The 72,089-nt window shown below is 44.7% G+C and overlaps 1 non-coding gene across 1 annotated transcript; it reads left to right on the top strand.

Annotated features, from left to right (window-relative positions):
• The first annotated feature begins 29,281 nt into the window (after positions 1-29,281).
• Positions 29,282-29,356, top strand: Trnat-ugu (transfer RNA threonine (anticodon UGU)). The gene has a single exon. It is a non-coding gene; the product is annotated as a tRNA-Thr (tRNA).
• The last annotated feature ends 42,733 nt before the right edge of the window (positions 29,357-72,089 follow it).

Below are 72,089 nucleotides of genomic sequence, written 5' to 3'. Positions count from 1 at the left end.
ATAATTGCGAAACTGTTCCCGTTGCAGGATTTTGTGCACGAACTGACCTCTCCATTATGTCCCATAAATGTTGGATTGAATTCATGTCGAGTGATCTGGGTGGCCAAATCATTCGCTCGAATCGTCCAGAATGCTCTGACATGGAGCGTTGTCATCCATAAAAATTCCATTGTTGTCTGGCAACATGAAGTCCATGACTGCCTGCAGATCGTTCCCAAGTAGCCGAACATAGCCATTTCCAGTCAATGATCGGTTCAGTTGGATCAGAGGACCCAGTCCATTCCATTTAAGCAAAGCACACGCCATTATGGAGCCACCACCAACTTGCACAGTGCTTTGTTGACACCTTTGGTCCATGGCTTCATGGAGTCTGCGACACATTCGAGCTCTACCATCAGCTGTTACCAAATGCAGTCGGGGCTCACCTGACCAGGCCAAGGTTTTCCAGTCGTCTAGCGTGCAACCGATATGGTGGCGAGAAAAGGCGCTCGCCTCGGTCTACTGCTGCCACAGCCCATTAACGACAAATTTCACGATACTGCCTACGTTCGTTGTACATCCCACATTGATTTCTGCTGTTATTTCATGCAGTATTACTTGTCTACTAGTACTGACAACTCTACGTAAACGCTGCTGCTCTAGGTCGTTAAGTGAAGGCTGTCAGCCACTGTGTTCCTTGTGAAAGGTAATGCCTGAAATTTGGTACTCTGGGCACACTCTTGAACTGTGTACAAATTGTCCTACCCACATATTTGTACCTAGGGACTGCAGAAAGTAAGTTACACATGTCATCCCACGTTCAGACCATTGCGCAATGACAGTGTCGCATTGTCAGAAGAGAGAGCATGTTCCAGATTTCCTACAGACACTTCTGCTGCGGTTCGGATAATAGGCGCATCGCAGTTTGCGGTTAAAACGGAGTAGTGACTGGAAATGTACCCCAAAGTTGAAATACGCCCCACGGTGCGAGTCTTGTGGGGACACAGATTCGCCGCAAAATTCTGGTGGTATGTGGACCAAACGCATTGTAGCGAAAGAGTGCCAATAATTTTACCGAGGCCATAAAGACGTGGTTGTTGCTGATCGGGAAGTCCAGATTTCGCACCATGCGATTTCCATCTTTTCAACAAACTGAAAGAACGTCTTAGGGTGTAGAGGTTTTCCAATGACGGGGACGTTCACACCGATTAGTGAATGGCGGATTTCTATCGCCGAGGAACTGGACGACTGGTGGAGTGTTCCGACCGCTTTTTTACAGAGGCTCGGTGACTGTGCCTTCTATCTGTGTCATTCTGAAGTATAGCGCAGCATTCACCAGTCGCACCACACTATCGGACTAGATATCTATCGTCATTGTCCGCCTGCTTAGCTGAGTGGTAACGTGTTTGCCCACCACACAGTGGGCCTGGGTTCGATTCGTGATCTGGGTGTTGTTGTCCTTATCACAATCTCATCGCTACTGACGTCCAAGTCACCCGATGTAGCGGCACCTGAAATAAGACATGTAACCCGGCGGCCGAGCCTCCCTGGATGGGGTCTAGCGGCCAAAAATTCTACACCTCAGCCTGTTGTATTCGGCACATGTTTTATGCTCGTATTTTTCATGACATTTCTGAGTCACTTTGAAATCTTATCGAGATCTGCCTGGATATTTGTACAGCTTTTTTAGAGAATGCTTTATCGTAGATAACATCATCTCATTAACTGCAGCCGGCCTGAGTGGCCGAGCGGTTCTAGGCGCTTCAGTCCGGAGCCGCGCGACCGCTACGGTCGCAGGTTCGAATCCTGCCTCAGGCATGGATGTTTGTGATGTCCTTAGGTTAGTTAGGTTTAAGTAGTTCTAAGTTCTAGGGGACTGATGACCTCAGCAGTTAAGTCCCATAGTGCTCAGAGCCATTTGAACCATTTGAACCATCATTAACTGCATCCTTTTCCTAAGGAACCAACACGACATTTGCTTTGGGTGATTCATGGAAAGCCCAGAAAACCCAGATCTGGATGACTACACGGTCATTCGAAGCCCAGCCCTTCCGTATATAATTTCAGTGCCTTACCCACTGAACCACTTCATTCACTAAACCACGTGGGAGGAACATTTCAGACGGTGATCCCACATCTTTTCCATATCCGAAAGTTACTTAATCCCTCCTCATTTTCGTAGCAAAATACAGCTTTTGTTTTGATTATTGTCTTTATTTCAGGGAGAAATTTCCGAAATATACAATTAGTGCAATCATTATATGGAAGTGAATCATGGATTGTGGGAAAATCGAAAAAAGAAGAGCATCGAATAGTTTGAGATGGGTGCTATGGAAGGATGTTGAAAATCAGAAGGATCGTCGAACAGACATACCAAACTAACGGCCAAGGTCTGTGACGTCATTCTTTAGTAGAAATTCGTACATGTTTTATACTCGCGTTTTATGACATTTTCGAAGATCGGAAATCTCCTCTGTAGGAGATACAACATGGATTCCGAAAATAACGATCATGTGAAACCCACCTTGTTTCCTCGTCCACGAGGCCAAGACAGCCGTAGATATCGGCAACCAGGCAGACTGCCGTGTTCCTTGACTTCCGAAAGGCATTCGACACAGTTCCGCACTGCCGCCTACTGAACAAAATACGAGCGTACGGAATATCAGACCAGCTGTGTGAATGGATTGAAGAGTTTCTAGTAAACAGAACACACAATGTCATTCTAAACGGGCAAAAAGTAACTTCGGATGTGCCGAAATGTGTGTTATAGGACCATTACTTTTCACAGTATACAGGTCGTTCATTAATAACTTTTAAAAAACCCCGAAGTGACGTAGATGGCGCTGAGATAAGTACTTTAACATAAGACGAATGCCGTCGCAAATGTCGGAGATATCCCAAAAATTGATGACAAATGTTCAGATGTGACATCAATATATGACGTACCTCGCTCACGGGTAGTGGCCGGGCTTGTCGATTCTACACTCGGCGACAGGGTGCAGATAGCGGTAATATAAGAGTACTGTCAGTCGGTTTAAATTTAGCGAGATTATGGCCATGCATCTATGTTATGGTGCTGCTAATTTCAATGCGCTTCCAGCAAGACGTATTTACGCAGAACGTTTCCCACACTGTGCTTTACCTTCTCGCACATCGTCTGCTAGTGTGGGTCGTCGAGTGAGAGAAACACGGATCCTGAACGTAAGTGAACGGTGAAGGCAAAAAATGTGTTGAGTGAAGGCGACACAGTGATCAGATATGCTGTGTTCTGAAATCAAAAGTACATCATCTGGTGACGTCACGTGTTAGACTCTTTTTATCATCCGCTTTTGGGGTGTTTCCCTGCATTAGCGGCTTCATGTGTCTTATATTAAATTACTTGGCACAGCGTCATCTACGTCGCTTCAAGGGTTTTTAAATTTTAATAATAATCACACCCTGTATATAAATGATCTAGCGGAAAACGCAAGAAGTTGCATGAGGCTTTTAAAGGAAAGTGCTGTGGCATACAGAGTGGTCGGAACGCCTGAAAATTGTTGTGAAGTTCGAGGATGGATAGTGTCTTGAAAGAGGTCTTAAGACCAAAATCAACAAGAGTAAAACTAGGGTAGTTGAATGAAATCGAATAAAACGAGAAGGTGCTAAGGATATTATAGAAGGAAATGAGGCGCTTAAAGAAGCAAACAAACTTCGCTATTTGTGCGGCAAAATGCGTGAATATGACATAAGTATAGTGGTTATAAAATATAGAGTGGCAATAACAAAAAAAGCTTTTCTGGAAAAGGTAAACATGTTATCGAATATAAATTTAATAGCTAGGAAGTGGTACCTGGAAGTATTTACAGGGAACGTAACCTTACATAGAAGTTAATCATGGACGATAAACAAAACAGACAAAAAGAGATGTTGAAATGTGCTCACATGGATGACTGCAAAAGAATAGTGAGTAGACGGCTTGACAAATAAGAAAAAGTACAGAATCGAACTGGAAACACAAAAGCTTTATGTCGCAGCTTGGGGAGAAGAAGGGACAGGCTGATATAACACGTCCCGAGGCGCTATGGAACAGTTAATTTGGTAATGGAGGGAAGTGTGTGCTTGGTATAAATTGCAGAGGGAGACCAAGACTCGACTACAGTACACGTGTTCAAGTGGATGTAGGTTGCAGCAGTGCGGAGATGAAGAACCTCGCACGAGACAGCATAAAGAGTTGCATTAATCCGGTATTCTGACTGAAGGCCGAAACTGCGATACCTTTTACTTCAGGAAACCGGAACAACCACTGCTGCAAGGAAACGTAAAAACCATCATCGAATGAACGGGAAAATTAAGTAACATAAATTCAAGAAGTAAGGTTTAGCGTTTAACTGATGACAGTGTTACCAGATACGTTGCACGATCTCCGTTTGGGGAACAATGAAAAAGGAAATCGGCGATGTCCTTTTCAACGGAACCACCCCGCTACTCGCCGTAAGTTATATAAGGAAACGATAAACAATCTACATTTTGGTAGAATGGCAACGATTTCAACTCTGCCTCTCCCAAGTGCGTGGGCTACGCTACCCTGCTCGATACTATGAAAGTATACCATATAGCACTGCTCCACAACGAATTTTCATTTAGTTTTATCCAAGGTACAATCATCTTGCAGTTTCTGTCCGTTTCATTTTTAAGAAGGGGTATCTAAAACTTGTCCTCTGAACAATTCTTATGTATGTGTGACGCAACCGCTAGTTTTTTTAATCGTTGGCCATCAACACATGGAGCAACTGAGCAATGTAGTGCGCGAGATTCTTGACACCGTCTTTGTGTTCTTCTGCTCGAAGTGGTGGACAAACACAATTGAGCATTCTAAAGAAAACTCACTTTTGGTGACAAATTACTTCTAATCTTTATTTTACCAGACTTATGAAGGACATGTTGATGAATGGATAAATGCGGATTTAACGACGGAAGGGCTCCTCTGACACGTGAAGTAATGGAAGACGGGCTGCTGGATGAGATGCAGCACTTCTAAAAATAACGCCCGACGCGCAAATTGAGGGCGAGATCATAAAGTCTGTTATCGTAACTGTAAAGTAAAGTTTCTCCCAACCAGTTTTGTAAAACAAAACGGAAATTGTGACGTTTATACTAAATTCTGAATTGCTCAATTTGTAGACTGCATAAATTTACATACGTTCTCGACAGAGTGCTGATTTATATCGGTCCACAATTAATTCCCTTCCTGGTATCGTCTATTTTATAATTACAGTATTTCATTATGATCAGAAGACTTACAGTGAAGTAATTCATATTTATTTGTTGTATAAATTCAAACGCCTTTTCCTTGCTCTAATAGAATTTTTATTTACTTTCCAGGAGTGGTTCGGTTTTCATATTGACGGCATCTTCAGTGGCTTTTTTCTGGAATAATGCTGGTTTTTACTTGTGATACATATAAATTAGAAACAGTTCACACCACATTTTTCGATTTTATAGATATTATATGGAAAAACAAAATTGCTTATCCCAGAAAAAAATCTGCTGAAGATGTTTTTAATATAAAAGGCGAAATGCGTCAGAAACTCAAATAAATATTACGCTCTAAATGAAAAAAGCGTTTCAGTTTTTGAAACAAATATTCATTTTCTAGCTGCGAAAAGTGATCCCACAAATAAAGTTCTTAATTTATCTATAGTGCGTATTAGAAATTCACTATCATACTTTTGAAATGTACATACTTCTTGTTAAAACAAGAAAAGTGTTATTGTAACATGTGTACGAAAACTGAGTTTTTTTAGCTATTAATGGAAGGAAATCTTGCAAAGTTCGCAAATCAGAAATTCATAACAAAATAATCAAAATAACCTCTGTTTTTTCTACAATGCACGCTTTCACCATCTCATTGACTGCCAGGCCGTTTGGATCGTTTCTGCAGTAAGAACGTTTGCTGTATAAACCACTGTTTCAAGCTACAACACAGAAAACAATCCAGTGGAATGAGAGCATAACGTGCAGAGCTTATAGAACCGGCCATCCCTTCCTGTCGGGTTGTCACGTCACTTATTGCGCGGAGCGTTTCGAACAGTTTCCACGAAAAATATTACATCCCGACTTGCTTAAATCAGTCGCGTCATGTTATGTACTGTGGTACATCCCGTAGTAACTGTGAGTGTTCTCGCTTCCGACGCCCAGGTTCCCGGGTTCGATTCCCGGCGGGGTCAGGGATTTTCTCTGCCTCGTGATGACTGGGTGTTGTGTGCTGTCCTTAGGTTAGTTAGGTTTAAGTAGTTATAAGTTCTAGGGGACTGATGACCATAGATGTTAAGTCCCATAGTGCTCAGAGCCATTTGAACCATTTTTTTGTGAGTGTTCTGAGTAAAGTCCTTGTGTGACAACTACTGCAAGACGTGCTGGGAGAAGATTTTCGTCAACTCACAAACGCTCTTCCACGCTTTCAATTATTGTCTAAAAGCTTGTTTTACTTTATATAGAAACGCACTGGACACAAATTTCCATTTTTAGCTTAAAACTGAAGCATTTTTAAATATATGCTGATGTGCACTTTTTCCTTTTTTTCTAGAAGTTGTATAGTGTAAATCCATAAATAGTTCGTCATTTGTATGATCTCGTTATCTTCACTTTCTCATCTGAGAAACTTTACGACACTATCTGGCTGTCACTCATAGTCTGTGTCAAACGGCATTGATTTCTCATTTAAATATACTCATTCTAAAGTGCTGGCTCTAACAAGCTCCTTCGCTTACCGTTTACTCACCAACATTTTCTATGTGGAGCCAATGTTTCCTATCGGGCAAAATTGTTGTCTAGCCTGGCAGCAGATACCAAACAAATTTCAGACGCTCTGAAACAAACTGTAAACCGCGAATACAGACATATGACTACCATCACATTCACGATGTTTTCATTGGAGGACAGTGTTACGTAACAGATATACAGAAGAAATTGTTCTTTTTCTAATACAAAACTATCGTAAGTCGTTGGAAATACGTAGTGTCCCACGTGATTGAAAAAAGAAGTGTGCAGCTGTCGCTCCCATCGTCAAGAAGAATCGCTAAACTACAAACCCAGCTCATTGACGTCATTTCTTTCTAGCGTTATTAGTTATCATGTATGACTTTTTGGAGACCAAAACACTCCACTGCAAGATTTAGTACTGATTTAGTAAGCGCCGATCGTGTGAAACAGCTTGTTTACCCGTTCGTGTGATCAAGGAAGCTGCTGTAGACAGCTGAGCTTTGGTTGTCACTGCGGTTGCCAACCGCCGGAAAACAGTCGATATAGTTCAGCCGTAACCCACTAAGGAAAACACGTCCGTATGGTTTATCAGATCAAGTATGTGACTGAACTAAAGACAACCTGGCGAACAAAACTCAGTACGCTATTCTTAATGCGAAATTTCCCAAGAAGCCAATGTCCTGTTTATGTCAAGAAAGGACGGCAGGACCGTTAGAACTGTTGATAAACGGAGCCTCCAAAATAAATTCGACACTTAAAAATATATTTGCAAGTTCGATCTGAACTGGAAAATGTCAAATCGAGATTTATTTAACTGCTACCAGGAAGTATAACTGCCGCACAAAGGAGTTGGGTTATAAAACCCGGGAGGACCCATTCTTGGGTCCTGTCCGTCAGTCGTCGAAAGTTATGTAGATGAATTAGCGGAAGGTAGTCTAGCCTCGGTCTTCCTCTATAGTTTTTATACTCGCACTTACCTCCATCACCAAACCGACGATTCTTTTATGTCACAGGACGTATCCTACCAACCCAATCCTCCTTTTATTTACGTTACAAATACGAACGGAGAAACCTATCTTTCGAATACAGCTTTCTTCGTCTGCACTCAACACTGCCTTATGCCTTCCTTCCTTCCTTCGGCCTACTGGACTGAGCGAAGCCGTAAGGCACATATTGAGATTTCTTTTAATATTCCTCCAATTTATATCTCGCAGAATGATTGTCAGTCCCTGGTGACGTTTTTTCCGCGTTTGCGAATTAAATTTGGGTTTTTAGACTCAGCTTTCGGCAAAACACATTGTATTTCTTTTGTCAATTTCCCCAGACGTTTCGATACCTGTGTATCATATTCCGTGAGTGTTTTCAATTTTAAGCCCAAGGACTATAATATGCATGTTTTTTATTTTATTGTTTTGGTTGCTCACCTGAAATTACGTAGTTATGTGAAGGTAGATTGCTACAGGTCGGCTAACATTTATGTCTTTCTGTGGTTTGACAGCAAGTCATCTGCAGAGTATTCCGAAAAATTTGTTCAGAGAATTATTATTTTCGAAATACTTTTCCGAAAGTAGCAGTGGAGTCTGTTCTGTCCTTACGTTTTCTGTCCTGTTTTGCATCATTTGGGTGTTGTTTCTTTTTTTTTTTTTTTTTTTTTTTTTTTAATGGTTCAAATGGCTCTGAGCACTATGGGACTTAACATTTGAGGTCATCAGTCCCACAGACTTAGAACTACTTAAACCTAACAAACCTAAGCACATCACACACATCCATGCCCGAGGCAGGATTCGAACCTGCGACCGTAGCAGTCGCACGGTTCTGGACTGAAGTGCCTAGAACCACTCGGCCACTGCGGCCGGCTGTTTCGTATTAAGTACACTGTTTTTTATACATTTCGCGCTTCACCGATGCCTCGTATCACACGTTTTCATATCCAGAACGAGATGTGGAAGCAAACTTACGTGACCATACTCATCGAGAGACGCTGTGTTATTGTCACTGCTCAAGTGCTTTTGTCCAGTGTGGCGCTAATTCCGTGCGAGTTTTCCTGGTGCATCTGGGAAGGAAAATCTCATCTGGTATGTGTGTGTAAGTGAGAGGGAGAGAGACAGACAGAGAGAGAGGGGGGGGGGGGGGAGGGGAGAGACAGAGAGAGAGAGAGAGAGAGAGAGAGAGAGAGAGAGAGAGAAATGGTTCAAATGGCTCTGAGCACTATGGGACTTAACATCTGAGGTCATAAGTCCTTTAGAACTTAGAACTGCGTAAACCTAACTAACCTAAGGACATCACACAATCCATGCCCGAGGCAGGATTCGAACCTGCGACCGTAGCATCAGCGCAGTTCCTGACGGAAGCGCCTAGAACCGCTCGGCCACACCGGCCGGCTAGAGAGAGAAAGATAGATAGAGAGAGATTGTAGGGGGGAAGGGGGAGGGCAGGAACAGGGCGTTGAGAAGCAGGTGCTTTTGGATAATGGAAGACGATATGCTATGTTTTGAGGTAGTGTCTTCATAGAGGGCGATGCCGTAATGATGTTACAAACTTCCAGGGACGATGGAGAATGGTAAGAGTATAACCTTGAGGTAAGAGGCCCTGGTTTGGAAAGACCGAGTCGGAATTTATAAGCGAAAATTGTTGTGATGCGGCCGACAGTGGGATACATGTACCGGTACTGTTGTTGTTAAGGCTGTAGAGTAGACAACTTCCAGACGTGGTAGTACGGACCAAAACAAGAAAAAAAAGGTCTCGTAAACGTGGGCTCTAAAATGGATACCTTAGGAGTTATGGGCACTTATTTTTCTTCGGTTAGTGAAATACATCTCTGCTACTGAGCATGTGCCAATAGTCCTTAAGATATGCTCTTTTGTGCCTGTATGTACTAGACTTTTTTCCTTATTTCGGTCCATACTACGCCATAAATGGAAACCGCAGAGCTTGCAGTAGAAGAGATGTGTTCCACAGTATCGGAGATGGACAACTGCTCGTAGCTCTGCACTCGGTCGTTCCCGGACATGGGTGCCTTATCTCAAACTGATACGTTTACCCTTCTCTGTTATCCCAGAAAGTTTGTAAAATCATCACATTCATCAAGTGTTGCAAACAGGCGTCTGCTCCATTTCGTTTTCTGAGGATATTGAGATTATTTTCGGTAATATTTGGATGGTGGTTTTCCTCTATAAGACCATTTGCAAAAGCTGACATCCTAAATAAAATCCAACAACTACGTGATATGATTCAGTACAGTATTTGTGGAAGCAGTTTTGTCAATAGTTGTCGGCCTTTGTGGCTGAATGGTCAGGGAGTGGTATGGACGACCCGAGCTCAATTCCTAGTAGTGACAGGTACACTCCTGGAAATTGAAATAAGAACACCGTGAATTCATTGTCCCAGGAAGGGGAAACTTTATTGACACATTCCTGGGGTCAGATACATCACATGATCACACTGACAGAACCACAGGCACATAGACACAGGCAACAGAGCATGCACAATGTCGGCACTAGTACAGTGTATATCCACCTTTCGCAGCAATGCAGGCTGCTATTCTCCCATGGAGACGATCGTAGAGATGCTGGATGTAGTCCTGTGGAACGGCTTGCCATGCCATTTCCACCTGGCGCCTCAGTTGGACCAGCGTTCGTGCTGGACGTGCAGACCGCGTGAGACGACGCTTCATCCAGTCCCAAACATGCTCAATGGGGGACAGATCCGGAGATCTTGCTGGCCAGGGTAGTTGACGTACACCTTCTAGAGCACGTTGGGTGGCACGGGATACATGCGGACGTGCATTGTCCTGTTGGAACAGCAAGTTCCCTTGCCGGTCTAGGAATGGTAGAACGATGGGTTCGATGACGGTTTGGATGTACCGTGCACTATTCAGTGTCCCCTCGACGATGGCCAGTGGTGTACGGCCAGTGTAGGAGATCGCTCCCCACACCATGATGCCGGGTGTTGGACCTGTGTGCCTCGGTCGTATGCAGTCCTGATTGTGGCGCTCACCTGCACGGCGCCAAACACGCATACGACCATCATTGGCACCAAGGCAGAAGCGACTCTCATCGCTGAAGACGACACGTCTCCATTCGTCCCTCCATTCACGCCTGTCGCGACACCACTGGAGGCGGGCTGCACGATGTTGGGGCGTGAGCGGAAGACGGCCTAACGGTGTGCGGGACCGTAGCCCAGCTTCATGGAGACGGTTGCGAATGGTCCTCGCCGATACCCCAGGAGCAACAGTGTCCCTAATTTGCTGGGAAGTGGCGGTGCGGTCCCCTACGGCACTGCGTAGGATCCTACGTTCTTGGCGTGCATCCGTGCGTCGCTGCGGTCCGGTCCCAGGTCGACGGGCACGTGCACATTCCGCCGACCACTGGCGACACCATCGATGTACTGTGGAGACCTCACGCCCCACGTGTTGAGCAATTCGGCGGTACGTCCACCCGGCCTCCCGCATGCCCACTATACGCCCTCGCTCAAAGTCCGTCAACTGCACATACGGTTCACGTCCACGCTGTCGCGGCATGCTACCAGTGTTAAAGACTGCGATGGAGCTCCGTATGCCACGGCAAACTGGCTGACACTGACGGCGGCGGTGCACAAATGCTGCGCAGCTAGCGCCATTCGACGGCCAACACCGCGGTTCCTGGTGTGTCCGCTGTGCCGTGCGTGTGATCATTGCTTGTACAGCCCTCTCGCAGTGTCCGGAGCAAGTATGGTGGGTCTGACACACCGGTGTCAATGTGTTCTTTTTTCCATTTCCAGGAGTGTATTTATTTCCTTGGTGGAGGACTGGACCTGGGTCCGCTACACCTCTCGATGCCAGTTGAGAAGCTACTTGAATGAGAAGATGAGGCGTCAAGGCCTGGAAATCCAACAAGGGTTTTTGAGAGAGGTGTGCTCAGCCCCTGTCCCACCATACTGCGTGCGAATCACGCCATATGGCAGAGGACGATCGGTATCGTACACCGAAGCGCTAAAAAAACTGGTACAATCATGCATATTCAAATACAGAGCTATGTAAACAAGCAGAACACGGCGTTGCGGTCGGCAACGCCTATATAAGACAACAAGTGTCTGTCGCGGTTGTTACATCGGTTACTGCTGCTACAATGGCAGGTTGTCAAGATTTAAGTGAATTTGAACGTAGTGTTATAGCCGGTACACGAGAGATGGGAGCATCACCGAGGTAAGGATGAAGTGGGGATTTTCTCGTACGACGATTTCACGAGTGTACCAGGAACATCAGGTATCTCCGACATCGCTGCGGCCAGAAAAAGATCCCCTTCCGCAAACTGCTGCAGATTTCAATGCTGGGCCATCAACAAGTGTCAGCGTGGGAACCATTCAACGAAACATATCGATATGGGCTTTCGGAGCCGAAAGCCCACATGTTGATGACTGCACGACACAATGCTTTACGTCTCGCCTGGGCCAGTCAGTACTGACATTGAAGGTAATCGTTCAGTGTGACAGAAGTGTATCCCTTCCACAAATTGCTACAGATTTCAATGTTGAGCCATCAACAAGTATCAGCGTGCGAACGGAACATCGTCGATATGGGATTTCGGTGTCGAAGGCCCACTCGTGTACGCTTGATGACTGCACGACACAAAGCTTTACGCCTCGCCTCGGCCCGTCAACACCGATACTGGACTGTTGATGACTGGAAACATGTTGCCTGGTCGGGCGAGTCTCGTTTCAAATTGTATCGAGCGGATGGACGTGTACGGGTATGGAGACAACCTCATGAATCCATGGACCCTGCATATCAACAGGGGACTGTTCAAGCTGATGGAGGCTGTGTAATGGTGTGGGGCGCGTGCAGTTGGAGTGATAGTCTAAATATGACTCTGACAGGTGACATGTTCGTAAGCATCCTGTCCGATCACCTGCATCCGTTCATGTCCATTGTGCATTCCGACGGACTCTGGCAATTCTAGCAGGACAATGCCACACCCCACACGTCCAGAATTGCTACAGAGTGACTCCAGGAACACTCTTTTGAGCTTAAACACTTCCTCTGGCCACTAAACTCCCCAGACATGAACATTTTTGAGCATATCTGGGATGCCTTGCAACGTGCTGATCAGAAGAGATCTCCACCCCCTCGTACTCTTACGGATTTATGAACAGCCCTACAGGATTCATGGTGTCACTTTCTTCCGATACTACGTCAGACATTAGTCGAGTCCATGCCACGTCGTGTTGCTGCACTTCTGCGTGCTCGCGGGGGTCCCACACGGCATTAGGCAGGTGTACCAGTTTCTTTGGCTCTTCAGTGTATGTCCCCTGGACCTCATCGAGAAGTTCAGTTTTAGTTTTAGTTTTGTCAGTACATATTTTGTGGGTTCCGCACCTGTGTGATAACATACGTATCATAATAGCTACGAAACATTAAATTAATTTTATTTTTTAAAAACTGTTGTCTCTTGTTACTACCGGGTTCGAACTTTTTTTTAATGTTAAATGGCTGCATTGCGTTTACAGATCGAACTATTCATCAGTTGTCAAATGTTTACAGGATAATAATGCCAATAAAAAGTCGTTCTTATTTTCGAAGACATGCACTTTCTCTGTAGTGAGAAATATGGTGTTGATACAGTTATAGCAGCACAAGCAGGAATCTAGGGAGTGTCTGTTAATCCAACTTCTTGAAAAAACCATCATGGCACTGTACACATTCAGAAACTAATCAGTAGTTTGAGTCTGAAATGCAATGCAGCAGTCATGATGAAAGAAATGTTCGGAAAAGAAAATGGCAAGAAAGAATAAAATACCGGGTGATCAAAAAGTCAGTATAAATTTGAAAACTTAGTAAACCACGTAATAATGTAGATAGAGAGGTAAAAATTGACACACATGCTAGGAATGACATGGGGTTTTATTAGAACAAAAAAAAACAAAGTTCACAAAATGTCCGACGGATGGCGCTGGACAGCAAAACGTCAGTGACTGCGCATGACAATCGTGTATAAAAGGAGCTGTAATGAGAGAGAGAATCAGATGCGCCAGCACTCGCAGCATGTTGACGTTATCTGAAAAGGCGCTTTTAGTGAAGCTGTATTATCAGAATGGGGAATGTGCTAGTTCAGCGTTACGATCCTATCGCCATAGGAAGGGTATTCGAACGGGTAAAGAATGGTCCGTTGACAAATGCAGCTGTGACGAGAATTATTTCGAAGTTCGAAGACACAGGTTGTTTAGATGATAGACCCCGTAGTGGCCGACCGAGCACAAGGCGTAATGCTGCTGAGACAGTTCAGGAAGAAAAGGAGACTGTAGCGAGTTCGTCTATGCACAGGGAAGTGAGCGCTCGTGCATTCGCACTTCGCACCGACATTCCATACACTAGTGTTTGGTAGGCACTTGGGCGTACGCTCCGGTGCTATCCGTACAAAATCCATCGGCATCACAAACTGTTACCTGGCGATTTAGTGAAGCGGAGGGAATTTGCGGTGTGGACGTTTCAAAAGATGGCGGAAGATGACGATTGTTTGAGTAACGTGTTGTGGACCGACGAAGCTCATTTCACGCTCTGAGGGTCTGTCAAAGCCCACAACTGCAGAATTTGGGCTACCGAAAATCCTAGAACTGCCGTGGAAACTCCATTGCACGACGAGAAGGTCACGGTATGGGTTGGATTTACCACATCTACCGTTATCGGGCCTTTTTTCTTCGAGGAAATGCGTGATTCTGCTTTTGTAACTGCTACCGTGAGGGGTAAGAGGTACGCCGATATGTTACAGAATCGCATCATCCCCAGCCTGGCTGATAAACACCTGCTGGAATGTACGATGTTTATGCAGGATGGCGCTCCACCCCATATTGCTAGACGCGTGAAAGATCTCTTGCGCACGTCGTTTGGTGATGATCGTGTGCTCAGCCGCCACTCATGATTGGCCTCCCAGGTCCCCAGACCTAAGTCCGTGCGATTATTGGCTTTGGGGTTACCTGAAGTCGCAAGTGTATTGTGATCGATCGACATCTCTAGGGATGCTGAAAGACAACATCCGACGTCACTGCCTCACCATAACTCCAGACATGCTTTATAGTGTCGTTCACATTATTCCTTGACTGCAGCTATTGTTTAAGAATGATGGTGGACATATTGAGCATTTCCTGTAAAGAACATCATCTTTGCTTTGTCTTACTTTGTTATGCTAATTATTGTTATTCTGATCAGATGAAGCGCCATCTGTAGCACATTTTTGGAACTTTTGTATTTTTTTACTTCTAATAAAACCCCATGTCATTCCAAGCATGTGTGTTAATTTGTACCTCTCTATCTACATTATTCGATGATTTATTCAGTTTTCAAAGTTATACTGACTTTTTGATAACCCGGTATTTTACAAATATGTCATCAATTTATTAGTTAAATGTTTATTTGACACTACAATAGCGAAGCCATAGTCAAAGTACATTCATTTTTTTCTTTAAAAATTATGTTCTGTAACTATGGCTTCACTATTGTAATACCAAATAAACATTTAAGTAATATTTTGGTCACACTCCTTACGACAATTATGTAGCAATATAGAATTTATTAGTTGATAGCTACTGTAAAATATTTTTACAGTAAAATACAAAGAAAAAAAAAACTACGCACCACGAAGGGATTATAGGAGAATGAGACGGAAATCGGTACATGTCATGTACAAACACAGAGGATTACAATTTCAGAAAAACTGGGCGATTTAGTCAAGAGAAAGAGCTTCACAAATTGAGTAAGTCAATAATGCGTTAGTCTACCTCTGACACTTATACAAGCAGTTATTCGGATTTACATTGATAGAGTTGTCGGGTGTCCTCCTGAGAGATATTGTGGCAAATTTTGTCCAATTGGCGGGTTAGATCGTCAAAATCCCGAGTTGGTTGGAGGGTTCCCCCCACAGTACTCTAAACGATCTCTGTCGGGGAGAGATCTGGCGATCTTGCGGGCCAAAGTGGGGTTTAGCAACCACGAAGACAAGCAGCAGAAACTTTCGTCGGGTGCTACCGGTCGTTATCTTGTTGAAACGTAAGACCAGAATGACTCGCCATGAGGGGCAACAAAACGGGTCATACAATATCGTCGACATAACTCCGTGCTGTAAGGCTGCCATGGATGACAACCAAAGAAGTCCTCCTGTGAAAAAAAAGGAACCCAAGACCATCACCTCTGGTTGTCGGGCTGTATGGAGGGAGACAGTAAGGTTAGTATCCCACGACTGTCTGGAGCACCTCCAACGACGTCTTCCGCCTGGAATCTCATTGACTGGAGTAGAATTGTCTTCAGTGAAAAGTCCCGCTTCGAAGTAGAATGGAAATGCTGTGTGGCTGGGGCCTCCCGTCGGGTAGACCGTTCGCCGCTTCGAAGTGAGCCGTGGTGACCAGTGCAGACGTGTATGGAGACGGGCAGAACCGTGGTGGGACACCAACCAACTGACGCCTGCTATACGGCCCGACAATCTGGAGTGATGGTATAAGCTGTCATTTTATTTCATAGCAGGGCCCCTTTGGTTGTCATCCGCAGCACCGTTACAGCGTAGCGGTATATCGACGATATTGTATGCCCCGTTTTCTTGCCCTTCATGGTAAGCTATTCTGGGCTTACATTTCAGCAAGATAATGGCCGCCGCCTACGGCGAGAGTTTCCATTGCTGTCTTCGTGCCTATCAAACCCTATCTTGGTTTGCAAGATCGCCGGATTTCTCCCCAATTAAGAGCGTTTGGAGCATCATTGGTAGGGCTCTCCAACTATCTCAGGAATCAGACGATCTAACGCCCAATTGGACAGGGTTTGTCGCGATCTAACAACTCTATGAATCAATGCTATGCTGAATAACTGTTTGCATAAGAGCCAGAGGTGGATCAACGCGTTATTGACTTGCTCAGTTTGTGGAATTCTTTCTATTGAATAAGGAATCTATTTTTTTCTTAAGTTGTATTCATTTGTTTGCCTATATTAGAACATCACATCTGCGGATGTCCGTCCCATTCGGATAATTCCTACGTGGCGAGTCTTTTTTTGTCTGAGAGTGTATTGTGCATCGATTATTTATACACCGCCGAGGTCGGAAGCGTCGTCTCATTCACAGCAAGTAGACGCTGCCCTCAGTGAGGTAGCACGAACTGTTACTGGGTACTTGATACCTACACGTTTGACCGCTGTTTACGCCCTTGCGGCTATAGTTCCACCCTAAACCTGAAGAGCAGTAGCTGCAGGAAACCAGAGGGCGATGCAGACAGGAGACACATAACATATGCTGTATAACCACCCTGTTGTTACGTCACGCCTGAGGTCGAGGAACAATTTCCCCAAGAGAAGTACCCCCTTCACAGTTGCACTTGACACTAGAAGCAGAAATCTATGCCGGGAGATCTATTAACGAATTGAAAGAGAAATTTCATGGGGCCACACGCTCACATACCCCATAAGGTTAAAACTCATTCGTCTCAAATGCAGAAACAGCTATAGATCTGTAGAAAACGATTCATGTGAATGTGAGGAAATCCAAATACACCACCTACTCCTCTGCATACTCTTGGAAGAAGCAGTGAAATTGCAAGGCTTAGTTTTACCGAAGGACAACACTGTAAATGACGCCAAATACTGGAGAGGGAAGATCTTGTGCTCAAAGGACACGGGAAGTAAGTAAAGTAAGTTTTAATTATTTCTTCATTCTTGAATTTGACGATAACAAACTGTTAAAGCGTGTAATTTGCAATTGACGTGAATAAAAAAGTGAGTCTGGGTTATTTTTTGGCCTCATTTATCCCCGTGTCTCCCGCAATGACCAAGACAGTAAAATTAGATGCATGGGCGCATGCGGAGCGATGGCGACTATCTTTCTGCCCACTATCTGTCTGCAAGTGGAACGGCAAAGGGGAGAGGTAGATGCGACTAAGGTGATGTACACCATCTAGCCTTCGGTCGCCCGCCATGTGGTCCAGATTACTGATGTACACTATTTGATCAAAAGAATCAGGACATCTGTTACTGGAGTCCGCAGCTAGTGGCCTCGCTTCCCGAGCACGGGTTCCCGGGTTCGATTCCCGACCGGGTCAGGCATTTTCACCTGCCTCGAGATGACTGGATGTTTGTTTTGTCCTCATCATTTCATCATAATTCATGAAAGTGGCGAGATTGGGCTGAGGAAAGGCTGGGAATTTGTACGGGCGCTGATAACCACGCAGTTGAGCGCCGCACAAACCAATCATCATCTATTAGTATGGGGTTTTTCCACCCTTCGGTGTTGTGGCAGATTGAACTCTGCTGTAGACACTTCCAAAGAGGTGTCTGAATGTCAAGAGGAATGGCACACAATTCTTCCTCAAGAGGCGAAACAAGAAAAGGTAGTGATGTTGGACATCGGGGTCTGGAGTGAAGTCGAGGTTTACCTGATACGGGGCTGAGAAAAAAAAAAGGTATTCTAAAAAGAATGGTTTTTTTGTTTTTGGGGTTATATTTTTTTAATTTTTCAAAAAATTGCTGTATATAACTTCACTAATTCCGATTATATCTCACTTTAACCTATCCCATTTCCCTTTTTAAATTCTCTTTTTTCTTTTTTGGGTAGTATTTTTTTAATTTTCCGTATTGACGAATTTAATTTAAATCCTTATGATTAATTAGTTCAAAACACTAAGCAGTTCTTTCAACTACATTATTAGTGCCCCATTTCTTGACCAGCCAGCACTGCATCAGTTGAGAGAATCTTCGCCACCTACAGGCTTGTTTGGTTATAAATAAGAAGTAATTTATGCGACAAAAGACCCGAGAAATTTGCGAAGGTCTATAACATTCTGCATGCTATCGAAAAGGAGTAAATTCTAGTTTTCTGCCATTACTGTTGTACGTCAAGTTAAAGGTTTTTCTGTAAGGGTGATTGTTATTTAGCTGTGTTTCTTATTTTGCATGATGCGTTAAAACTTAACATTTATAAAGTTAATTCTTGCGACAGTAAATAGCCGCCTTCACTAAATATGATGGCTCATTTTCATTTGTATAAGGCTAACTAGGTAACATTCTGTACGTTTATATTTTCATGATTATATATAATTGGGTTTTCTTTGTTTTAGTGGGTTTTTAAATGGTTTTTTTAAGAAGGTGGCATGGCTTTTTTTGAGTCGGGTTAAACTGATGTCATCCTAAAGCTGTTGAATTCGCTTCATGTCGGCGCTCGGAGCAGATCAGTCAACATCTGGAATGGTATTGCCCACAAATCATTCCCTACCAGTTGCTACTTTACAACACGGTGTACTTACATTCTGATACAATCGATCATCGTGTCTGAACTGTTTCTTTAGCGTATGCAGTACACAGTCAACATCTACATCTACGTGATTACTCTGCTATTCACAATAAAGTGCCTGGCGAAAGGTTCAATGAACCACCTTCAAGCTGCCTCTCTACCGTTCCACTCTCGAACGGCGTACGGGAAAAATGAGCACTTAAATTTTTCAGTGCGAGCCCTGATTTTTCAGTGCGAGCCCTGATTTCTCTTATTTTATCGTGATGATCATTTCTCACTATGTAGGTGGGTGCCAACAGAATGTTTCCGCAATCGGATGAGAAAACTGGTGATTGAAATTTCATGAGAAGATTCCGTCGCAACGATGCCACTCCAGTTCTGTAGCACTATCTCCCTCATTTCGCGATAATACAAAACGAGCCGCCCTTCTTTGAAGTGTGTCGATGTCATCCATCAGTCCCACCTAATGCGGATCCCACACTGCACAGCAATAGTTCAGAATAGGGTGGACAAATGTGCTGAAGAATGGGTTCATATCTTCCCGTATTTAGCAGTTTCTTAAGCGCAATAAGAGGGCCACGTCATAATCAGGAGATACACCGAACTACTGTGGCACCAGTTCCTTCGTACTTCACTGCTGAGACTACACAGGTAACGTTCTCCAGGCATTCGACAAACCGAAACGTTTTCATGGGATTTCCACAGGGTGTAGTATAGTTTCGTCACACCACATCACTCTTTTGTAATCATCCACTGTCCAAAAACGTCGCTCTTTACACCACCTCAAGCGTCAATAAGCACTGGCTGTAGAAATGTTCGGCTTTTAAGGAGCTACCCTGATTTTGTCTCCCTGCACACAGTCCTTTTGTTAGTTGGACTGCTGGTAGCATTTTTGAACGCAAGCGTGATCCCTTCCGCTGATTACAAATGATTTTTTGCAACAATCCTCCACAACGCTCGATGGTCCCAATCTGTCAGTACACGAAAAATGAGTGTAACTTCATCCTCTGGAGTATGGGACTACGGCTGGTCAATTTCCAATAATACAAAACCTAAATAACGGCTATTGTTTTTGTACTATTTGTCAGTACACGAGTTCTGCCTGGTCTCGTTTTAGCTGTGGTTCTTCCTTCGCCATTCCACTTCGTAATCACGTTACAAACAGCCGACCTGGGAACCTTTAGAAGGGTTGAAATGTTCTTAATGGATTTGTCACTCAGACGTCCGAAGTCACTGAGCTCTCTTGAACGACCCATTCTTCTGTTACTCCTCTGCTGACTGCAGAATATTCCCCGCCTACTTTCATACTGGTGGGCCAGTCTTCCGTCACATCAGGTGGTAAGTGTCGCATTACGTAAGGGTGTCCGAATACTTCTGACCAGATAGTTTAGATGTAGGAAACAATTTTCTGATTTTCTGGGCTGTAGTTTCACAGCAGTCCACCCTTACACTAGGATAGGAGAGTTCAAGAGGCGGCTAGGAGAGCATGCAAGCTCACGCTTGCTCTCCGCCTGACAAGGAAAACCTCCCTCGCAACCCACTCAGATTTAGTCGTAAGTTGGCCTATTGGATAGCCCATCAAAAACTGAACACAGATCGAACATAAAAAGAGGAAGAAGTTGTACTGAACTGTGAAAAAAGAAGAGAAATAGAAACAGTGAACGCTACAAACTTTATATGTGTAATATCGAGTAACAGTAATGAGATTCGAGCGGTGGTCATGTGTTCACGGTGTTAGACTGCGAAGGGGAAGATCCGGATTCAAATCTCCCTCGTATTCAACATTTTTTTGCACAAAATTACGAACTGTCCGTCCAGTCACTGACGTATCTGTTCGCTTTATTCAGATTTGTGCATATGTCGTGCCGTAACGTCCGTTACCAACAGCGACGTGTAAACAAAGGGACCTCCAGACGTACGTACCTCCTATTTCTTCTACACAGGTACCACATGTTATGCCTCTTGCGTTCCGCTTTAGAAATTTTGACTCTTGAATTCCACCGTTGTAACATAGTTCAGACCCGTTTATTTGTTGTTTTGATGTCTGTGAGAGGTCTAGGCGGCACCTCGCCTGCACTCGCTACTCATCACACTTACTTACGACGGTAATATCTTCTTACCACATACTCATATTCTGTGGTGAGTAGCGAGTATAACCAGATATTAGTCAGTACATTTCCTACCCCCCCCCTTCCTACTAGAACCTTCCCGGTTTTCCCCCGCACTGTCGCCAACATTGGAGCCTAACTAATAGTTAGAATCAATAGCAGTATTCATTGAACACTTTTACTTTTAAAATGGAAGATAAATGATGTATAGTTGTTGCAGATTATTAACCCACGAACGAATAAGTCAGTGAGACAATTAGTATTGCATGTTTCTAACAAACTATTTTTGTACAATGGTGAATCGCGAGTGCTACCTATAACTCATTTTTAGAAAATAAAGCTACAAAACACGCTTCCTCTCCATCTCTCCTCTCCTCTCCCTAGTCACACGTACTTCACCCACAATCTGCGCCCACATTTAAAATCAAACAAGTCAAGATATGTGCACTACACCTATTACTTGCAATTTACTTGATGGCTGCACTCCTTACTTCTGAAATGACAGGAACTGAAAGCCTTATACTGCGAATGCTTTGTGTCTGACCACAGCCGCTAACAATAACAATAATAATAACAGTAATAATATGTAGGCCCTACAGCACTACAGTAGCCATTACACAGTATGTTGCATTATCAATTAGTTCTCTTATCTGTTGCCGAGTGAATGATGAAGAAATTTCTAGTCCATTGCGGCAACTGTCTAAGATTCAGAGAAGGCTTTTTCAAGATATATTTAATTTTACTGTCGGAGGTGCGCGATACGAAGCTCAAAATATGCGTGCAGTGCGTGGATTATGCGCGAAAAATGTTCATATCTTCGTTTCATAATCTGTAATCTCGATTACACAGCGACACACGTTAATGCTAGTATTTGAGAAAATGCAATTACTGGTAACTTATGTAATGAGTATTACAGTCTTACAAAATATCGATAACAGTAAGAACCATCAGAAAAAAAACTGAGTTTTGTTCTCTGTATACATAAATGATTTGGCGTACAGACTGGACCGCAATCTGTGCTTGTTTGCCTATCATGCCGCGGTGTACGGTAAGGTGTCGAAGTTGAGTGACTGCAGGAAGATACAGCATGACTTAGACAAAATTTTCAGTTGGTGTAATGAATTGCAGCTAGCCCTAAATGTGGAAAAATGTACGTTAATGGAGATGAGGAGGAAGAACAAACCTGTAGCGTTCGGATGCAGTATTACTAGTGTCCTGCTCGATACAGTCAAGTCGTTTAAATGTCTGGGCGTAACGTTAGAAAATGATATGAGGTGGAACGAGTATGTGAAGACTGCAGCAGGGAAGGAAAATAGTCGACTTCGGATTATTGGGATAATTTTAGTAAAGAGTGGTTCACTTGTAAAGGAGACCGTGCGAGTAGTGGAAAACACACGAAATTTGGACCAATTGTCCACAATAGCTTCTTCCTTGCAGCGCGCGAAAAAGAGTAGGGACAGGATGGTACAACTCTGTTAAGACATCAGGGAACAATTCCATGGTCTAGTGGAAGTTGTAGAGGGTGAAAGCTGTAGAGGAAGACAGAAATAGGAAAACATCCAGCAAATAATTGAGGACGTAGAGGTTGGGAAAGGAGAGGAATTCCGGGCGGGCCGCATCAAACCAGTCAGCAGACTAATGACTCAATAAAAATTAAATTAAAAGAAAAGAGTTGGTTAAGTGGTGTAGGGAAACCACGGAAAACCTGAATCTGGATTGCTGTACAGGAATCTGAACCGCTGTCCTCTGGAACGCGTGTCCAGCGTCATAGCAACGTGCCCACCCCCCTCGGCTTAGGTTCGTGAACTGTGTTGCTGGATGACGTGAAGGAATTCAAAGGACGAGCGGCCTCGGCGATAGACGGGGCACCGGAAGCTACGAGCAGAGTGAGTGGAGTTGGCTGGCCGCTCTGGCGACGTCCTCGCTGCACAGGTCAGAGCGCGCGACACGGCCGCGACCCACTTCGCGCGCTCTCAGACGGCGACGGGCCGTCCTTCCTGATGTCGCGGCTGCCTTCGAAAGCGGGCCGCAGATTCGATTCGTTTCCGCGGCAGCGGCCGCCTGGCTCCGTCGCTGTCCAGACAACGACCGCAATTTGGGTAATTTGGCAGTGTGGCCGGAGCCCTCCACCATCCACTTCCGAACTTCCCGCCACTCTCGCCTCCATGTTTTTGCTAACTTCCAAAACGATGTTCTACATCTACTTTACTGTACACAGATACTCCGCAAGTCACCGTACGGTGCGTGGCGGAGGATACCCTGTACTACTACGCCCCCTTCTAAAAGCCTGGTACCGCAAGTCTCTAGAGGAACGGAAGGTTCCAAATCATTGGAAAAGAGCACAGGTAGTTCCAGTTTTCAAGAAGGGTCGTCGAGCAGATGCGCAAAACTATAGACCTATATCTCTGACATCGATCTGTTGTTGAATTTTAGAACATGTTTTTTGCTCGCCTGTTGTTGTTGTTGTGGTCTTCAGTCCTGAGACTGGTTTGATGCAGCTCCCCACGCTACTCTATCCTCTGCAAGCTCCTTCATCTCTCAGTACCTACTGCAACCTACATACTTCTCAATCTGCTTAGTGTATTCATCTCTTGGTCTCCCTCTACGATTCTTACCCTCCACGCTGCCCTCCAATGCTAAATTTGTGATCCTTTGATGCCTCAGAACATGTCCTACCAACCTATACCTTCTTCTAGTCAAGTTGTGCCACAAACTTCTCTTCTCCCCAATCCCATTCAATACCTCCTCATTAGTTACGTGATCTACCCACCTAATCTTCAACATTCTTCTGTAACACCACATTTCGAAAGCTTCTATTCTCTTCTTGTTCAAACTATTTATCGTCCACGTTTCACTTCCATACATGGCTACATTCCATACAAACACTTTCAGAAACGACTTCCTGACACTTAAATCTATATTCGATGTTAACAAATTTCTCTTCTTCAGAAACGCTTTCCTTGCCATTGCCAGTCTACATTTGATATACTCTCTACTTCGACCATCATCAGTTATTTTTCTCTCCAAATAGCAAAACTCCTTTACTACTTTAAATGTCACATTTCCTAATCTAATTCCCTCAGCATCACCCGACTTAATTCGACTGCATTCCATTATCCTCGTTTTGCTTTTGTTGATGTTGATCTTATACCCTCCTTTAAAGACACTGTCCATTCCGTTCAACTGCTCTTCCAGGTCCTTTGCTGTCTCTGACAGAATTACAATGTCATCGGCGAACCTCAAAGCTTTTATTTCTTCTCCCTGGATTTTAATACCTACTCCAAATTTTTCTTTCGTTTCCTTTACTGCTTGCTCAATATACAGATTGAATAACATCGGGGAGAGGCTACAACCCAAACTCACTCCCTTCCCAAGCACTGCTTCCCTTTCATGCCCCTCGACTCTTATAACTACCATCTGGTTTCTGTACAAATTGTAAATATCCTTTCGCTCCCTGTATTTTACCCCTGCCACCTTTAAAACTTGAAAGAGAGTATTCCAGTCAACATTGTCAAAATGCTAGAAACGTAGGTTTGCCTTTCCTTAATCTTTCTTCTAAGATAAGTCGTAGGGTCAGTATTGCCTCACGTGTTCCAGCATTTCTTCCCCGAGGTCGGCTTCTACAAGTTTTTCCATTCGTCTGTAAAGAATTCGCGTTAGTATTTTGCAGCGGTGACTTAATAAACTGATAGTTCGGTAATTTTCACATCTTTCAACACCTGCTTTCTTTGGGGTTGAAATTATTATATTCTTCTTGAAGTCTGAGGGTATTTTGCCTGTCTCATACATCTTGCTCACCAGATGGTAGAGTTTTGTCAGGGCTGGCTCTCCCAAGGCTGTCAGGAGTTCTAATGGAATGTTGTCTACTCCCGGGGCCTTGTTTCGACTCAGGTCTTTCAGTGCTCTGTCAAACTCTTCATCATGTCATTTCTGGAAACCCAGGATCTACTCTGTAGGAATCAACATGGATTCCGGAAACAGCGATCGTGTGAGACTCAACTCGCTTTATTTGTTCATGAGACCCAGAAAATATTAGATACAGGCTCCCAGGTAGATGCTATTTTCGTTGACTTCCGGAAGGCGTTCGTTACAGTTCCGTACTGTCGCCTGATAAACAAAGTAAGAGCCTACAGAATATCAGTAACAGCTGTGTGGCTGGATTGAAGACGTTTTAGCAAACAGAACACAGCATGAAACTTCCTGGCAGATTAAAACCATGTGCCGGACCGCGACTCAAACTCGGGACCTTTGCCTTTCGCGGACTAGTGCTCTCCCAACTGAGCTACCCAAGCACGACTCACGCCTCGTCCTCACAGCTTTACTTCTGCCAGTACCTTGGCTCCTACCTTCCAAACTTTACAGAAGCTCTCCTGCGAACCTTGCAGAACTAGCACTCCTGAAAGAAAGGATATTGCGGAGACATGGCTTTGCCACAGCCTGGAGGATGTTTCCAGAATGAGGTTTTGACTGTGCAGCGGAGTGTGCGCTGATATGAAATTTCTTGGCAGTTTAAAACTGTGTACCGGGCCGAGACTGAGCTACCCAAGCACAACTCACGTCCCGTCCTCACAGCCAGGTACTGCCAGAAGTACAGCTGTGAGGACGGGGCGTGAGTCGTGCTTGGGTAGCTCAGTTGGTAGAGCACTTGCCCACGAAAGGCGAAGGTCCCGAGTTCGAGTCTCGGTCAGGCACACAGTTTTAACCTGTCAGGATGTTTCATACCACCGCACACTCCGCTGCTGAGTGAAAATCTCATTCTGAGAACACAGCATGTTGTTCTCAATGGAGAGACGTCTACGGACGTTAAAGTAACCTCTGGCGTGCCACAGGGGAGTGTTATGAGACCATTGCTTTTCACAATATATATAAATGACCTAGTAGATAGTGTCGGAAGTTCCATGTGGCTTTTCGCGGATGATGCTGTAGTATACAGAGAAGTTGCAGCATTACAAAATTGCAGCGAAATGCAGGAAGATCTGCAGCGTATAGGCACTTGGTGTAGGGAGTGGCAACTGACCCTTAATATAGACAAATGTAATGTATTGCGAATACATAGAAAGAAGGATCCTTTATTGTATGATTATATGATAGCGGAACAAACACTGGTAGCATTTACCTCTGTAAAATAAATAGGAATATGCGTACGGAACGATTTGAAGTGGAATGATCATATAAAATTAATTGTTAGTAAGGCGGGTGCCAGGTTGAGATTCATTGGGAGAGTACTTATAAAATGTAGCCCATTAACAAAGGAAGTGACTTACAAAACACTCGATCGACCTATACTTGACTATTACTCATCAGTGTCTTATCCGTACCAGGTCGGTTTGACGGAGGAGATAGAGAAGATCCAAAGAAGAGCGGCGCGTTTCGTCACAGGGTTATATGGTAAGCGTGATAGCGTTACGGAGTTGTTTAGAAAACTCAAGTGGCAGACTCTGCAAGAGAGGCGCCCTGCATCGCGGTGTAGCTTGCTGTCCAGGTTTCGAGAGGGTGCGTTTCTGGATGAGGTATCGAATATATTGCTTCCCCCTACTTATACCTCCCGAGGAGATTACGAATGTAAAATTAGAGAGATTCGAGCGCGCACGGAGGCTTTCCGGCAGTCGTTCTTCCCGCGAACCATACGTGACTGGAACAGGAAAGGGAGATAATGACAGTGGCACATAAAGTGCCCTCCGCCACACACCGTTGGGGGGTTTGCGGAGTATAAATGTAGATGTAGATGTCATTTCCCTTTCTATTCCACTCGCAAGCAGAACGAGGGAAAAACGACTGTCTCTACGCCTCCGTATCAGCCCTAATTTCTCGTATCTTATCTTCGGGCTCCTTACGCTCAATGTATTTTGGCGGCAGTAGAATCGTCCGGCAGTCGCTTCAAATGCCGGTTCTCTAAATTTTCTCAATCGTGCGTCTCGAAAAGAACGTCGCCTTCCCTCCAGCGATTCCCATTTGTGTTCCCGAAGCATCTCCAAAACACTTACGTACACTCCTGGAAATTGAAATAAGAACACCGTGAATTCATTGTCCCAGGAAGGGGAAACTTTATTGACACATTCCTGGGGTCAGATACATCACATGATCACACTGACAGAACCACAGGCACATAGACACAGGCAACAGAGCATGCACAATGTCGGCACTAGTACAGTGTGTATCCACCTTTCGCAGCAATGCAGGCTGCTATTCTCCCATGGAGACGATCGTAGAGATGCTGGATGTAGTCCTGTGGAACGGCTTGCCATGCCATTTCCACCTGGCGCCTCAGTTGGACCAGCGTTCGTGCTGGACGTGCAGACCGCGTGAGACGACGCTTCATCCAGTCCCAAACATGCTCAATGGGGGACAGATCCGGAGATCTTGCTGGCCAGGGTAGTTGACTTACACCTTCTAGAGCACGTTGGGTGGCACGGGATACATGCGGACGTGCATTGTCCTGTTGGAACAGCAAGTTCCCTTGCCGGTCTAGGAATGGTAGAACGATGGGTTCGATGACGGTTTGGATGTACCGTGCACTATTCAGTGTCCCCTCGACAATCACCAGTGGTGTACGGCCAGTGTAGGAGATCGCTCCCCACACCATGATGCCGGGTGTTGGCCCTGTGTGCCTCGGTCGTATGCAGTCCTGATTGTGGCGCTCACCTGCACGGCGCCAAACACGCATACGACCATCATTGGCACCAAGGCAGAAGCGACTCTCATCGCTGAAGACGACACGTCTCCATTCGTCCCTCCATTCACGCCTGTCGCGACACCACTGGAGGCGGGCTGCACGATGTTGGGGCGTGAGCGGAAGACGGCCTAACGGTGTGCGGGACCGTAGCCCAGCTTCATGGAGACGGTTGCGAATGGTCCTCGCCGATACCCCAGGAGCAACAGTGTCCCTAATTTGCTGGGAAGTGGCGGTGCGGTCCCCTACGGCACTGCGTAGGATCCTACGGTCTTGGCGTGCATCCGTGCGTCGCTGCGGTCCGGTCCCAGGTCGACGGGCACGTGCACCTTCCGCCGACCACTGGCGACAACATCGATGTACTGTGGAGACCTCACGCCCCACGTGTTGAGCAATTCGGCGGTACGTCCACCCGGCCTCCCGCATGCCCACTATACGCCCTCGCTCAAAGTCCGTCAACTGCACATACGGTTCACGTCCACGCTGTCGCGGCATGCTACCAGTGTTAAAGACTGCGATGGAGCTCCGTATGCCACGGCAAACTGGCTGACACTGACGGCGGCGGCGCACAAATGCTGCGCAGCTAGCGCCATTCGACGGCCAACACCGCGGTTCCTGGTGTGTCCGCTGTGCCGTGCGTGTGATCATTGCTTGTACAGCCCACTCGCAGTGTCCGGGTCTGACACGCCGGTGTTAATGTGTTCTTTTTTCCATTTCCATGAGTGTATAATACTTAGGTTTTCATCCGACCATACACGTGAATTGCGACTATTGTAAATGCCTTACCGAGAAAATAGAGCCTTATCTGTCAAGATCAGAATAACGAAGGTATTCACTAGCCTGTTGCGGAAACCAGTGTACATACTCAAGACGAGGTGGACACATCTGATCCCAGGGCCTGCACTCCGTAGACAATAAGGATGAAGCGGCTGCTCACGCAACACATCCCATACTAATGTAGGGCGAATACCGAGCGCAGCAGCAATTGCTCGTGTACTTGTTGAAATGGTTCAAATGGCTCTAAGCACTATGGTACTTAACATCTGAGGTCATCTGTCCCCTAGAACTACTTAAACCTAACTAACCTAAGGACATTACACACATCCATTCCCGAGGCACGATTCGAACCTGCGACCGTAGAACCAGCGCGGTTCCGGGCTGAAGCGCCTAGAACCGCTCGGTCACAGCGGCCGACCGCGCACTTGTCTCTGAATTGTTCTCAAAGTGTAACAGCACGTCTTCCACAATGTTAGGTAAACGTATATATGAAGATAGTAACTGTTCTCGAGAGAACAGATACCAATTTCGAGAACAGTTAATATCTTCATATATATAGTTAAAGGCTACCAAGCCATTGACCTTCGTGTGTGCGAATGCGCACACTTTGCCCGAACTCTTACGAGAATCGTCACATTAGCGTGTGCGTGTAATGAGTGCATGGGCAAATATGTATTAGGTACATTACGTATGTAGATTGTGGACAGTTGCGAATGTGGGTCTCACGGGAAGCGTGCAAGGGATAAGTCCCTGCAGTCGCCCTATTCATCTCTGCCCTCGATGGCTCTGATGGACAGAGCGTCTGCCATGTAAGCAGGAGATCCCGGGTTCGAGTCCCGGTCGGGGCACACAATTTCAGCTGCCCCTATCGAGGTATGTCAGCAACACCTGTCGGCAGCTGAGGGTTTCAACTAGTTATCAGTTAGGTAAATGCACCGTTCGTGGTCTGTACGCATTAGCACTGGCTACCATCAACGGGACGGAATTTCCTAGTCGAGCGTAGATTGCAGTAAGTGTGCGATAATGTGGTCATCTGCGTGCTGGGAAACGTTCGCGGTACATTCGCTGGGCTCTTCGACTATTGACCTCAGTCGCACCGTAAACAAAGTGCACGTCTCGCAGTTCTCCCCACGTGTAGCGCTCCATGTTGACACTGCAACTGTCATGCAGGCACTAGTGCAACCCGCTGTTAACTGACGCAGTGTCGACGAGTGTGACATCACAACACACTACGTACCTAAAACTAACGTTTCGTGTAACAACGTTAGTCACAACGACTTTTATCTGCCCCACTCACCTATTACATAAGCATGCTCAGAGCTCACGTAATATTGGTTCCCTACACATGGCTGCTTTACGAAGTATATTTGTTTTTCCCTCCAGTATCATCCCTGCTAGATTGGGCAACGGAATTTGGAACGCCCTGTATGTTACTGATTTTTCACTTTGTTTTATAGTAACTTTTTAATCACTCGCCGTTTCAGCTATGCACATTTCTCCTCACGACACCGCTCTCGTCGCTTAGAACATCCCTGGCCAGTGTCCAGTATCGCGTGCAAGACGCGACTCTGCGACCTGCCTGCAGGTATTAAGCCAGGTTTTCCTACGTGCAGGAGTGTCGTGCCACGTAGTACGTAATGCGCCCGGTGTTGCAAGTCATCCCCACGACAGTGACAAAATACTGAAAGAGTTTCCGAAAGAGCGCAGTGCGTAGTGCGCCAGCGCTTTACGTCGGGCATGGTAGACCAACTGGTTCTGGGCGAGAATAATGAGTTGTACGCTGCATTCTAGCGAAGCAGTTGTTGCAAGTCAGGTTAAGTTCGTGTGCAAAAGGGATACAAAACGTTCTAAAAGCTACAAGTGGTTTCTATGCCGAGGAGGAAAATCTGGAAACTTACGCAGTGTCAAAAACACATTGCTGACTGTTTTTCTGCGCTCCGCGTAAGTCTGGAACAAATAATCCTCTTCTTTCTCGTCCATTATATGCTTGTCAATTAGAAGACCCAGAAGTTTCCATTTCTTTTCCCCAACATGAGCGTATTAAAAACAAATCTCGATTACATTCATGAAAGGTTCTCTCTCTTCGCACAGTTTAGCAAGCAGTACACATCGCACAACGCAAAATTTCGCCAGATATTAGCGAGGATAGCTGGTGGTCTACAGTGCAATTTATTCTGACGCAGTCAGCTCCAAAATCAAAATATGGCTAATGCAATACGAAGTACTGGACACTTTAATTACAATACCGTCTTGAACAGTTATCTGTGGGGTCCTCGTGGACGCAGTAAGTACAGTCCTTTCTTGGAAATTTACTTACAACCACAGATTTTCCTTTGCCTTTCTTTTCATCCCTGTTCAGAAAATATTAAAAGATACAGTATATTAATTATTCTTTCGGTTTACTTGCAGTGTACGTATCGTAATAATTTAAAATGAAAAAGGTTTCCGCAGACGTACACTATCCCAAGACCCTCGGATTACAGTCGTGTAATTTTTCGGCCGCTGCTGCCGTTTTACGTCCCATGCGGTCGAACAGTGAATTAACTGATTTCCACTTATGATTGGTTCGCCGAACAATAACATCCGTGTTGATTCCCCTAAATTTCGGCTACCGGCGCTTCGGTAATCCATTCCACCCCCGCACAGATATATCACATAGGCTTGAGAGAAGTCAGTGCGCTGTGTGTGAGCGATTGAGGTTGAAATAATGACAAGTGAAAAGGGCAAGAAACTGTTTATCGTAGACGGTTATAAATTCTGTTTCCGTAAGTGTCTCGTCGATGGCGTTTATAGATACAAGTGAACCATGAGAACATGTAAGCGTTTTTTCAAATTACATTTTTTAAATTGTATTGTCGATTTACAATTAGACCAAAATCGTGAAAGGTATGACGTTGGTGTATTAAAGACTAAGAGAATCGAGAGGAAAAGTACACTGAACACCCACAGAAGCTGGTACATCTGCCTTATATCGCGTAGGACCGCCGCGAGCACGCAGAAGTGCCGTAACACGAAGTGGCATGGACTCGACTAATGTCTGGAGTAGTCCTGGAGGGAACTGATACCATGAATCCTGCAGGGCTGTCCATAAATCCGTAAGAGTACGAAGGGGTGGAGATCTCTTCAGAACAGCACGTTGCAAGCCATCCCATACAATACTGTTCATGTCCGGGGAGTTTGGTGGCCAGAGGAAGTGCTTCAATTCAGAAGAGTGTTCCTGGAGTCACTCTGTAGCAGTTCTGGACGTGTGGGATGTCGCATTGTTCAAATGTTCAAATGTGTGTGAAATCTTATGGGACTTAACTGCTAAGGTCATCAGTCCCTAAGCTTACACACTACTTAACCTAAATTATCCTAAGGGCAAACACACACATCCATGCCCGAGGGAGGACTCGAACGATTCCTGCTGGAATTGCCCAAATCCGTCGGAATGCACAATGGACATGAATGACTGCAGGTGATCAGAGACGATGCTTACGTACTTGTCATCTGTCAGCGTCGTAACCAGACGTATCCAGGGTCCGATATCACTCCAACTGCACACGCCCCACACCATTACCTCATGGGTTCATGAGGTTGCCTCCATACCTGTAAACATCCGTCCGCTCGATACAATATGAAACGAGATTCCTCCGACCAGACAACTTGTTTGCAGTCATCAACAGTCCAATGTCTGTATTGACGGGCCCAGGCGAGGCGTAAAGCTTTGTGTTGTGAAGTCATCAACGTGTGGGCCTTCGGCTCCGAAAGCTCATCTCGATGATGTTTCCACGAATTTGGAAGAAATCGGTGATGATAAGTAGGCTCATTCCGCTTGTAACATCGCACACGAACTAATTTGAAAAGATCGGCCGTTTTCGGTCGGTGTCGGTCGTCATCAGATCCCCTGCTGTCGGTGCTATTGGGAAAGCAGCGATTCCCGCGGCCGCAGGCTGCTCGGTGCCCTCCAACAGCAGACGGCTGCAGTCACGTGACCGCCGGCCCGCTACACACCGTCATTAAACACCAGCCGCCGCGCGGGATTAGCCGAGCGGTCTCAGGCGCTGCAGTCATGGACTGTGCGGCTGGTCCCGGCGGAGGTTCGAGTCCTCCCTCGGGCATGGATGTGTGTGTTTGTCCTTAGGATAATTTCGGTTAAGTTGTGTGTAAGCTTAGGGACCGATGACCTTAGAAGTTAAGCCCCATAAGATTTCACACACATCTGAACAATCCCCAGCCGGGCGGCCGGCACAAGGGCCGGCACAAGGGACGACCGCTCTTCGTTTACTAACAGAGTTATCCTGAAGCGACCTGTCTGCTCCTCTACCTTTTAATTTCGTTGCACAGTGGGAAAAGTGGAGAGTCGAAGTCATTATCGGTAACTCATCGTATTAGTTATTGTAACACACACCGTTGTGGCCAGCAACGATCGTTCGTGATATAGTGTTGGCAGATCGTACACTCTGAGAAAAACTGATTACAGTTTCAGAAAAATTGGACGGTTTATTCGAGAGAAAGAGCTTCGCTGGTCATCGGGGCTCTGTTCGAAGCGAGACTCACCACTGAAGACAATCCTACGCTGATCAATGAGATTCCAGGCTGAAGACGTGTCCGGAGACGCCCTGGTGGCGCGACCTGACTGTCACACGACATAAGGCTCGACAACCAGCAGTGATGGATGGTCTGGGCTGCCATTTTATCTCATAGCAGTATCCGTTTGGTTCTCATCCTCAACACCCTTACAGCATAGCGGTGTGTCGACGATATTCTACGCCCTGTTTTGTTGCTCTTCAAGGCAAGCCATTCTAGGCTTACATTTCAGGAAGGTAATGCCCGCCCACACACGACGAGAGCTCTTACTGTTTGCCTTCTTGCTTGCCAAGCCGTAGCTTGGTCCAAAAGGTCGCCGGATCTCTCCCCAACTGAGAACGTGTGGAGCATTACCGGAAGGGCCCTCCAATCACTTCATGATTCTGACGATATAAAACGCCAATTGGACAGAATTTGGCTCGATATCTCTCAGGAGCGCATCCAACAACTCTATCAACCAATACCAAGCCGAGCAACTACTTGCGTAAGGACCAGAGTTGGATCAGCCCGTTATTGACTTCCTCAAATTGTGAAACTATTTCTCTTGAATAAATTATTCAATTTTTGTGAAACTGTAATCATTTGTTTGTCTGTACACGTACATTATGTCTACGATTTGCGACCCATTCAGATAATTCCTTCGTGGCGCACCGTGTTTTTTGTATTAGAGAGCATGTTCTAGCCTTTGTATGCCAAGGTCGTAAGAAATGGAGGAAGAAGGATGATGGCCGCTGTCGTAATCCTACACTGGTGTCAAATACGGACGAAAGTAACTTTCGTATGAGTGCCACTGCCAAGTAGCATAGCTCTATGAGATTTGGACCATACATAGAAAGAACTACTACAGGATAGCACAGAGGGTAACTTGAAGAAATACGCAGTGAGACGAACAGTCGTTCAGAGACAGTAATTACATTGAAATCATCGCGATTGTTGATGGTCCCCTGGGCATTACAAAGGGCGCGACATGGTTCTTAGTAGGGAGAGTAATCATCACGAAAGGCAATGCTTGCTCTACGACGAGCTATCATGTCGGCCACAAGATTGGTAAGGAGTTTTTGTGATAGGGCGTTCCATTCCTCCACCTGCCTCACTGACAACTGTTGGACAGTCATTGGTGAATGTGAACGTTCTGTAATATGACTCCCAAACGCACCCCATACGTGATCGATGGACTTTAAGTCTGGGGAACGGGCAGGACAGTCCATTCGCAGACTATCTTCTCATTCCAAGATCTCCTCCACTTGCTCTGTTCAATACGGTCGTGCAACATCATCCATAAAAATGAAGTTAGGCCGAATGCACCGCGAAAAAACGCACGCGGGGAAGGAGTACAGTGTTACAATAATGTTGACAAAAGAGTGAATCGCGTTGGAAGATTTGGAGGTCAATACGCCCCTGCAACATTTTGTGTATTCACACCGTAACACCCAGAGCTCCAGAATGTTCCTGGTCGCATTACGTGTCCCACCTCTCGCCATACGAGGATACGTCCAAATTTGACTACTCATAATGAATCTGCTCTCAGCCGAGAAGAGCACGTGGCCCCAATCCTCGTAGGTCCAGTCCCTACGCTCTTGGCACCTCGCCAACGCTGCCGCCGATATGCCGGTGTGAACGGAACAAAACGTATCGACCACATCCTCTCTTTCGGGTAGCACGCTCCCGCAATTTGATACATTTCCATCGAGTTGCTAATGTATTTTTTTTTTCCAAACCGTCCTCGAGATTGCGGAGCAATGTATATACAGTCTGTCACGTATCACATTAAATACTACTGATTTGTGAATTTGCTCCTACAGCCAGTATACATCCACAAATGTTTATCTAGCTGACATTGTACACAAGCGTTTGCTACATTCCCAAAATAGAGAGCTATAGAAGTTAATTTTGGATAAATTTTACTATCTCTTTGCTGATGTTGCCTATAATACACTGCCTAACATTCTGCGTGCTGTCTGTTTGTTCTATATCGTGTCTCCCCACCACTCTCGCGCAACGACGCTCTGAGCGTGGTTTTTAGGGAATTGACTAGTTTGAACCTGGGACCTGTTGCTGGTAAGGAGACGCCAGACCACACATGACATGTAGAGTTCAGAAGAGTTCAGTGCGACTAGCGATGATATAACCAAATACTTAATGATTTCAGCGTCAGCTCCACTGCACTCCCTGTAAAGGAATCTTAATACTAACTAAATTTAGTAGAAGGGGTTCAAGGCTTTCCTATTTTTAGTTAGCTGGTAAAATAACGTCGAAAAAGCAGTTAAGTTTACCATTGGAAATTTGATTCTACTCACAAAACATTGTTTATAAATTATACTATTGATAAAAGGAAATGTTTTAATACAGGATGATAAAAAACCAACTGCGTTCAACAAAAATGTGAACGAATATTCCCTGAGTGGGTTTCCAAGTTCTACAATGGATCGACGGTTGACCTATGCCATATCACATCTATAATCTAGGTTTAAATTAAGTTTCACAAGAGAGAAAACTATCAAAATGGTCTACAGTGACCCTCAATTATCTTTAATTACTCATTTAACTTGTCGTAAATTACTGTGGCTGATGTGGCTTCTCAATAACTATATAACAGATAAATCATCGCGTTTCAGATTTTTACTTCAAGTGGCAAATGTGAACACCATGAGCTTTATTTGACGATCGGCACTAGTATTACGCAAAAAGGGGGTGTAACAGATGAGACTTCTGGAGTTCTGAGAGAAGCTTTATGCGCTGTTATGTGGCATCATATGCGTTCATTATCTTGTCGGTGTTCGTCAGGGGGCGGCGGCCAGCACAGCTCCGCTCACCTCGCTGTCTCGGAAGCAACTCCTTTCCTAACTTCTCCTTACTACAATTTACCGAAGTTGGTTTAAAAAAACTATCTGGCTGTGTTTTCATATGACCAATCAGGGTCTCAATGTTAACCTTAAGCTCCGCCTACAAAAATTCTGTCTATCCAATGAGAAACGTTATACTTTTCGTGGTGGGGCAATGTTTTTAAAGTTTGGAATGTAACAGAGACGCGAAAAAGTCTCACGCTAAAACTTGCAGCTGGTGTGGTCCTTTTAGTGTTATCGTAAGATCTATACTGTTCTTCTGGAGGGCTCTATCTTTTAACATGGGCTGGGAGATGGTACTGACGTAACAGAGACGCGAAAAAGTCTCACGCTAAAACTTGCGGGTGGTATAGCCCTTTTTGTGTTATCGTAAGATCTATACTGTTCTTCTGGAGGGCTCTTGCTTTTAACATGGGCTGGGGGTGGTCCTAGCGTTTAGCTGGAGACGTGGGCGTCCGTCCCTTATCGTAGGGCCTTCCAGCTTAACATGGTTCTGCTCTCGGCTTCTGTTCTCGTTTCTCCCCTCGGAACTGCGTCTGTCTCACGGTGGGAAGGTATGACATGCATTTAGGCATTCTTGTATTAGTCCGTGGTATTCCATTTGCTCACTCGTTACTCGTATTACTTTGGTTAATTTAATGTCACGATTTATTCGGAGCTATGTGACATACTACTGAATTTGCTTATCATGTCAGGGTTTTCATGGAAGGTGTTGGATTTGCCTGACACGTTACAACTGGCTCTGTTTTCTAAGTTCTTGGAACACTCCTCTTCCACTCATACTTATTTTTTGTGGCTCCTATTTTTTTAAAAAAGTCTAGCGACAAAGTGCTTTCACATGAAACACTTCTTTACAGAAATGACTTTGTAATATCCCACCATAGAATATACAGCGTGTAAAGAGTAAGGTGCAGATATTTTTATATGTGGTACCTTAGCACGTGCAAACATACAGTGTTGGTTGCTTTTTATTTGCATCAAACGATATTCCCACCAACACGTCCCCTTACGACCTGATGTTTTCTGCAAGGTCATAACAGCACCACTAAGACGACTACATCTCTCAGTATAGGCTAAACGTTCTGCATCCACTTACCACACTTCAAAGCCTGACCTGCTGCCCAGGAGAAAATAAGCATTAATGGCTTGCTCTTGTCGCACATACTTGGAGGTAATAACGGACCTAAGAATATATGACTTTAATGGCTACACTAATTAGTGTGCAAATGATGTAAATACTGGCATAACGTTGTCCAGTACACTGTCTTCAGTCACCAAAAGAAACATCTGCACTTACATTCGTTACACTGTATTCATGGCGTGGCTAACACCTATAGGCCACTTTTCGGATTTCTGGCTTTACCGTTAAAAGAAAAACAAGAGGTTTTTTGCAACTCTTCGTAGTGACAGAAAAATTTTCCAAAGAAATTTAATTAGAATATGACAGATGAGATAATTACAGTTCTTTAAAAAAGCTGATGTGATATGCCACCTTGTACTTAGCTTCAGTTATTGGCTTTATGTCCGCCCCGATAGCTTAGTGGTTAGCCGACACGGTAGCTCAGCGTGTTCGGTCAGAGAGCTGGTTGGCCTCTGTAATAAAAAACGGAGTGGAAGAATCAACAAACGAACTTGACCGCATGTCATGTGACGACCATACACTACGATCGGAAAAAAAAGTGGTCAGCGTGATGGATTGCCGTCCTACGGGCGCGGATTCGATTCCCGACTGGGTCGGGAAATTTCTCCGCTCAGGGGTTGGGTGTTGTGTTGTCTTCAACATCATTTCATCCCCATCCGGCGCGCAGGTCGCCCAATGTGGCGTCGAATGTAATGAGACCTGCACCAAGGCGGCCGGACTTGCCCTGCAAGGGGCCGTCCGGGGTGGCCGAGTGGTTCTAGGCGCTACAGTCTGGAGCCGCGCGACCGCTACGGTCGCAGGTTCGAATACTGCCTCGGGCATGGATGTGTGTGATGTCCTCAGGTTAGTTAGGTTTAAGTAGTTCTAAGTTCTAGGGGACTGATGACCTCAGAAGTTGAGTCCCATAGTGCTCAGAGCCATTTGAACCCGCAAAGGGGCCTCCCGGCCAATGACGCCATTTCATTGACTTCATTATTTGTGCCAGTGCATAAAATGTTTGTGCAAATATTAACTTTTTGTAAGAATTATTTTGTTCACTAGCGTTTTCTCAGGGGGTGATTCAAGCAGTTGAATTTGTATTTTCAATAAATTAATCGGTGCAAGTAATTTCTGTCAGTTTGAAGCTGCCAATATAAACAGTCCCTTCTGAACTTCAGCAGCAATAATTTTACGGCCACTGACTTGATTGTACCAATTCGGTAAGAAGGAAGAAAGAAAAGGTCCTTACGCCCCGTCGACAAGGTCATTAGTCACAGATCACAAGTTCGGGTCTTGAAAGGACAGAAAAGGAAATCAGCTGTGGCTTTTTGAAGCAACCTCTCAGCATATGTTTCAAGGAAACCACAGAAATACTAAATTAGTGTTGCTAGACGGGGATCTGAACCACCTTCCTCCCGAATGTGAAGCTAGTGTCGTAATACTGCGCCACAAAGCTCGCAGCAGTACCTATGATTAATCGCTGTTAACAGCAAGAATGTCTTCTGGGAATTTGTGATGGTTCCAACAGAATTTTGTAAAATATTAAGCGCATTAGTTAGTACTTCTATATCTGATAGGCCAAAAGACCAGTTACTGTTTGGCCACACGACTGCCGAGCAATGACCGGAAGCAAACGCGCTCATTAAATATCTGGGAGTACGTGTAAGGAAGCGATTAAAGTGCAACGACAACTCAAAATCGTAAGAAAAGCACGTACCAGACTGAGATTTATTGCAAGAGTCCTAAGGAAGCGTAGTCCACCCTCGGAAGTACCTTACAAATCCCTCATTCGATTGCCGGCCGCGGTGGTCTCGCGGTTCTAGGCGCTCAGTCCGGAACCGCGCGACTGCCACGGTCGCAGTTTCGAATCCTGCCTCGGGCATGGATGTGTGTGATGTCCTTAGGTTAGTTATGTTTAAGTAGTTCTAAGTTCTAGGGGACTGATGACCACAGATGTTAAGTCCCATAGTGCTCAGAGCAATTTGAACCATTTTGAACCCTCAGTCGATTAACACTTGAATATTGCTGTGGTACCGTTACAAGATAGCGTTGATGATAAGAATCAGAGAATACCAAAATAAGAGCAGTGCGTTTCGTCACATTTTAGTTCAGTATGTGCGGAAGTGTCACGGAAATGCTCATCCACCTGCATTGGTAGACGCTATAACAGTGGCGTTATGCATCACGAAGTCATTTACTGTTAATATTCAAAGAGCGTACGATCCCAGAAGAACGTATATCTCCTGGAAAGATTGTGAAGGTAAAATTAGAGAGATTCGAGCAAACACAGAGGCTTATCGATAATCGATATTCCGCGCGCACCATTCGCGACAAAATCAGAAAAGGTGGGGAGTGTCAACATTCAAAGGCAGATTTGCAGGATGGGCGTTGATATAATGCAAAAATGTCGATATAAGTTGAGAATATAAATAAATAATTACTTAAGATATTAATTAGTATAAGCGGTTGTATCGACTGCGCCGTGCAACCGCTGTAACATTAGAATAATTACGCATTTCAGTTGTCTTGCCGAGAAGACGGCATCTTTTTTGTTCTTGTAACGTGCCAGATCGGATGCATATCAGCCACCGCTGCAAATAATTATTTGGTACACCGCCATTATTGATGATGATGATGGGGCACTCAACTGCACGGTTATCAGCGCCCGTACGAAGTCCCAATTTTTACACAGTCCAATATTTTTTACACAGTCCAATCTAGTCACTGTCACTAATGATGATGAAATGATGAAGACAACTCAAACATCCAGTCCCTGGGCAGAAAAAATCCCAAACCCGGCCAGGAATCGAACCCGGGACCCCGTGATCTAGAGGCAGCAACCGCCATAATTACTATTACTATTTTATTGAGATTCAATCTCATAGTTGCACACAGCAACAGAATTAACGTAAGTGTCCATGTAATTTAATTTAGTGTAATATTTTGTGAATACAGTGATATTATTCAATATTGTGTTTCATTTATGCTGCAAGCTATTCTTCCAATTAAAAGGCGTCTTGGCAAAGCTAAAGATTCCGTGTTACAATCTTATAAATGGTCCAGCTCGAGCCAACGCTTTGGAATTATTCAATCTACGAAGTTCGATAAAGAAATATTTTCAGAAGAGTCACTCACGTTCAAACTTACAATGAACGGACATTAGGCAAAAAGCAGTTGTCAAGCACCCAAAGCCTGTATTAAGCACCATTAGAAATCTATACTCTGATCATATTCTATTATCATTATCTTTTATTATACGTCTGTTGTCTGGTATTCTCAAACCAGTCCGGAAAAGCCAATAAATTTAAAACGGTACACAAAATACCCTCTTCCACAGACCACAGCTGAGCGCACTATCCATCACGAACCTAATTATTAATTTGTACCCATAGCTACTTTTTTAGTTTTATTTTACACACAAACTTGGGTAACAAATTTTCACGCTATTTTATTTCAGTATTTGTGAGTTTAACATAGTATAACATTTCCAGTGTTGATACGTTCCGAAACCCAGTTAAATAAAAATAAATGCCGAACGTTACTAGTCCCAGTGGCTCAGAATGATCGATATTTTTCTCAACTAAAAAATAACAGAAAAATACCTCAGGTAGACGTCGTTCCAGAGTAGACTTTTGGAAAATGAAAGCAAATTCAATCTGTCGTTCTTGAGAATGGCATTTTGCTTTGAGTCGCGTTGGATATAAGAGAACTAATGAACGACAGAACTCTGGAAATTTAATATTATTCAGTATCCATACCTTAATCTTTCGGACATATGGAGTAAGGTTTGAACGTGTACTTAACCACAAAGCCGTAATATTACTGTAGGAAGTTAATGCCTAACTTGTGATGCGCTTTCAATGCTGTACCCACGTACTAATGCGCTTCCATGGTATGCTGAGAGGTTCATTTTCTCTCAAGATTTTACGATAGAGCATCATTAAGGCACTTACACAGTCGTCATAACAATGTTCTCTTAGACATCAGAATTAAGTCCGAATGTTATTTCCAGCTGTCCAATTACTGTTACTGTTTTTTCCTTTTCTGTTTTCAGTCTTCTTTTTCAGCTTAATTATCCGGTAGTACGTTACATGATACTGTGATCGGTATCTAGAATTGTACTATTCTACAAATGACCTGACAACAAAGTTGTTATTGTTGTGGTCTTCAGTCCTGAGACTGGTTTGATGCAGCTCTCCATGCATACAGTAAAGCTGCATGCCCTCGGGAAAAATTACGGCCGTAGTTTCCCCTTGCTTTCAGCCGTCCGCAGTAGAAGCACAGCAAAGCCGTTTTGGTTATTGTTACAAGGCCAGATCAGCCAATCATCCAGACTGTTGCCCTTGCAACTACTGAAAAGGCTGCTGCGCCTCTTCAGGAACCACACGTTTGTCTGGCCTCTCAACAGATACCCCTCCGTTGTGGTTGCACCTACTGTACGGCCATCTGTATCGCTGAGGCACGCAAGCCTCCCCACCAACGGCAACAAGGTACACGTCTGAAAATACTGCCTTGTGACTTCCTAAAAAAAAGTAATACCTGATCGAGCAAATAAAGTGGTAATTATGTGATTGCACGCATATTTCAAGAAAGCTGCTGGAAGTTAATTACAACATAAGTGGGAATTAATGCTGCTAGCAGTTCCTTGTGTAGATAGTTGTCTTTATTAGGAACTGAACTTCGACGAAGGCAAACTCCATCAATCCGCAACGGTTGCACTGACGAAGCCTTGTGCTGATGTAACACACAACAGTGATTACAAGCACGAATAAAATGTTACCGATGATTCGTGTACCTTAAATGATTCTCTGACTTCCTGAATTCTTAAGTGGCACAACAGCCCTGTTATATTCACGTATAACAGTCATACAATGCACAACTCACTGTATCGGCTTGACTGCAAACACTGTGCGTTTTATGCAGCGACGACCTCTCTCGGATTATGGGTCTTGTTGTTACAGAACATCTTTACAAACGTGTGAAAGGTTCAGGCTTCAGTAGTACAAAAGAGGCGTAATTATACTAATAGAGATCAACTATCTGACCAAATCTACAGATTGGAATGATTGAAACACGAAGTCACTCCCTGTTCATCCATAGGTCTTGTGCAAGTAGTGCAAAATTTGTTGATCAAATTAGTTCTGCCAATATCACCGAAGTAAAAATTATGCTATAATTGTAAATACATGAAATTAAACGCGAAGTAACCTGCTTCTGAAGTCAGACGTAAGTTAATTAAATCCCATAGTGAACCAAATTAATACTGTAGTGCCCTCAATCAACAACTGAACTGTGATGATAATCTATATACAGCGCAATCTGAGGGTTGTATCATATTTTTCAAAATTGCACCGTCAGACAAAAAAACAAAAATTCTGTCCAAAACTTCTGCTGTACTCCTTAAATAATTCGTTCATTCTTACAGAGAAAACATTTTTTCTTTTGTAAATACGTTATACAAAACTGTAACCAGTCACTTTTTTGAATAATTGTTTTATTCCATGAACCGGTTTTCGAATCCTTTCAGGTTCATCTGCAGATGGTTTCAGGAAGTTAAATCATTATTGCGAGCATAATGCTGGGTGCTGTCTCTATGACAAAAATATGGAACACGCTTTAATGTATCGCCATGACTATTGTTTATTTATCGATATGGATGTGAATTTAGTTTTTTACTTACTGCGACAGTATAGGCGACTTTTTTCGGTTAGTGTCCATCTGCCTGTCTCCATTTTGATGTCCAGTTGTTATATCACTAAACACACGTCCACACAAACTATATTTATTTACACTCTTACACAGACTTACTACATGTAAAAAAGAACAAATTGCATCTCTGTGCGAAGTACCCTATGCCCTATCTTTTCGACAAGATCTTTGTTACAAGCAACAGATGTAAAGTGCACGCTGTATGCTGGAAAAGTCTCGTATTCGGAGTGTAAATTAATATAGTTTGTGTGGACGAAATGCGTTTTCCAGCGCTGTATGAAAAATCGGTATTGTTTTCTTTAGTTTTGCTACAACATCCCTCTGATCCGCTACAAATTAACAATTTTCGGATGGAGCCTGAATCAAACATTGACAATTCCAGGTTTGCTATTGAAACTGTTTATTGTTGAGTAAGAAACATGATGGTAACTACATACAACAAAAATGTTTCATAGCTTACCCTGCCTTTATATATCCTCATCCGCACTCAGTTTCTAGACAGTTCACTGTTTCCGGTTTTTGTGGGAGTCTAGTAACACAATGATCGCATACAGACTTAATTGACCACAGCTACTAGGAAAGCTACTGTAGTATACGCTTACCTGTAGTGGTACTCTAGGGAAGCCTACGGTAGTCTTACAAATCTGTCCTACACTGATTTTATATTCCAGATCTGAACTCGATCGAACACATCTGGGGTGTGACTGAACGTAGCGTCAGACCTCACCACCACCTCCCCGGAATTATATACATACATATATATATATATATATATATACAGGGTGTTACAAAAAGGTACGGCCAAACTTTCAGGAAACATTCCTCACACACAAAGAAAGAAAATATGTTATGTGGACATGTGTCCGGAAACGCTTACTTTCCATGTTAGAGCTCATTTTATTACTTCTCCTCAAATCACATTAATCATGTAATGGAAACACACCGCAACAGAACGTACCAGCGTGACTTCAAACACTTTGTTACAGGAAATGTTAAAAATGTCCTCCGATAGAGAGGATACATGCATCCACCCTCCGTCGCATGGAGTCCCTGATGCGCTGATGCAGCCCTGGAGAATGGCGTATTGTATCACAAAAAAATGGTTCAAATGGCTCTGAGCACTATGGGACTCAACTGCTGAGGTCATTAGTCCCCTAGAACTTAGAACTAGTTAAATCTAACTAACCTAAGGACATCACAAACATCCATGCCCGAGGCAGGATTCGAACCTGCGACCGTAGCGGTCTTGCGGTTCCAGACTGCAGCGCCTTTAACCGCACGGCCACTTCGGCCGGCATTGTATCACAGCCGTCCACAATACGAGCACGATACAGTGACGTGGCCACGTTACCTTGTACAGCAGCAACTTCTCTGACGCTGGCATTAGGGTTATCGTCAACTGCACGAAGAATTGCCTCGTCCATTGCAGGTGTCCTCGTCGTTCTAGGACTTCCCCAGTCGCGAGTCATAGGCTGGAATGTTCCGTGCTCCCTAAGACGCCGATCAATTGCTTCGAACGTCTTCCTGTCGGGACAGCTTCGTTCTGATAATGTCTCGATACAAACGTACCGCGCCACGGCTATTGCCCCGTGCTAATCCATACATCAAATGGGCATCTGCCAACTCCGCATTTGTAAACATTGCACTGACTACAAAACCACGTTCGTGATGAACACTAACCTGTTGATGCTACGTACTGATGTGCTTGATGCTAGTACTGTAGAGCAATGAGTCGCATGTCAACACAAGCAAAATGGCTCTGAGTACTATGGGACTTAACATCTGTGGTCACCAGTCCCCTAGAACTTAGAACTACTTAAACCTAACTAACCTAAGGACATCACACACATCCATGCCCGAGGCAGGATTCGAACCTGCGACCGTAGCGGTCACGCGGTTCCAGACTGAAGCGCCTTTAACCGCACGGCCACACCGACCGGCTCAACACAAGCACCGAAGTCAACATTACCTTCCTTCAATTGGGCCAACTGGCGGTGAATCGAGGAAGTACGGTACATACTGACGAAACTAAAATGAGCTCTAACATGGAAAGTAAGCGTTTCCGGACACATGTCCACACAACATCTTTTCTTTATTTGTGTGTGAGGAATGTTTCCTGAAAGTTTGGCCGTACCTTTTTGTAACACCCTATATATATATATATATATATATATATATATATATATATATATATATATATATATATATATATATATATATATATATATGGGGTCGTGGTGTTAACAACGGCACATGCATGGGTCATCAGCTGTGGAGGCCCATCGTTAGTTGCGTTCGCTGCACTGTGTGCTGAGACACACTTGTGCTCTGCGCAGCATTAAAGTCTTATGTTAATTCCACCACAGTTCGCCGCCTGTCCTGTTTTACCAATCAGCCCAGCCTACGACCTCCGACTTCTCTAATGAGGGGTGGCCGCCCAACCCCACGACGTCTGGACGTATTTCCATAAGGTTTCACCACGTGTTGAAGACACTCACCACAGCGCCCCTCGAATACCCGACAAGTCATGTAGTTCCCGAAATGCTCGTGCCGAGCCTGGGATGTGATTGGATGCGGCGTCAGAGCCCATACCCCCTCACCGGAACTTATGGGAATTAGGTGTCAGCCGAGCGTGGCTCGCGTTCATGCCGTTTATTGCTTGTCACCTTGTCTTTCGGTAGTGTGGCCTCCTTCTTATTCGATTTACTGGCGTCACTAAGTTGCTGGTTTGCTTGCCCGTGGGTGGCAGCAGCAGTGCGTATCGATAGTGCACTGTCCTACAGTCTCTGGAGCGACCGCTAGTGTTTCTGGGTCGTTATGTATCATGATTCGGTCGGGGTCGGAGCAGCAGTCGGAGACGGAGCGCCAGTGAGGTGCGGACAGCTAGTACTTGCCGACCGCTGGCCTCATACATGAACTGTCCGACGGAAGGAGATTGGAGCGGGAACGACCGCTAGTTGGTCGTTCAGTTGGTAGTCTCATTTGGCGACGTGTATCTGGTCTTTTGACAGTTTCTGGGCCTCATCAGTTGGTCATCTTGCCGGACGTGGGTCGGTTGCTTCCTCGTACAGAGATATCCTCGCCGATGGGCAAGAGTTACCTCTGCATGGTTGGGTCCAAGCCAGTGTGCCCGGGTCGCCGTGTCTGCGAGTTCCAATCGGACATCGAGTTGAGTCGGGTTGGAGGTGCAGTGAGTTCTGGACAGCCAAGACTCGCTCGGCCGTTGCCGACACACATAATTTGAGTGGGGACGACCTTGGTTGGTCGTTCGGTCGGTCGTCTCATCGGACGATGAGTATTTGCTCGCCAACCGCTTATGGAAATTCGGTGTGTGTCAACTTGTCCTTCTCCCTGTTGTTCGACGGAGATTGGCTTTAGGATAGTCAGAGTTCTTGGTACAAGTGTTTACATGGAACTGTGTGTAGCTTCTGTGATTCCCACTGAGCAGATCAATGCTGTCTGCGTACTGTAATAGTCGGTCAGTTGAGACAGGGCAGTGAGGAAGTCTCCGCAGAGTGTGCTCAGGCCAGGGCCGCTGGCGGCGTGCACGTGCAGTTGGAGTTGTTAGGTACTAGCTGCGAGAGCTGCAAAGTTCGTCGCCAACCGAGCCTGTATACTGGAGGTGAGTAATCAGTTAACCTGTTACGAAACCTCAACTGCTGTGACATCGCTTCGTTCACTGCCAGTTATTGCTTCCTGGGCCGTTCCCGCAAGCAGCAACGTATGGTGCACTGGAGTCGGCATATTTTGCAGCCGCTTTCTTGTATGGTGTTTAACTATTGGAATGATTGTAACTTATTAGTGAAGTGTGCCAGCAGTATCTTCTACCTTGTGGCCGTTAACGTTCCGGTTACCTGCCCTGGTCGTTAATGTAGTTTTCTGGCAGTGTGTTTTCCTCGCGATGTTGATCCTGTCCGGCATGGCGTGTAGTTCGACAGCTTGATGTTGTTCTCCTTTTGTTTTCTTTGAGTGGTTATTTTCCCTTGACTGTGTGTAGATGCCAATTATCAAGACGTAGCGCTGCCGTGATCTTCGTCCTCACTGATTTTTTGCGGTTGTCGTGCCGTTGGTTAGGTGGAAGGGAATTGATTAGGTTGTTGGTTGGTCCTTCAGCCGTCCCTAGGTCGTGCTGCCACCAGATTATTTAGTGTTACGCTTGGCTGCCTGTCTCACCTAGCCAGTTGTTAGATTTTCCTCCCCCGGCCGATCCTTGGAGCACTTCTGATCATCACTGTTCTGTTGTTTGGGACTGTGATTTTCTTTTGTCTCAAATACTGTGCGTGTATTAATTTGGTTTGTTTTGATGTTCAGTATGTGACGTTCAGCCGAACCTTATGTGAAATATTTTAAGATACGGCTTTCAGCCATCAGAAGCAAAAAAAAAAAATAAAAAATAAAAAATAAAAAATAAAAAATAAAAAATCATCTTTTTAAAAATTTTCTCTATCTTAATTTGTTATCCAGGCCTTAAGGCCTCAGTTCTTCTATTTTGTAACCAAGGCCTTCAGCCGTGTGTATTCCTTAAAGCAATTTTAATAACTTGTGTCCTTGCATTCAGCTGTATTGTTTCTGAATTCTTTTAAGGGCATATGTTATTAAGTGTTTTTAGCAAATAAAGTTTGTATGTATGTGCAACTAGCAGCAACTTATTTGGGCCCCTTTCCACAACCTGATCCGCCCTGCCCTGCGAATCCAGATCTTACGCAGACTTGGTGTCAACTTCTTGCTTTCATGCTACGACGCGTCCCCGCTGTTGTCCGTGCCAAAGGTGGACATACTGGCTATTAGGTAGGCGGTCATAACGTTGTGGCTGACCATCGTATAAGCAGGTAGATAAGATGTTTTCCAGTTCATTCAGTAACATTTGGTTTCGCGTAATGCTGTTCCAGTGTGGTAACACTTTGTGATTACTCTTCATATTAGCGAACACGCTACCCGTTCCGCTCATTGAGGAGCTGCGGTTGTTATATAAGTCGGCGGCAGCGGCGGCAACAGCAGTAGCTCTGTCGCCACGTTCCTCTGGAACAGTTCAGGTCACGGACAGCCGCTGTGCTGGTCGGCAGCAAGGTGAATGTTCTCGGAGCTGAAGGCGTGCAGAGCAGTGACAGGGTTATGCTGGCGATAAAAGCCAAATGACGGGGGAACTGTGCCGTCAGGCCTAACTGTACTTCTGGTAGGACGTGTTAATGTGCGCTAATGACCGTCCTTAAACAAAAAGAGGTCACTGGAGGTGGGAACTGTCAGTTTAACTGGTACATCTGTCGCTGGCCACTTCGTACAGTAAACATTACATGACCAGCAACAGCTGGCTGCTAACCCAGAATGAGGTTGTATACATAGCGACGCACCTAAAACATTGAACATACGGACAGCGTTTGTACATGAAGTAAGACACCAAACAGCGCAATGCACTTCTGGCAAACACCAACTTTCCGTCTGGTAAGGCATTTGGGTGCTATCTCTGTAACAAGTCAGCGCGTGAATCTCATACACATTCAAACTGTTCCCCACTTTGAGATGAAGTGGAACAGTTACAAAACGCTTATAGCTAGAAGAAGATGAAACCAAACACGTATTTTCACCTGTAGTGACCGTGCAGCGTTGGGTAGATTGCTCAGACGAATCGGCAGCTCCACGCAAGAATTCAGTGTTGTATCAGTACGGACTTCCTGTCCATAATTATTATGACCTAGGGAAGCAATACAGTTTCCGTGACTGAATTGTTGCCAAGAAGACACCCATCATACCTCCTTCCACAACAAAACTTTAAAATGGTTCAAATGGCACTGAGCACTATGGGACTTAACATCTGAGTTCATCAGTCCCTTAGAACTTAGAACTACATAAACCTAACTAACCTAAGGACATCACACACATCCATGCGCGAGGCAGGATTCGAACCTGCGATCGTAGCGGTCGCGTGGTTCCAGACTGAAGCGCCTAGAACCGCTCGGCCACTTCGGCCGGCAATAAAGCTTTATGCCGGACTGGAACTCGAACACTGGCTCCAATATATGGCGTTCCATGGCCCACTATATCAGGCTTCCCACTATGGACGAACTCCAGCTTCACTGTCCCAATATTTAATGGTGGCCGCAGAGGCTGAATGAAGCTATCGTGACTGTTACGAATCACAGTATTTATTTTTATTTTATTTAATTGACGTTTCAAGCACAGTTTGTTCGTCATTGGACTTGCTTTTTTACATAAACTTTGTGTTGTGTCTTACGGCAGGTCTTGTCATGGGGGAAGCCTCGTCAGAAAGGTCCACCGCATGAGCGTCTAGGGAAGTGATTCCAGTGGTGGTTTCCCGTTGCCTTCCACTGATGATGATGAAATGATAATGAGGACAACACAACACCCAGTCCTTGAGCGGAGAAAATCTCCAACCCACCTGGGAATCGAACCCGGGACCCTTGGCGTGACAGACCGCCGCGTTGACGACTCAGCTATCGGAGCGGACGCTTTTTTACATACATATGAAAATAGAAGGTGAATTAATCTGATATTAGGTGTTAATTTATAAATAATGTTTAGTACAGTCTTGATACTAGAATGAATTTTTCACTCTGCAGTAGAGTGTGCAATGATATGAAACTTCGTGTGAGATTAAAACTGTATGCCAGATCGGGAATCGAACCCGGTAACTTCGCCTTTCGGTGGCAAGTGCTCTACCAACTTTTCTTTCGTTGCGTTAGCTGCTTTTTTTTATTTTTTTTTTAGTTGAGCACATTTTGCATTTTGTTGTACTTGTTCGCGGCGGATGTCGCAAGACACCCGTTTCAGTTCGTCGTTGATCCATTAACTCAGTTTTTTATTACAGAGGGCAGCTAACTCTCTGACCGAACACGCTGACTACCACGCCGGCAACCAAATGAGCTACTCGAGCACGACTAACAACCCGACCTCACAGATTTATTTCCGGCAGTACCACATCTCCTAACTTCCAGATCTCACAGAATTCCTGCATACCATGCGGGGCTATCGCTCCTGGAAGAAAGGGTGTACGGAAGATAGTATATGAGGGGTGCCGGAAGGAAAGTTGCGAGGAGAGGTCGTGGGTCGTGCTCGGGCATCTCAGTTGGTAGAGTGGTTACCCGCGATGGGCAAAGACCCCGGGTTTGTGTCACTGTCCGGTACACGGTTTTAATCTGCCAGGATGTTTCAGCATTGATACTGCACCTGTAGTGAGAAAATCTGCTAAGGAGTTTGAAAACGGGAGGAAGGTGAGGTTGTATTTGCTGAATTTCACTACAGAACTTGATTAGTAACTGCCTATAAACATTAAGTTAACACTGTGAGTAAGAATGGAAAGACCAAATAAGACAAATTGTAGGAAAACCAGATGCCAGACTGAAATGCATTAAGACAATCTTAAGAAAATGTAATTTTCCAAGACATAAATAGCTTACAAAGTGCTCGTTCGACCGTTTCTTGAGTATTAGTCATGGAACTGTTACCACGTAGAACTAGTAGAAGAGGTAGAGAAGATCCAACGAACAGCGGCACGTTTCGTCATTGATTCCTTTCAATGGGCGAGAGCGTTACGAGGATGCTCACAAACTCCAGCGGCAGATGCTACAAGAGGGGCGTTGTGCACCGCGGACAGGTTTACTGTTGAAATTTCGAGAGCATACATTCCAAGAACAGTCGGTAACGTATCACTTCTCTCCCACATACGTCTCGCAAAATGATTAAGACGAGAAAATCCGAGAAATTACTTATCATAAGGGGCTTTATCGACAATCAGTCTTCGTACGCCCCATTCGTGAATAGAATAGGAAAGGGGGCAAAAGATAGTGATACGAGAAGAGCACTCTACCACACACCGTAAAGTGGCTGCGGAGTTACAATGTAGATTGAGACATGAATCTATATAGGCAATAACAGAGTTTCTCACAAGGGAACCTCCCCATCGCACCCCTCTCAGATTTAGTTATAAGTTGGCACAGTGGATAGGCCGTGAAAAACGGAACACAGATCAATTGAGAAAACAGGAAGAAGTTGTGTGGAACTATGAAAAAAATAAGCAAAATATACAAACTAAGTAGTCCATGCAAAATGATAGGCAACATCAAGGAAAGTGTGAGCCAAGGAGCGCCGTGGTCCCGTGGTTAGCGTGAGCGGCTGCGGAACGAGAGGTCCTTGGTTCGAGTCCTCCCTCGAGTGCAAAGTTTACTTTTTTTATTTTCAGACAATTATTATCTGTCCGTTCGTTCATTGACGTCTCTCTTCACTATAATAAGTTTAGTGTCTGTGTTTAGCGACCGCACCGCAAAACCGTGCGATTAGTAGACGAAAGGACGTGACTCTACAATGGGAACTGAAAACATTTGATCGCAAGGTCATAGGTCAACCGATTCCTCCACAGGTTCAAATGGTTCAAATGGCTCTGAGCACTATGGGACGCAACATCTTAGGTCATAAGTCCCCTAGAACTTAGAACTACTTAAACCTAACTAACCTAAGGACATCACACACACCCATGCCCGAGGCAGGACTCGAACCTGCGACCGTAGCAGTCCCGCGGTTCCGGACTGCAGCGCCAGAACCGCACGGCCACCGCGGCCGGCTCCTCCACAGGAAAACATGTCTGATATATTCTATACGACACTGGTGACGACATGTGCGTCACATGACAGGAATATGTTGTTGACCCACCTAACTTGCACACTTGGCGAATGGGTAAAAAGATTCTTCTACCTTGCCCGATTTAGGTTTCCTTGTGGATGTGATAATCACTCCGAAAAAAGTGATGAAAACATAACGGACGGACAGATAATAATTGTCTGAAAATAAAAAATTAAAATTTTCTCTCGAGGGAAGATTTGAACCAAGTACACTCCTGGAAATTGAAATAAGAACACCGTGAATTCATTGTCCCAGGAAGGGGAAACTTTATTGACACATTCCTGGGGTCAGATACATCACATGATCACACTGACAGAACCACAGGCACATAGACACAGGCAACAGAGCATGCACAATGTCGGCACTAGTACAGTGTATATCCACCTTTCGCAGCAATGCAGGCTGCTATTCTCCCATGGAGACGATCATAGAGATGCTGAATGTAGTCCTGTGGAACGGCTTGCCATGCCATTTCCACCTAGCACCTCAATTGGACCAGCGTTCGTGCTGGACGTGCAGACCGCGTGAGACGACGCTTCATCCAGTCCCAAACATGCTCAATGGGGGACAGATCCGGAGATCTTGCTGGCCAGGGTAGTTGACTTACACCTTCTAGAGCACGTTGGGTGGCACGGGATACATGCGGACGTGCATTGTCCTGTTGGAACAGCAAGTTCCCTTGCCGGTCTAGGAATGGTAGAACGATGGGTTCGATGACGGTTTGGATGTACCGTGCACTATTCAGTGTCCCCTCGACGATCACCAGTGGTGTACGGCCAGTGTAGGAGATCGCTCCCCACACCATGATGCCGGGTGTTGGCCCTGTGTGCCTCGGTCGTATGCAGTCCTGATTGTGGCGCTCACCTGCACGGCGCCAAACACGCATACGACCATCATTGGCACCAAGGCAGAAGCGACTCTCATCGCTGAAGACGACACGTCTCCATTCGTCCCTCCATTCACGCCTGTCACGACACCACTGGAGGCGGGCTGCACGATGTTGGGGCGTGAGCGGAAGACGGCCTAACGGTGTGCGGGACCGTAGCCCAGCTTCATGGAGACGGTTGCGAATGGTCCTCGCCGATACCCTAGGAGCAACAGTGTCCCTAATTTGCTGGGAAGTGGCGGTGCGGTCCCCTACGGCACTGCGTAGGATCCTACGGTCTTGGCGTGCATCCGTGCGTCGCTGTGGTCCGGTCCCAGGTCGACGGGCTCGTGCACCTTCCGCCGACCACTGGCGACAACATCGATGTACTGTGGAGACCTCACGCCCCACGTGTTGAGCAATTCGGCGGTACGTCCACCCGGCCTCCCGCATGCCCACTATACGCCCTCGCTCAAAGTCCGTCAACTGCACATACGGTTCACGTCCACGCTGTCGCGGCATGCTACCAATGTTAAAGACTGCGATGGAGCTCCGTATGCCACGGCAAACTGGCTGACACTGACGGCGGCGGTGCACAAATGCTGCGCAGCTAGCGCCATTCGACGGCCAACACCGCGGTTCCTGGTGTGTCCGCTGTGCCGTGCGTGTGATCATTGCTTGTACAGCCCTCTCGCAGTGTCCGGAGCAAGTATGGTGGGTCTGACACACCGGTGTCAATGTGTTCTTTTTTCCATTTCCAGGAGTGTACCTCTCACTCGCAGCCGCCCACGCTAACCACGGGACCACTGCGCTCCATACCTCACACGCACCTTGATGTTGCCTATCTTGCGCATGGACTACTCAGTATGTATATTTTGCTTATTTTTTTCATAGTTCCACACAACTTCTTCCTGTTTTCTCGATTGATCTGTGTTCCGTTTTTCAAGGCCTATCAACTGTTCCAATTTATAACTAAATCTGAGGGGGGTGCGATGGGGAGGTTCCCTTGTCAGTGGAATTCATGAACAAAACAAGCTTGGAATCTCGAAATCGCTATACGTATTGGATAGGTCACAATTAACGAGATGCAGCAGTACATCACAGCAGTTTTCACTACAGATGCCATTTTTTCAACCCTTACCCCCCACCTTCCCACCGTTACGACCTCCGATCCATCCCATTTCACAAGAAGCGATTGTATCAAGATGTCTTTAAGCATAGTTGGTACATGATCACAGTTCCAGTTTAATACAGTAACATTTGATTCAATTCTTTATGGTCACCAGTCTTCTAATTAGTTTGATGCAACTGGAGATAACTTCCTCTGCTCTTCCAGACTCCTCTTCTCAGAGTACCACTTGCACCTGACGACTTCCGTTACTTGTTAGATATATTCCAATATGTTCGCTCCCTACAGTTTTTGTCCTCTACAGCTCTCTCTATTACTATGGAGGATATTTCTTGATGGCTTATTACATCTTCTATAATCCTGTCCCTTCTTCTACTCAGTACTTTCTACATATTCATCGTTTCTCTGGAGAATCTCCTGATTGTCTGTCCACTCGACAATTTAATTTCTTCCACTATATTTTGCTTTTAGTGGATCGCAACACTTATCTTTCCAACATTTTGTACGTGTCTCCTATATTCAGCTTCAATCGATAGGTATAGGAACTTCAAGCAACCACTTTGGGGAGTCAGTTCTCTTTCAACCTATGAGAAGAAGCCTTTACGTGTTAGGAGCCACAAAGCGCAAAGCCTTCTTTGTTTGAAATAGCCTTCGCCAATCTAGTCCCAGTTCGCCCAGCTCTAGTTTTGTAAGGTGCTCTGATAAAGAGATGTTGCCGATATGTGCTGCTGATGAGACTTTATAACGATGAAAGGCTCGAGTGAGATAGTTTCAGTGACTTACCGTGGCGAATATCAGGAGATGTAGTTGGGTTATTGGGGCACTGCTAGCACGCGAATACTACTTGATCAGGGTACGGCCAATGTACTTCCGGTCTAAGGCGCTGCAGTCATGGACTGTGCGGCTGGTCCCGGCGGAGGTTCGAGTCCTCCCTCGGGCATGGGTGTGTGTTTGTGTCCTTAGGATAATTTAAGTTAAGTCGTGTATAAGCTTAGGGACTGATGGCCTTAGCAGTTAAGTCCCATAAGATTTCACACACATAATATACTTCCGCATGGTTAAATGGAAGCTCGTATGTTACTCAACCTTGGACAAATGGGAGTTGATTATAGTCTGTTGTGCTGTAGATTCAACGTTACCATCCACTCCATAAATCATTAAAGTACTATTGCCTTGTTTACAGTCGTGTACTGAGAACCAAATATTTCGATCATTCATTGTGAAATTGAGTTTTGTATCTGTTGCTTTGAGAATCCATGTGGCACTGTAAAATAGCGTACGCCCCCGGTATCTGAGTGGTCAGCGCGACAGAATGTCAGTCCTAAGGGCCCGGGTTCGATTCCCGGCTGGGTCGGAGATTTTCTCCGCACAGGGACTGGGTGTTGTGTTGTCCTAATCATTATCGACGCGCAAGTCGACGAAGTGGCGTCAAATCGAGAGACTTGCACCCGGCGAACAGTCTACCCGACGGGAGGCCGCAGTGACACGACATTGTATTTGCTTTCGTTTGGTGACAATGCCTGTGTTTATTAATCAGCTTCTTTCCCAATTACAACCGTCTAAACCAAGTTCATTCTTTATAACTTGTGTCTTACGTTGCATGGCCGCCACCTTGTTGTAATTCATGAGTTCAGTTCGCGAGCCATGAATTTTCGGATGTTTCAGAGGTCGTATATTGAACTTCATCCACAAAACATTAGTAATAAGTAGTTTCTCTTAGCATGCTATCAAGTTACAGACGTAGAGAAGATAGGTCGACGAGAGCCGTCTCAGGGATCGCTGCGTACTGAATGGTTTGCGAGGTGGTTTCACACATTACTGTGATGTTAGGTGGAAATGCCGTTCATAAATTATGTGGTGATTTTGACGGGAAAAAACTATTTTATGATAATGTGAATGGTCACAAAACTGAGGAAACATCTTCATGGGCACTTCTATACGCTATAAACACTTTCTTGATCAATTTCTTGATGAATCATTACCTTCTCCTTAACATTTAAATGTTCTGTAGCCGATGTGATAAACGCGACAGACCCTCATGCAGGGGACCTGTGTTCGATTTCCGGTAATGCCATGAATTTTTCTTAGTGGGAGGAATGGACCGTTGTGACTCAACTTCATGACGTCAATGGAGGAGCTGCTTGACCGACTAGTAGCAGCTCCAAGGTCGAAACGTCGACAACGGAAGGGGTGCTGTGTGCTGATCTCACACCCCTCCGTGCCGCTTCCTATGATGAATTTTGAGGACGACATGGCGGTCGGTCGACTACCGCATGGTCTTCAGGGCCTGGTCGCTAGGTTCCCTTTTTTCATTTTTTAAATATTCAAACGATAGCTATGCTAAGCTCATTTTCAGTTGCTCTATATTGTGTGTGTGTGTGTGTGTGTGTGACTGTATTAAACAAAAGGTTCAGATTACGTTTCCAAGTTGTTTCCCGAGACATAAAATTTATACTTATTCCACAGCTTGAATGGACAAGGCTTAACCATCACTATTTATGGGAGTATTTCTCTTATTTTTACACCAGTCACAACTTATGTTATCAGAAGAGTTCTCTTAATTTTTAGCCTCCTTATGTAGCACCACACCTGGAAAGCCTTCATCTCTTTCTTTCCAATTTTCCCACAGCTCGTGATTCACTTCCATAGAACGCTGTACTCCGGATGTTTGTTCTCAGAAATTTCTTCCTCAAATTAAGATTTATGTATGGTACTATTAGGTTTCTTACAGCCGGGACAGCTGTCTTTATCTGCTCCACTTTACGTCTGGTATCCTTTTTGTTTCTTCCGTCACGTGTTAGTTTGGTTGTAAGGTAACAGAATTCCTTCGTCTACAACGTCATCCACAATTTTCGTGCTGAGTTTATTATTAATCTTATTTCTGTTACTCTCACTTCTTTTCTCTTTTCTCGATATACTCCCAGTCCATACTCTGACCTTATCAATTTGCTCGTTCCATATATCGTGCTGTTTTCATATACACGCAGAAAGTGTCTGATTATGAGCGAAACATTCTCTAATCGCGTCGCAATGTATTAGATAAAAATAAAGTCAACAATGCAACTGGTTGCAACACACAGTAATTTCTCTCTGAATACTTCTCAGACTCCACAGAAGCATTCTCGATTATCCCGCTGCACTAGTATGCCAGTGAGCATGTAGGGCTCTGAAACGGTGAAGAATCACAATACAAGCCGTCTGCTTTTGGACCACTGATGTGATAACCTCACGTGATTAACATGGCAGCTACTCTATTGATAAATCGCTGTAGGTTACAGTATATTCTATTCGTCATTTTAAGCTTGTAATTCACCTACATAATACGACGTAATAAAAATAATCACGTTTAATCTATTGGTTCAAATGGCTCTGAGCACTATGGGACTCAACTGCTGTGGTCATAAGTCCCCTAGAACTTAGAACTACTTAAACCTAACTAACCTAAGGACATCACACACATCCATGCCCGAGGCAGGATTCGAACCTGCGACCGTAGCGGTCGTGCGGTTCCAGACTGTAGCGCCTTTAACCGCTCGGCCACTCCGGCCGGCGTTTAATCTATTACACATCAACCTAACCTCCCCCTATTTTGCTTACGAATTTGTTGTCAGTTATTGGAATACTTGCTGCTGAATATATGTTAATTGCAAGGGTAGCGTAAAATTTTAGTTAATTTAGGGAAATTCAGTCAGGCTCAGATTATTGAATCTGTGCGTCATATATGTGTGCGTTGTCACGTTCCTAACTATGCGGGAGCAAGTGACGTTAACACCTCCGTGTTGATCGCGTCATCGACCAAGGCCACCTGCTTGTATCGCATTGTTACCTCGACTCTTGCGTAGTTCAGTCCTTGAGCGCGCTGTTCACAGAAAACGAGGGTCATTTTATTAATTCTGGTGAGTCACGCAGTTTTAATCTGTCAGTAAGTTCCATTTGAGAGCACATTCCGCAGCAGACTGGAAGCTTCACTCTCCAAGGCATACATCGTACGACAAACGCTACCCAATTACTCCTATAGTGGACGGGACATTCAGTGATGAATCCTCTGTATTACAGTATCGTGTTCTAATGTAAGTGTGAAAAGTTCTTTGACTGTACGATTAACGGCACGTACCTGGCTACTGAGAAATTTTTTTGTCGGTAGAGGAACAACAGCGTGATCTCGTTTCTCAAGTGGAAGAGCACCAGTGATTTCGTCGTCCCCCATCCTCCTCGAGCATATGCAACTTCGTGAAAGGGGCTCGCCATGACACTGTGATCGCTTCTTGCTTTTTAGAGGAGAAGCAGTAAAAATGAGCAGAGGTTTAAATATGGACACGCGTCCTCAAGGCGGTATGAGAGGTGCTGCAGAGGAGCGTCTACGACTGTTAATGGTGTCGCTTGTTGATACGATATGGCGGTGAACAGTTGGAGCCTTTCATTCAAGTAGTTTGGATGCAGCGTCGGCTATAGTGCTAATTGGCTTTTGTTGTGGACTGCAAAGCTTTGAGAGCACAGCTTTGAAAGAGCCGTCTCCTCATGTTCTTATGGTTAAAGTAATTTCACAGCGAATCCAGAAAGCAGAATACTAAGGTGCTTCTAGGAACATGTCTTTAGTCACCCACGATCTTAGGTTACATGTGATAGCGGCCATCTTATCAAGCTGAGGTGTATATGTGAGGGCCCATCTAAAAAAACCAAGGCATTCCGTGGGGACCTCAAATGCAGTTTCTCCGTTCGATATATCTCCTGTCCCCAACATTGAGAAGACAACGAGCACTCCGGGGCCCAAAAATGTCAGCCTCGTAACTGGAACGCCGGACAAGGAGAAGTTGACCAAGGCGCTTGACAAAAATGCTTTCAAGGAGAGGTTCAAAAAATGGTTCAAATGGCTCTGAGCACTATGGGACTTAACTTCTGAGGTGATCAGTCCCCTAGAACTTAGAACTACTTAAACCTAACTCTTGAGTTTTTCCGGGGTTGCATGCCAGTTGGAGGGCAGGGTTGCGGAGACTAAAGTAAACAGAAAAGTTACGTTGCACGTTCCGGCCTTAGAAGGGCCATTCAGGCATGGCCCTCCGCCGTGTGGTCCTGTGACAATGGCGTCACTGGATGCAGTGCGGAGGGGCATGAGATCAGCGTACCACTCTACTAGTCGTCGTTTCTCTACCTTGGAACCGCTACTACTCTGTCACGTAGCTCCTCAGTTGGCCTCACGAGTCTGAGTACACCGCGTTCCAGTCCCCCCACCGCAGGAAAATCCCTGGCAGTACCGGGAATCCTCATGGTAGTCATTCGCGCTGATCACTAAACTGCGGAGGCTGATCAGGAAGACTAAAGGCCTTCAGGAAAACGAAATCCAACCCACGAAATGGTCCTATCCTTCATCATACGCATCAGACTTCTCCGACCCTCGTCTGGTGGACAGTAATAATAAGCTGAATGCCAACGATGGGAAATGAAAAAGCTGGAACGATACCGCCTTACATCTTTTGTAATGAAAAGTCCCCACAAGACACTGGCGGAGAGAGTTGAGTTACATGTGTCATGTACCACATATGGGCATCCTCACAAGGGAACATTCTCAAGTGCCAATAAACCATCATGATGAAACTTGGTGGGAGTGTAGAGGGGGCAAAAATAGTACAATACGAATTTTTTTTGTTTATGCTCAGTTTCACTTTTAAGAGGTAAAACACGCTCAGAAAATAATATGGCATTTTACATTTAGAGGGACTATCTTAAAAAGGATGATATATAAAAATTGTTTTTCACGTAAAAGTTGATAAGTAATTAATGTTCTTGAAAACTGTATAACCAGCTTTTGTAATAATTTGAAATTCTGCAAAATATCCCGCTACCATTAATTAATTTTGGTAAATAAAACTTTTGTTACCATATAAATTAAAGGAGCTTTCCAGCCACATACATTCCTGTGTGATGAAAGTGGTTTCTGAAATACCGTTTTTGGAAAATAAGCTGTACACAATATGCTTCAGTGTATTTTTCAACATACCTAATTAAAATATTTGAACATTCGTCGCTATTCTAATTATTTATTTTGCTTACATTTGTTTCATGTTTTAAACTGTTATTTTACGTTTTATATTCAAGGTTTTTTGTTTTTTAGTTTACCGTTTCACATTCATGTATCATTTATTTTGTTCATTGACAATAAGTAGCTCATTACTATGATAAAAAATTATTAAAATAATCATGATCTGAAAAGAAATGCTTAAAACTTTTTTAAAAAAACGGTGCACGCTAAATGAACGAAATTTCTTCATATAATATACACGACGGAGAAGACATTATAAAAGAAAATTCAGCAGGATTTCAAATTGTCACGGGTGATCCTCTAAATATCCCGTTTCGTATCAGGCATATTTTAGTACACTGCTAATCCGTGGCAAAGAGAATTTATTATGTGCTAATGACAGCAGTTTGATTATATTGTTTCTCAAGTGGAGACCGACGTCATAATCATTCAGCAGATCTAGGTCTGAAAGTCTTCTTACAAAGTTCTTCCAAAATCGGAAGTTTGTAGGTCCCACGGCTGTACCTACGCTATAGAGCCCTTTGAGACTGCGACTATAGACTAACACAAACATTATTTCTGAAGTGCACTGATCCCTGTTTCGACAGTATGTCCACAATAAGTGCTGTTAGTTCTGCGTCTGTGTGTGTGCGTTTGCGTGTGTGCGTTTGCGTGTGCGTGTGTGTGTGTGTGTGTGTGTGTGTGTGTGTGTGTGTGTGTGTGTGTGTGTGTGTGTGTCTGTGATTGTATTAAACGTAAGGGTCATGCTACGTTTCCAACTACGTTTCCTGTGGCATAACATTTTCACTTATTGCACAGCTGTTAATTGTTCATTTATTGTACACTATCATGTTTATGGTTTGTAGCCATTCCCAAGTGCATTCTGAAATGTTAAAATATATCTGATCTGTCTATGACATGTCATAGTCGAAGATACATGTCTCTGGTCTATAGACCAGTTGTATTGCAGGATATGAGTACATAGCCAAGATACATAATATCGCTGACGCTGTGCACAATGAGAAACCTTTCACATATAGTAAGGCGTATTTAACATCTAACGTATTCCTGTGATCTGCAATCCTCACTTCTGTACATCAACTTGAATATAAACAGAAATGATGACTGCAGGTCACAGGAATATATTAGCTGCTAAATACTCCACATTGTACGTTAATGGTTTCTCGTGGTGCACAATGTCAGCTAGATATTGCATCTTAGATATGTACTCGTATCCTGTAATACGACAACTGCTCTATAAGACCAGAAATATGTATTGTCACCGATTACATGTAACAGACAGGTCAGACATGTTTTAACACTTCAACATGCACTTGAGAATGGCTAGAAAGCCGAAATCATGATTGTGTACAATAGACGAACAATTAATAGTGAAATGGCGGCAGTTTCTTCCAGAAAATTCTATATGACTGTGGTCCCCCACGAAGGTAAGATCATTCAAATGCATGTTTGTATAGCTCTTTGGTGTTTATCGGGATGCAGTCGTTTACGTATCACGATATTTCGCCAGTGTACCTTGCCGTAATCTTCAGTTGTTACCTGATATTGCTCTTTACTCATTCCCTCACCATGGTCGCACGCCGCGTGGTGTGGAGCGAAAGGGGGGAGGGGGGGCGGGGACGCGATCGCCGAATGCTGGGGACTGATTCCGGTCCCTCAGTGTTTCTGCCGCCCCCATATGGGACGGAAGTCATTCTTGGCCGAAGGTGTGAGCTCTGGGTCCTATACGTCTCAGTACTTCCGTTGGTTCATATTCCATTGAGACCCCTGTACTATGCGATCCGGATTTCGGTGGTTGCGAGTTCGGCGTGCCTGCTGTGTTTGTGGCACCTCTCTTCGACTGCCCTCACAGTCAATGAAACACGAACAAACGTATGTGCTAGGACAAATCTCGTCCTTTTGGGAATGTTTTCTATTAGAGGGTAGTGAAATATAAGTCGCCGAACTGATTAACAGAGACAGTGGCTGGACTCTGAGTAAAGCGTAGGGCCCAGCGGCTCAGCCAACTGAAGTCCCAGTAAAGACACAAAGGAATCACGGACACTGGCTGTGAACGGGCATTAGGGGAGGTTGAAAATTTTGCAGGATCGGGATTCGAATCCAGGTCTCCTGCTTCCTAGGGCGATGCTTTGACCACTAAGCCATCCTGACACAGTGGTTATTGCAGCTGCACGGACTACCTTAGAACGCCTTCCGTCAGACCTACATTGTCTATCTGAACACTACTAATGTATTACCCCTTGCTCATTGTCATTACTCGCGGCATTTACTCCACTGTCCATTAAAATTGCTACACCACGAAGATGACGTGCTACAGACGCGAAATTTAACCGAGAGGAAGAAGGTGCTGTGATATGCAAATGATTAGCTTTTCAGAGCATTCACATAAGACTGGTGCCGGAGCCGACACCTACAACGTGCTGACATGAGGAAAGCTTCCAACCGATTTCTCGTACACAAACAGCAGTTGACCGGCGTTGTCTGGTGAAACGTTGTTGTGATGCCTCGTGTAAGGAGCACCATCACGTTTCCGACTTTGATAAAGGTCGGATTGTAGCCTATCGCGATTGCGGTTTATCGTATCGCGACATTGCTGCTCGCGTTCGTCGAGATCCAATGACTGTTAGCAGAATATGGAATCGGTGGGTTCAGGAGGGTAATACGGAACGCCGTGCTGGATGCCAACAGCCTCGTATCACTAGCCGTCGAGACGACAGGCATCTTACCCACATGGCTGTAACGTGCAGCCACGTGTCGATTCCTGAGTCAACAGATGGGGAAGTGTGCAAGACAACAACCATCTGCACGAACAGTTCGACGACGTTTGCAGCAGCATGGACTATCAGCTCGGAGACCATGGCTGCGGTTACCCTTGACGCTGCATCACAGACAGGAGCGCCTGCGATGGTGTATTCAACGACGAACCTGGGTGCACGAATGGCAAAACGTCATTTTTTCGGATGAATCCAGGTTCTGTTTACAGCATCATGATGATCGCATCCGTGTTTGGCGACATCGCGGTGAACGCACATTGGAAGCGTGTATTCGCCATCGCCACACTGGCGTATCACCCGGCCTGATGCCATGGGGTGCCATTGGTTACACGTCTTGGTCACCTCTTGTTCGCACTGACGACACTTTGAACAGTGGACGTTACATTTCAGATGTGTTACAACCCGTGGCTCTACCTTTCATTCGATCCCTGCGAAACCCTACATTTCAGCAGGGTAATGGACGACCGCATGTTGTAGGTCCTGCACGGGCCTTTCTGGATACAGAAAATGTTCGACTGCTGCCCTGGCCAGCACATTCTCCATATCTCTCACCAATTGAAAACGTCTGGTTAATGGTGGCCGAGCAACTGGCTCGTCACAATACACCAGTCACTACTCTTGATGAACTGTGGTATCGTGTTGAAGCTGCATGGGCAGCTGTACCTGTACACGCTATCCAAGCTCTGTTTGACTCAACGCCCAGGCGTATCAAGGCCGTTATTACGCGCAGAGGTGATTGTTCTGGGTACTGATTTCTCAGTATCTATGCACCCAAATTGCGTGAAAATGTAATCACGTATCAGTTCTAGTATAATATATTTATCCAATGAAAACCCGTCCATCATCTGCATTTCTTTTGGTCTAGCAATTTTTTATATATATATATATATATATATATATATATATATATATATATATATATATATATACTCCTGGAAATTGAAATAAGAACACCGTGAATTCATTGTCCCAGGAAGGGGAAACTTTATTGACACATTCCTGGGGTCAGATACATCACATGATCACACTGACAGAACCACAGGCACATAGACACAGGCAACAGAGCATGCACAATGTCGGCACTAGTACAGTGTATATCCACCTTTCGCAGCAATGCAGGCTGCTATTCTCCCATGGAGACGATCGTAGAGATGCTGGATGTAGTCCTGTGGAACGGCTTGCCATGCCATTTCCACCTGGCGCCTCAGTTGGACCAGCGTTCGTGCTGGACGTGCAGACCGCGTGAGACGACGCTTCATCCAGTCCCAAACATGCTCAATGGGGGACAGATCCGGAGATCTTGCTGGCCAGGGTAGTTGACTTACACCTTCTAGAGCACGTTGGGTGGCACGGGATACATGCGGGCGTGCATTGTCCTGTTGGAACAGCAAGTTCCCTTGCCGGTCTAGGAATGGTAGAACGATGGGTTCGATGACGGTTTGGATGTACCGTGCACTATTCAGTGTCCCCTCGACGATCACCAGTGGTGTACGGCCAGTGTAGGAGATCGCTCCCCACACCATGATGCCGGGTGTTGGCCCTGTGTGCCTCTGTCGTATGCAGTCCTGATTGTGGCGCTCACCTGCACGGCGCCAAACACGCATACGACCATCATTGGCACCAAGGCAGAAGCGACTCTCATCGCTGAAGACGACACGTCTCCATTCGTCCCTCCATTCACGCCTGTCGCGACACCACTGGAGGCGGGCTGGATGATGTTGGGGCGTGAGCGGAAGACGGCCTAACGGTGTGCGGGACCGTAGCCCAGCTTCATGGAGACGGTTGCGAATGGTCCTCGCCGATACCCCAGGAGCAACAGTGTCCCTAATTTGCTAGGAAGTGGCGGTGCGGTCCCCTACGGCACTGCGTAGGATCCTACGGTCTTGGCGTGCATCCGTGCGTCGCTGCGGTCCGGTCCCAGGTCGACGGGCTCGTGCACCTTCCGCCGACCACTGGCGACAACATCGATGTACTGTGGAGACCTCACGCCCCACGTGTTGAGCAATTCGGCGGTACGTCCACCCGGCCTCCCGCATGCCCACTATACGCCCTCGCTCAAAGTCCGTCAACTGCACATACGGTTCACGTCCACGCTGTCGCGGCATGCTACCAGTGTTAAAGACTGCGATGGAGCTCCGTATGCCACGGCAAACTGGCTGACACTGACGGCGGCGGTGCACAAACGCTGCGCAGCTAGCGCCATTCGACGGCCAACACCGCGGTTCCTGGTGTGTCCGCTGTGCCGTGCGTGTGATCATTGCTTGTACAGCCCTCTCGCAGTGTTCGGAGCAAGTATGGTGGGTCTGACACACCGGTGTCAATGTGTTCTTTTTTCCATTTCCAGGAGTATATATATATATATATATATATATATATATATATATATATATATATATATATAGGCGAGACGTCTAATGATCTAATCAGTGCATATGCCCACCAGTATCGAACTGTTACGGGAGTCGTCGAAATGTCACGAGTAATGAGCATAATGGGCAAGGAACCCCATGTTGGTAGTGTGTGGATAAGCTGAGAAATTTTGGTCTGACTGGAGGCGTGCTAGGGTAGTCGGTGCAGTTGGAATGACTTCTGTGTCAGGCCGGCCGCGGTGGTCTAGCGGTTCTAGGCGCGCAGTCCGGAACCGCGCGACTGCTACGGTCGCAGGTTCGAATCCTGCCTCGGGCATGGATGTGTGTGATGTCCTTAGGTTAGTTAGGTTTAAGTAGTTCTAAGTTCTAGGGGACTGATGACCACAGTAGTTAAGTCCCATAGTGCTCAGAGCCATTTGAACTTCTGTGTCAGGATGGCTCAGTGGTCAGATCATCTACCTAAGTACGCAGGAGAGACGGTTTCGAATCCCGGTCCTGCACAAATTTTCAACTTTCCCCATTGATTTGAATCAACGCCCGCTCGTAGCCAATGTCTGTAATTCCTTTGTGTCTTAATTCGTAATGGTAATATGAAGTCACAAAGTCGGCCAAGAGCGACTTCCGCGTGTGGCGAGGGTGGTAGAAGCGTTGAAGGCCAGACTTTGCCTTCGACACTCGATGATCTCGTCCCGTCACTCTACACGACGCCGCGTCCGACAGTGTAGTAAGGGAAGGGGTGGGGAACAATAAGAGTTTAAAGGGTGCGTGATGTAGCGAAGACGCTCATTCTGCAGCCATCACCTGAACATGATGACAAAGGTACACTGTTGAAATACCGTGTTACGTAAACGACTGCGCCTGGGTGATTACCCGAGTGCAACACAAACAGCTGCTTCACCAGGGAAGCTTAAGACCACACAATGAAATATTTCCTGAATGTCCAACCTGCTGTGTAATTTTTCTTGACGTACAGAACGTAGATGGTGTTGCTTCTGAGTCTTTAGTACAGTTGTGCCTAAATACTAATCACTTCGCACCACACTTCGCACCAATCTGACGTTTGTTGTATGCTGCATTCATGGCGTTGCTATGTTAATGTCCACTGGCATGTTTAGTTCAACGCACTCTTCAATAATTTGTCCATTAAGATACCCTGTGCTATAAAAGTCATAAAATTTTCAGCAATATTTTGCACGTTTGACGTACTTAATCTACCGCCTGTGAAACACGATATTTATTTCTTCCTCAGACTTGTCGGTGTACATCCAGAAGGGAAAGAAGAAAGGCATCTTATGAAAACCCAGGTTTTTTGTTTCCATTTAGTTTTGTAATTGTTACTGCAGATCTGTCTGATGGCTAGTTTGTAGAAGAATTACTTGCTGTTTCTCAGTGTCAGGAAGGGAATGAGTGAGAGCTGCTGAATTTTCCGGGAAGCCTTCTATAGGGATGGAAAAAACCGACCGGTTAAAACCCGTGCCAGCATTGTAGTTCTAAATCATCGGTATTTTTCAGTATTTGTTTGGTCTCCGTTATAATAGGTCTTTTTTTATTTTTTGCTAACAATCTAGCAAAAACCCAAAATATCAATTAGCCATACCAGCAGCGCTAATTTTCTTTTGTTTTTAAACAAACTTTTCTTAAAACAAGGGACTAATTTTTCCTCCTAAAATTGGTATTTGTTTATCTTGATTATTACAGAAAATGGGGAAAGTGATCACTGCTATTTTAACAACAATGCCGACAGAAACGAGTAACAAACACAGCACAAGAACTGGTACAGCATTGCTGAAACAGTAATGTCCCTGTTGTTGTGTGTCGTAGCTTAAGTTACACGTGTATGTGATGTGTGCAAGACTTCCCCCACCTGGTCCATACGGTAATTTCTATCTTCAGTACAACATCCGTTGTACTGAAGACTGGCATTAACCCAAGTCTGGAAATATTTTTACGAAATTACGTAGCAAGTACAATGCTTCGTTTAGATTAAAAGACTAAAGACTTGTCTACCGTTTCTATGAAATAATAAAAGAGGAAAGAAAGTGTAGTAACAGTAATAAATTAAATACTTAACAACAATTCATCCATAGTATACAATAAAAACAGAAAATAGCTGATCTCCTGCCTGTGTCTATATAATGCGCCTTTATCTGCTTGTAGTCTTAAAACGGACAAATTAACACGAAAAACAGAGTTCTTCAACCTCAGTTTTCACCCTTTAGCACTGCCTATTCGTAATGCTCAAACAGTGGTATGATTCCCGATTACATCATTTTAGCAGAGTTTCAAAAAAATTAGATTCAGTAGGAGAATAGTTGTGATTTTTTTGTAGTATTCAACCAATTATCACCTTTCGAGAAAAGCAGCGAACGGTGGTCGGACTACGTTCTCTTTTATTTGCCTATTTAATTTAATATTTGGAGTCTATGCATCTTGAAACTGGGAAAGTGAAAACTTTTAGATCTTTCTTCGATTTCTATGTCAATTACCGGAAATAGTACAATATAAACAGAAAATCGTACATGTCAAAAATCGGTTGTTTTAGTGGGTTTAACTGTCAGGTTAAACAGGCGTGGAAAAAAACGATATAACCGAAAACCGGTTGTTTCAGCAGTAACCGCCATCCCCAGCCGACAGCCGTTCCATTGTACCTCTGCTCCGTGTTCTGCAGGTTATAACACAGGGAAGGCAATCACATGAGCAGTGAAGTTTTAGTAGTTGCCTAGATTGTAGGCGTCACGATCACGTTTTCACTGTTAGTAGCATTCAGATTGGATACTCCCAACAGCAGCGACATGCATATCTTAAATAGCGTTAGTTCATAACTACAGTAGAAGTTGCACTTATCTAACGATTATTTTCTTAATAAACGAATACATGTTAACAAACTTTTATGTCAAATACACCTAGAAAATTTATATACTCTATTAGCAGACCGACCAGTTCATGAAACCAAGGTAGTGTATCCGTTGTGTTTATTACTACTTCAAGATAATGTTGCGAACTGAACACTTTCATTTTTTAATTATTTCTTTGCATCCCTGCACGTGACTCTTCCAGTTGTTCTGAGGTGCGTCCATATGAAATGCCTTCCCGATTACAGCATCATTTTTGAGCAGAATTTAAAAAAGAAATAGAAGTTATAGGAGAACAGTTACGATTTTTTTGTCGTGTTCGACCACTTATCACTTTTCGAGAAAAGCAGCGACATAAATATCTGAAATAGCATAAATTCATAACTGCAGTAGAAGATTGCTGCGTTTCGGAGATGACTGCTGCGTTTCACTGGCTGTTCCATACAGTCACGTACAGGGCGACAGTTATTGAATTACGTGAAAAAAATTTAAATTAGTTACAAACTATGGCGTGCACATATTTTAATCAATATGTTAACGTCACTTCAAATCCAATCAGATCACCGCTCTCAGAAATCATGCTCCGTAATCTCGTCACAGTCCTTAACTTTTCCAACATCCGCAACGCCTCCACAAAACCACGCTCATAATTTCTTTCACATTATTTAGTACAGCCTGAGTAGTGGTATGGTAATTACTTCTGTGATCCACGTAGGGCTTTCTTTCTACAGCCAATTCATATGCAATTTCTAAAAAATTAAGAAATTCTTCTGCTAGTGAGTGCTTCAACAACTTACGCACATATTATGTCATTGGAGACATTTTAGACGGCTCTGTCCGTTGCCACAAATAGAAGTAAATAGTTCCGTTAAAAACCAAAGTCTGTGTCATAATCATAAGGTAAAAAATTAAAACTCACTTTCCTACGTCAGAAAATTCTCCACATTATCTGCTACAACTTTCTCAAAATCTCGGTACATTTTATCGTTGTTGGTGTATGGACACTGGACAAAGAATTAGTCTCCCCAAGGCGACAGTACACTTATACGTGTAACACTGCCTCTGCATGCTATATCCACCCGCAACCACTCAGTTTCTAAAACCAGTAGAGTCACCAAAATTTCGGGGCTGTTGACTGTTGCGTTTCACTGGCTGTTCCACACAGTTACGTATATTTTCGATAGTGTTAGAATCAGGTTATCAGCAGTCCAGTCGATGTGTGATTGTAGGCCTCAGTTTTCGTCAAACCAGAGACGTATGTATCCATGTCTGTGAACACAGCTGCTGTCATCTAAGAAGAAATGAGGTTCCACAGGTTACTCATCAAAAGATGTAGAAGAAAACGCAACACCACCAAGAACAATGAAATAAACATCCCGTTTCACGTAAGTGTGTAGTCTTTCGTGGCTGTTGAGACTGAAGCTGAAATATTCTAGAATGTTAGGCCGCCTCATATTCCTCTTCAATTTGTTCTACACGACTGACATTTCAACCGCTATGCTTGTACATTCTTCAGGTTCTGCTGATGTTCACCGTTAGCTGAACACTGTCTAAAATATGTGATACGTTCACTTCTAAAATGGAGTTTTCCCCGTCTTATTTTGAAGAAGTGGGCTTTCTGGACAAAATTCTTCCGACAGCTTTTGTTAGGCCACCATCACTGGATAGAAATCGTAACTGGCAGATTAAGAGAAAGAAAATGTTTATCAAAATGTTTCTGTCGTGCCGCAGAGAGGGCTTCCTGGCCGTTGTTTGCATAGACCTCACGCATCGTGGCTGCGTGCTTACACTGGTATGTGTAACGGGACATCCACCTCTAGCATTACTTATCCTCAACAGTAGTTGTCGATACCAGTATTATTTTTCGAATTCTGTCGCAGTTGATTTTCTGAAAACTTAGATATAATTTTTTTTACGCAGTATGTTATATTTCAAGATAAAATTTATGAAAACGATTTACTTTATAATTCGTTTTAGTCTCAGTGTTATAATCGGTAAGTAGTAGTTCTGAATGTACAGTTAAAATTATTTTTTTTAGAATTATTTAATATTACAAACTACTGCCACACTTAAAATTTCCATTATTAATTACACAATCCTGTACTGGTTACTATATTTATTTCTGGATTCACTTATGAAATAATATAGAAATTCATTTTTCAAGAAAAATTGTAAAATCTCTGGAATATGGTTATTTCCTCAGAGTGTGGGAGTCGTAAGCATCCTCTGATGGGATCGGAAGTATTTTTGTATTTTTGTGCGAGCAATGTGATTTCGGCTTTGTTAACGTGAAAAAATCAAAAGACTGTATGATATACTGAAATGTGGGAAAACAGATTTACGCAAAAACAAAAATTATGTAACTACAATCATCAGCCGGCCTATGTGGCCGAGCGGTTCTAGGCGCTTCAGTCTGGAACCCGCGCGACCGCTACGGTCGCAGGTTCGAATCCTGCCTCGGGCATGGATGTGTGTGATGTCCTTAGGTTAGTTAGGTTTAAGTAGTTCTAAGTTCTAGGGGACTGATGACCTCAGATGTGCTAATAGTGCTCAGAACCATTTTTTTGAACAATCATCAAATTTATTTAGATTAATCCAACCACGAGGACCTAAAATGTGACATTTTCAGCTTCAGTAATCTGACTCCTAGATAAGAATAACTGGAGCCAACTCCACATGACAAGCTAAGTAAACTAGAAAGTTTACTGTAATCTTCGCTCCTCTCAAATGTTCAAAAAAGACTAATGTGGACGATAGATGGAATAAGGAAGGCGAGGAGGCGGTTACATGTGCCAAACTTAAAGGCCGAAAGCAACTTTCGTATGATGTGTCACTGGCAACTACCATAGCTCGATGAAACTTGGACCATGCATACAAGGGCTATTTGGAAAATGTGGAACGATCAGTCGCAACATGGAAACTACAGTGAAAATCCGCCGAAGCTTTGCACACATGTGCTGGGCAGTGTCTCTACTATGCTCGTAGATAGCGTCATGTCGCTCTTCTCAGATCTGAGCGGACAGTTAATGTGCATAGACGCCTAGAAAATAGTCTCTCCCACCTTTATGGGTGCCTGGTGAGAGATTTCGCCTGATTGCATGCAACCCCACGTAACTTAACTGTCATGCATTTCCTTCTCGATGGCAGTTTTCGGGCGCATACGACAGGGACAATGAACATGCTCCTGCAGCGTTTTCGGTGTAAAGTGTTGGATCACCCACCATACAGCCCGGACTTGGCTCCTTCTGATTTTCATCTCTACTCAAATGAACAGTTGGCCAAGAAGACAATATTTCGGCACAGACAACGAGCTGCAGCCCAGCGTAGAAAATTGCTGAAAGCACAGGAGGATGACTTCTATGATGGTGGCACTGGAAAGATCGCACAACGCTGCGACAATTGCAGCCAACAACTGCAAATAAAAGAGTCTTGATTTTCACTGTGGTTTCCAGTTCACGCCCAATCGTTCCTTACTTTCCGAGTAGCCCTCGTAGGAAGAACCGCTACAGTACAGTACAGAAGAAATACACAACGATACGAACAGAAACGACACTTTTATTTGAAGACAAGAATTAAACTAAAGTCGTGGCAATTTAATCGTCACCTGCATCTTACGGGGAGACGGGTCCTGGTTCTCAATAGGATGTGTGGTAACCATGGAGGCAGTGCATGGTCTTCAACAGACTCCCATGATGACCAGCGTGTTGGTAAGGTGTTCTTGTACTAGGGCGTTCCATTCCTCAACCACCCCAGTTGGCAACTGTAGTAGGATGGTCGTTGGTGCACGCGGACATGCTGCGTTTCGTCTCCACAACATATCACAAACGTGCTCGAAGGGATTTAAGTCGGAGGCACAGGCAGGCCAGTCCCACCGAAAATTGTCTCGTTCGAAACTCTCCTCCACCTGCGCAGTTCGATGCGCTTGCGCATTGTTATTTATAAAAATGTAGTCAGGGCCAAAAGCACCCCTGAAAAGACGCCCATGGGGAAGAAGTACAGTGTCACAATTATGATCGCTGTTGATGTTTGGCGTGACTCGTGTCAGGTGTGATGCATCGTTAAAGACCGTGATAGCAGCCAATGTTACTTGGTCGCAGATGGATCAAAGGGGATGTGGACTGGTTGTCCATTGAAACTCCTATCCTACGGATGTTATCGGACTTAAGTAAGACGTTTTGACCATTATTTTGGGTTATTTGCAAGCACCTGGGCATTCCGGTGTCTACAGTAATTCGGCGAAGATCATTTGTTTCGTCGGTGTGTAAATGACTGAACAAGGAGCATTTTATTTAATGTTACCTTATTCTCGTGTTCTGCGTGTGATGTTTGCGAGTGTAAACTTGACCCTCACCTTTTCCTGTTGATCTGGAGCGCTTCGTCAAATACTGGATCCAAGTACTGACTTTCAATTAATTAGCTGGATTCTTCCTTTTCCTCGTCACGACGCGTGTCAAATGGCAAAGTAGAATTGTAGACCTTAACTTGCTACCTCATTTGCGTGGCTTCAATGACAGAGCCTAACCTGTTAACTAATTAAGGCTTGTGATGAACAAAAGTATTTAAGTATGTTGTTTTAAAATATTATCTGAAATGTGTTAATGATTTATGTTGCTCTAGTTGATTCTGGGTTATGAACGGATGTGTTGGCACGTCTGCCGTGTAAGGGAATCCTGCTAGTTTTGA

This window comes from Schistocerca serialis, chromosome 4 (assembly GCF_023864345.2).
Source record: "Schistocerca serialis cubense isolate TAMUIC-IGC-003099 chromosome 4, iqSchSeri2.2, whole genome shotgun sequence".
NCBI lineage: Eukaryota > Metazoa > Arthropoda > Insecta > Orthoptera > Acrididae > Schistocerca > Schistocerca serialis.
The sequence above is the reverse complement of the archived record's forward strand: the minus strand, read 5'-3'. Positions and strand labels throughout refer to the sequence as shown.